The 55,709-nt window shown below is 38.0% G+C and overlaps 1 protein-coding gene across 2 annotated transcripts; it reads right to left on the bottom strand.

Annotated features, from left to right (window-relative positions):
• Window positions 1-8,268: 8,268 nt before the first annotated feature.
• LOC128863571 (DNA-binding protein D-ETS-6-like) lies at window positions 8,269-41,769 on the bottom strand. 2 transcript variants are annotated; one of them, XM_054102795.1, is made up of 4 exons: window positions 41,261-41,769; window positions 40,001-41,103; window positions 16,323-16,560; window positions 8,269-15,919 (listed from the first exon to the last, which is right to left on the bottom strand). In XM_054102795.1, the coding sequence occupies exons 2-4, from the start codon at window positions 40,902-40,904 to the stop codon at window positions 15,313-15,315; spliced, it is 1,749 nt and encodes a 582-aa protein (XP_053958770.1). In that variant the 5' UTR covers window positions 40,905-41,103; window positions 41,261-41,769; the 3' UTR covers window positions 8,269-15,312. The 2 variants fall into 2 exon arrangements, with proteins under 2 accessions (XP_053958770.1, XP_053958769.1); XM_054102794.1 differs by having other exon boundaries at window positions 40,001-41,769.
• Window positions 41,770-55,709: the final 13,940 nt, after the last annotated feature.

Raw genomic sequence — 55,709 nt, 5'->3', positions numbered from 1 at the left:
GAACGAATAATACTCATTCTCATGACATCGGAACCCAATACTCGTAGTCGCGCTCTAGCAAAGGCAGGACACTCACAGAGAAAGTGCTCAGTGCTATCCGCCTCCTCCAAGCACGACAGGCATACCGGGTCCTCGATGATTCCAATGGTGGTCATATGCTGACCCCATGGGTTGTGTCCTGTAATGATGCCGACCATCAACCGAATGTCTTTCCTTCTAAGTTTTAGTAGAAAGTTTGACAGTTTTCTGTTCGGACTCGTCACAAAACACTTTGCAGTTCTGCAGCGTTCTAGACCGGACCATCGCTCTTTATGTAGATTGCCTACATAATCGTTGATCCAGTTCTTGATTCCTGCGGGACTGATTCCGATTATTGGCTCTGGCCCCTGTGGAGGCACCGCTGATCCACGGTTGGCCAATTCGTCGGCAATTTCGTTTCCTTGAACACCGGAGTGTCCTGGAACCCATATAAGTACAAGCCTGTTCTGTCTTGCGACAGAATTAAGCTTCTTCTTACATTCTTGAACAATCTTTGAGGTTTGCTTCGCGTTCTCCAGGGCCTTCAATGCAGCCTGACTGTCACTGAAGACTCCAATCTGTTTCCCGCTCCATCTCCTCTCGATTATCCATTCGGCTACTTTTAGGATGGCAAAAACTTCTGTTTGGAAGACAGTTGCCATTCCCCCATAGCGTAGTGATACTTATTACTATCGTTTAAGTACCATCCGGCTCCAGACCCTATTTCAGTCTTGGACCCATCGGTAAAGAAAATATCCGTCAAACCTCCCTGCATGCCTCCTGGATTGCTCCATTGCTCACGCAATGGAAATCTGACATCAAATTTCCTTCCGAATGAAACTGTGGGTATCAGGTCATCTTTAGGTGCCAAAAACAGTGGATACTGCTCCGACAGCAACTTAAAGATTTCTCTGTGTCCCGAAGCTCCATCTTCGTGCCAGAAACCATATTTATGGAGTCTACACATAGCTTTTATTGCTTCCTGTTGTATCTTAAGATCCAGGGGGAGCAAATCAAGCATAGCATTTAGGGCATCTCCAGAGGTTGTACTCATGGCACCCGTGATGCATAAACATACACTTCTTTGCAGCGTGTATAGTTCCCGGATTGTGGACTTAACCATGCTCCGTCGCCACCAGACCACAGAAGCGTAAATGATGATTGGTCTGATAAGTGCCGTGTATATCCATAGGACCACAGCAGGTTTCAGACCCCAAGTTTTGCCAAAGGCTCTACGGCATTGCTGAAAAATCTTCAATGCACGATTCACCTTCAGTGAAACGTGTGTCTCCCAAGTCAGCTTCTTATCCAAGATTACTCCTAGATATTTAACTTCGTTGGAAAGACCAAGTGTCACACCTTTCAGTGTTGGAAGACTGAGTCCATCCAATTTCCGTTTTCTCGTAAACAAGACTATAGTTGTTTTGTTCGGATTAACGGAAAGACCTTGTCTCATGCACCAATCATCGATTTTGTCAAGAATCCTCTGCACTTTCGTGCAAAGCCTCCTTAAGGATTTATCCGATGTTAGCGCACAGACGTCGTCCGCATATGCTTGGACGTGAAAGCCGAGTTCCTGCATCTCCACTAATAGGGAGTCTACGACGAAGCACCACAGCAGCGGAGAAAGAACACCCCCTTGGGGACATCCTTGCTTGGCCCTGACTGTGATTTGCTCGTCGTCGCTCCCACCAGCGGTTAACAGCCTCTCAGAGAGCATGGAGTATATGGAGAAAGTGGCATTATCAAAAGCCCCCTCAATGTCCACGAACACGCCCATTGTGTATTCGTCAGCTTCCAGCCCAGCTTCAATCTTGCTAACAAGATCGTGTAAGGCTGATTCACATGATTTTCCACTCTGGTAAGCGTGTTGATTTCTACTAAGTGGACTTCTCGGCAATACCCCCACTCGAATATGTTTCTCCACCACTCGTTCCAGACTTTTCAACATGAACGATGTCAAACTGATTGGTCTGAAACTTTTTGCTAGGGAATAGTCATCTTTTCCTGGTTTCGGAATAAATACTACTCTTACGCGTCGCCATTGGGATGGTATATAACCAAATGCAAGACAGGCTGTGAAGATCCTTTTCAGGGCCTCAATCAGCCTGTCTCCTCCTTTTTTAAGCATTGCTGGATATATTCCGTCAGGTCCAGGGGACTTAAAGTTCTCAAAGGAAGATAAGGAAAACCTTATCGATTCCCTTGTCACTATCCGACTAGCAATATACCAGCTGTACCTAGAGGTTCCACCGTTGCCACCGTTGTTGTTCATGCCACTCTCAACTTCAGAGATAGTTCTACTACCCGGAAAGTGAGTTTCGAGTAGAGCATTAAACGTTTCCGATTTGGAAATGGTGTATGAACCATCAGGTTTTCGAATGGAATCCAGCCTTACTGAGCGGTCTAAATGGAGGACCTTACAAAGTCTCGCTGTTTCCCTCATTTCTTCGACGTTACTGCAGAAATTTCTATAGGATTCAAGTTTGGCTTGCCGTACTTTTTTCTTATATTCTCTCTGTGTAAGTCGATGATTGGCCCAGTCCTCTTCTGTTTTGGTCTTCAAGGCCTTATTAAGAAGTTTCCTGGACCGTACACGAAGCTTCGACAGTTCAGGGTTCCACCAAGGAACCGCTTTCCCCTGTCTGCTTTGCCTGAGTGGACACAGTTCCTCAAAGCAATTGATTAAAGTACCTTCTAATTTCTTAGTCGCATCTTCAATCATTTCTGCTGATTTGAGTTTTTTCAGGTTTGGTAATCGCTCTGTTACAAGCTCACCATACCTGTCCCAGTCCACATTTCGAGGATTCCTACCGGAAGGTATTGATATTGTGTCAATTCCCAATCGGAATTCGATAAGACGATGATCAGAAAGAGAGTCCTCCTCCAAAACTCGCCATCGGTTGATTTGATTTCCAACTGACCTATTGGTAAGTGTTAAATCAATCACCTCTTGTCTCCTTCTGGTCACAAAAGTTGGTTTGTTACCAGTGTTTTGAATGACCAAATCGGATGACAGGATAAAATCCACAATGGTTAATTTCAGAGTAAAATCGCTAAACAGGCTACAGAGAAGTGTGTACTTGGGTATCACAGGTGCCATGAGTACGACATCTGGGGATGCCCTTAATGCCATTCTGAGCTTGCAATCTCTAGATCTTCAAATTCGAAAGGAAGCAATGAAGGCGGCGTACAGGCTCAAATTAAACGGAGTCTGGGGAAATGAAGAAAGCACTGGCCACTGTCAGATATACCACCAGTTGTCAGAGCGGCGCACACTGTTCTCGATGCCGGTGGACAATCGGGTGCCTGTCGTTAGCTTCGGTAGAAAGTATGACGTTTTGATCCCAGATAGAGATCAATGGTTAAGTCCAGAGAACCTATTAACGGGATATCAGCACACTTTCTACACCGACGGATCCAAAACCAGTGATGGAAGCGGATCTGGATGGTACTTAGACGAAGACACTAAGTACTCCTATGCCACAGGACAGATGGCCACTGTATTCCTTATGGAAGTCTATGCCATATTGAATGTGACGTACTGGCTAATTGCAACAGTATTGGAATTTATAGTGACAGTCAAGCTGCACTGACAGCCCTTGCTAACCCATGCTGTTCTTCGAAGTTAGTCGGTGAATGTAAGACAAAACTGAACAGTGTTGCAAAATACAACAAAGTTAGTCTTATTTGGGTGCCTGAACATTGGGGTATTGCAGGGAACGAGTTAGCTGATAAATTGGCGAATGAAGGCTCTGCAAGTATGCCACTAGGCCCTGAACCTTTTCTAGGTATCGATTCCGCATCGATTCAACTATGGATTGATGACTTCATGAGGTCTACCACAGAGGTCGTTGGTCTGAGTTGAACTCGTGCAGAGTAACCAAGCGCTTTGTGAAAGAACCAAACAGGAAAACTGCGATCTTTCTCCTAAAACTCAGCAGGAAGGACCTGAGAGTACTGGTGGGTGTAGTCACAGGGCACAACGTCTGTGGTCAGCATATGGCTACCATGGGGGTCGTGGACAGCTCGATATGCCTATGCTGTCTTGAAGATGACAACACTGTAGAGCATTTTCTCTGTAGGTGTCCTGCATTTTCCAGAATCAGACTTAGGATATTGGGTTGCGACACACAGAGTATGGACAAAGTTCATACTCTTCCTCTTCCGGATCTATTAAAATTCATCAATGAATCCAAGAGATTTGCGGAAAAGTGACCTCAAACTAATTTATCCGTTTTTACCATCCACCTTTTATCTTTCCTATCTCTATTCTTTCTACTCTGGATCTATACGGGTTTAGTACAATGGTCTGCTGACTGAGTGCTTGGACTTGTCCAGCCCCCCACAAATCTAATCTTATCTAATCTAGGTATCTCGAAAAATGGAAGCTAAGCTTTATTGAATTATTAACATAACCGGTGATGCTTAAAAATAATGTTTGAATGTTAAAATATTAGTACGCTTAGTCGTAGTCAAAAATAAAAGAGTAGAACCTAAGGGATACAATATTATATATGCATACTAGCAAACCCGGCCCCCTTCGCTGGGCACACTAAAATAGAATAGATATGGTTTAGAACAGAAAATATATGATTTTCATATTATTTATTTCTTTATTCTTTATTCAAGCGCTTTGGCATAAACAATATTTTTTGTTTTTCTATTTGTTTTTGAGTAAATATAAAATATAAATTGAAAATCAGGAAAAAAGAAGATTGCTTTTAAATTTCAAATCAACGCATATGAATAAACAATCGTCTTTTTTCCTGATCATCCATGAATTTTTCGTTTCAATTTATATGTTTTATTAAGCATTGGAGCTTTTTTAACCATTATCCATTTATATTTTTCAAAAAAAAAAAAAAACGAAAAAAAATTTTTTTTCCACGAACACATAATTTCATTCGGATTTCACATTAAATTCTCAAATTTCGTAAGAAATTATTCACTGTTCCAAAATCCACTCCAAAAAAATTCACAAACAATTTTTACATGTTGCACCTACGTTTTTTCCTTATGGCATCCAAATCAGAAAGAAATATTGACACATTGTAACTCACACTGTCAATTTGACAGTTCAGTTCCCCAAGCGTTAAAAAAGTAAGCGACATTATGGCTGGTTCAAAAGAACTCTGTACCCGTTGCCAGTGCCCCGAATTACAACCAAACTTTACGAAACCCATTTTCAATACTTACTTAACAATGTGCGTAAGTTTGGTTTAATTCGGTGCAAAGACACGGCGGGTTAACGTTTTGGCATATATTTCGAGACCCTAGTCATCAATAGGTATGAAAATTACCCCGTATTAAAGCACTTATCAACAGCTTTCATTTCATACCCATATTGTACATACACAACCAAAGGTTACCCGGGTCCACGTTTTGACCTATATCTCGAGACCAAAGTCACGGAGCGGCATGAAAAATACTCTATACTAAAGCATTCACCAACAGCTTCAATTTGATATCCATATTGTACAAACACATTCTAGGGTCCACGTTTTGGTCTCTATCTCGAGACCCTAGTCACGGAGCGGCATGAAAAATACTCTGGACTAAAGCATTCACCAACAGCTTCCATTTGATACCCATATTGTACATACACATCCGAAGGTTACCCGGGTCCACGTTTTGACCTATATCTCGAGCCCTATTTCCAAAATAAAATATAATCCATGTTACTCGTGGATGATGTAGCTTTCGAATGCTGAAAGAATTTTTAAAATCGGTCCAGTAGTTTTTGAGCCTATTCATTACAACCAAACAAACAAACAAACAAACAAACAAAGTTTTCCTCTTTATAATATTAGTATAGATACACAAATTTTAAATTTACTTTATATTATAGCCAATACATATGTGTGTAAATAGGTGGTATATTCGTTTGATTTTATTGCTAAAAAGTAACTTGCTGTTATTTCCCATGCAGCACAAGTTACTACTTGCCCCTGTGTTTTTTATTTTTATTTTTATTTTTTCAAAGTGTGTTGTCATGGCTGGCTGTCGCTTCTGCTATTCGATTTGTTCAAGTAGTCAAAGAAGCTGCCCACCCTTCACCCTTCAAAGAAGACCGAAATATAATCTCAAATCACCAATTCGGTTTCAGGAAAAAAACACTATACCATTGAGCAAGTCCGTAGACTCATAAAGAGTACATCTGTCTATGGACACTTAGTATTATTATAGCCTGGGTGGGAGATTCATTGTTACTTGAAATCAACATTTTAATAACATGTTTCAATGGATATTTACATAGCTTCGATTTACTACATATATTAGCAACAATAATGTAGGTACATATATGTTTCATTTCACATGTGTTTGAATTTTATATGTAGCGTTCGCCAATGGAAAGGACTATGCCACCTTGGTGTGGTAAGGCTCCTTCATTAATGAAATAATCAGCAAGCCTAAGTATCTCAGATATTAAATGCATTTGTTGGGGCTCTCCGAATTGTAGGCCACATATGTACATGGTAAAGAAGGCTCATTATTTATTTCGCGTCGTTAATCCCCACTATGAACGATGTTGCCTGCTTCTTGTCGTTCAACATAATTTTCAGGGCAATAGCAACAATTGTTATCGTTTAAAATTATAAAATTGTGTAAAACAATGCAGGCTAGCACTATTTTTTCGCAATTTTTTGGGTCGCATTCAATCGTCGTGCGAAGAATTCTCCATCGCGCCGTTAATATTCCAAAACTGTTCTCTATTGCCCTACGTGCTCTTGAAAGGCGGTAATTAAAAATCCGCTTGGTAAGTTAGAACCGGGATATGGACGCATCAAGTTTGTTCTCAATGGGAATGCAGCAGCGCCATCGAAATAATGTGGTAATGGTTGGGGTGATTCCAAATATAAGGTGCGGGGGGCGGTAATGACAAAGTATTTTGCATCATGTTCTGTCCAAATGGTGAAAGTTGAAAATACCTGTCAAATATATGTATTAGGTGAAACAACTTATTATATTTACATTTTATTACCTCCATCACTCTGACTACCTCAACTCCCGATGCTTACTGCAGTGAAAGTATACTTGACGTATACAAACGGCAATCAGACCGATGCTAAAGAAGTTTTTGTAATTGTAATAGATCGAACTTGAATTGTCTGGACACTTAATTGCAACATGTTTGCCATCGATTGCACCAATACAATTTGGAGTATTCCACATATCAAAAAAATCCTTTGCAATATCCTTGTACTGGCATTCTGTAAGTTCGCTAACTTAAACTGGAGGAAGTAGCCGCCAGATATCTTCAAGTTTCCTGTATTATTTTGCGCATAGTCGTTTAACCTAATTTATAACTCCATGCAATGCTCTTCACAGATACACCATGGGACAAATATCTAAACAACCAATATGAAACAAATATTAATCGACTTGAAGCCTCGCTTTCTCAATTTACTTACAGCAAAACTGAAGATAGTCCTTCCTCAGGACCAATCCGCTGTTTTGGCTTCCTCAAGGAACTGTTTACTAATTTTAAAAGCAGCTCATATACAGGCCGGGACATCCTTGTGTGTGAAAACAATTCATCAGGCTCCAATGTTTTCATTTGGCGGAACACTTGGATTTGATAACCACTTGCACCCCAATTCCTTTTTAATGACCGAACTTTATACTCTCTGAACTTTCTTTGTCCTTGTTTTTTTTATAGAAACTAATATATAAGTTCACATAAATCAAAAAATAAGTAACAAATTTTGTTGCCTCCCATCAGAACAACTGTTGTCTACGGGATAAAATTTTGCTCAATTTTGGGTATTCTACTCCATTGCCCGTAGAGATTGAGATACGATACGTTGGTGAGTATGGACAGCATTATACTTAATAACATAGTTTCTCTTTGTTTACTAACACAAGCGATCCAGAATTATCATATCTCAATGTAATTTATCTTTACTTAAACCATTTAGTAAGTAATCAATGCTTAAACTTAATTAAACAGACTTTGCTTCACTACCAGAAACACAACTATGTTATGTATGATTTTTTGTTGTGGAGCTGTCTTCTTTTTGTTAAATTATAATGTTCTTATGTATAATTAATCGACGAGACACAATCAAGAATTTCTAAAGATTATTTCTAATTGAGGTTGAAATGCCGACAAATAATTAATAAAAATAATTTAAGTTTTTGTTTTATTGGTAAACTGGTTTTGAGCTCAGAAATTTAAGGCTATAAAAAAGCTTATTTACAAAAATAATTAAAAAAAAACTTTTTCACATTCAACTACTGATTTATATAAAAACCCATCTCCATCAATATTTAAAGTTTCAACTCCCAAACACAGCAGTAAATCCCTCGAATCTGCGCCGGAATCAAAAACCGTCTTTGACTAATGCAAATGGATTAAATTTCTATTTTTATATTTTTAGGAATTTTAACAAATTTATTTTTATGTATGTATTACATCGAAATATCTTCAAAACGGAACATATTTATTAATTAAAATTACTAATAAAAACTTAAGTACGAAGCAATTCGACATTTTGTCATTTATTGTACTAATACGTACTAAGCTAAAAAATGTACTAATACACAAGAATTTAAATAAATAACTGTTACTCCTAAAACTATTTTTAACATACGACCGCTTTGCGCGAATTATCGTACGTGGCATTTTTTACAAATTGACTTTTTGATGCAAATTTATTCTACATTCCACAACGCATCCCCTGTTTAATTATAATAGCAGAAATCCTTATAGTTATATATATATTTTCTAATGGTTGAAATTATCGTATGGGCCATATAAAAATATTTTGTTCATAATAGTTGAGTTTACTACATATTTCTTTTTCAAATGAGAAGTAGAAGTAGGACGTAGCCTTTTGCTTAAAAATAAGTGTTCATCAAAATATCACAATGAGTATTTATATTTAAAACATTCTTCAATAGTAAAAGCCTCGATAATTGAAAGATACGACAAAGACTAAATTATTTATATTTAAATAATAGTTTTTAAATTGATAACAAATTGTTACTCATTTCTTCTGCTTAATTTTATTTTATGCATCTTAAAATTATAAAAAATATGGAATAAAACCTTTATACTGAATGCTTATTTTTTCAATTAATTTCACTAAGATTTAAGATCACAAGTAAGTGCCATTTTCTGCTAACACACTTATAATAAAAGTTGTGAGCGAAATTTTCGTGCTAAAAAATCGGGTTTGCACCGGACAAATACAAACTTCTTCAACGGGAAAACTGTGAGTTTAGGTTTTTTAGTATATCAGTTAATTATCTAAACACATGTAAAGTTTGATTTTTAAATTTGTAAGCAAAAACACAGAAAAGTGGAAACAACGCTCTACGATAATTTCGCGTAAAGGGGTTCATATGTACAACTAGTTCTTTTCTTACTATTACAATATTTTGACCAGTTCCGTTAACATTCAAGTTTTTAATATGTAACAACAAATATTACCGAATATATTCGTACCGATTTACCGTGGTGATAATTAGCAAATTTTTTCAGTTCTGGTAACGCGAGATCGGAAATTTAATAAATGGAAATGAGATTATTCATGTTACTTTATTTAAAATGATATACAAAACTTTGCTTCTCACTTTCTTTGCAAATGTGTAGAAAAAATGTACGTACAAAGTTTAAGAGACTTCGACCACCGAATAATAGCGGCAACGCACCCTCTGAATGTATGTACATATAATGCTGAAAACAGTGACCGACGTACGTAGTCTCTTACCGCTGCCCCTAACGAACACAAAATGGAGTAAAACTCATCCCGTAGGGAGCAACTGCGTTCTTTTAGTTACATATTTACACAATACATCGGTTTGTGTGTATTTGTTTTTGTAAATGATTTCGAAATGTACTGCTTGGCAACACTGTGTGGTGAGAGACCAATCAGCTGACAGGGTACTACGGGAATTTCCAAAAATCCTGCACGATACGGAAGGAAGTAATTTTTCATTTACATGGGGTTCTCATTAGTTTGATCGTAACAGCTGACAGGGGACTGCGTTTACGTCGGTCACTGTTTTCAACATAAGTATGATAGATACATTTTGTGCAACTGGTTTTAACTAAGAGGCTTGTAATAAACATATTAAAAATTTGAGAAATATATTTATATTATCTCCATTATACAATCTTCTTTATTCAATGGATTTACCAAAAAATTGGGAGGGTGGGTGCCTCACGAGCTCAACGAAAAAAATTAAAAAAGTCGCCTTCAAATTGCTTCTCAGCATCTCGCCCACCATCGAGCAACAAGCGGTCAAAAACAGCGCTTTTTGTAACGAATTATCACGGGAGATGAGAAATGATGCTTATAATCAATATGAAACAAAGAAAGAAGTGGGTGACTCCAGGAGATACGCCAAAGCCGAGAGTCAAGCCGGATCTGCTCGACACGGTTAACAAGAAGCTCTACATTGGTGAGCTATACCACGTCAATGAGGCTATTCGACTGAAAAGACCTGATCGACTTGGTCAAACCATACTCCTTCACGACAACGCGGAGCCCCATCTTGCACAAGTCGTCAAAGCCGCATTCCAAAAGCTCGAATGGGAGATCCTTCAGCATCCGCCGTATTCTCCGGGCCTTGTACCAACCGATTACCATCTTTTTCGCTCCTTCCGTTGCCTTCGATAACAAAGAGGTTGTTAAAAACTGGCTCAACAACTTCTTTGACACCAGATCAGGCGATTTTTGGGGAACGGCATCAACAAATTGGTCCATAGTGCCGATTATAGTTCGTTCTCGGTCCAGTAAGATGTTGTGCTGATTGCATTATATGATAAGACTCAGTTCAGGATTCAGTTTTATAATACGATAATACCGATGAGATTGGAGAAGTCCACACAAGTGGGGAAAGTCCTAATTGACATTCACTTGGGAGTGGATTGGACGATTCCTCTGTGTACGGTCAAAGCAGCTAACAATTTCAGAGAGAGGGCGAGCTAATGTGAGAAGGCGAAGCATCCCAGAATATCTGGTTGTGTGCTGGGTTTAGGACCCGCCACGTAAAAATTCTTCCCCAATGAAAACGACAACAAAAGCTCGGATGAGGACGTCTTATTCTGATGACGACCCCTGCAAACGAACTAAGAACTATGATTTGAGGGCATGCAACTGAAATGTCCGGTTCCTTAATGAGGAAGGTGCCTCTGCCCGACTGGTTGATGTCCTCGTGAGAGTAAAGGCTGGCATCACTGCCATTCGAGAGATGCGATGGATTGGGCAAGGCAAGAAGAGAATTGGACCTTGCGACCTCTCCTACAGCTGTCATGTAAAAAGCGTAAATTCGGTGTTGGACTTATAGTGGGAGAGAGACTTCATCGCCAAGTACTGTCGTTCAGTACTGTCTTCTTCCGGTGGACGAGCGTCTCGCATTAATCCGCATCAAAGCGACAGTTTTCAACATCTCGCTCATTTTCGCCCACGCCCTGATGGAAGAGAAGGACGATCCTATCAAATATTCCTTCTATGTATAACCGCTGCCCCCATCACGACATAAAAATCGTGCTTGGCGACTTCAGTGTCAGGGTCGGCACGGAGGGAATTTTTGGTCCCACTGTCGGAAAACTCTGTTTCACAACGAAAAATCCAGCAACTGACAGAATCTGATCGACTTCGCCGTGGCTCGAAATATGGTAGTCTGCAGCACCAAATTCCAGCATAAAAAAATACACCAAGCTACGTGGCTGTTTCTTGATTGAAAAACGCGAAACCGAATCGATCATGTTATGATAGATGGAAGACACGCTTCTAGTGTTTTAAATGTACGTAGGAGCCGAGGACTCGACATCGACTATCTTGTTGCAGCCAAACGACGCACACGCCTTTGTGCAGCAAAAAACGTACATCTAACTACACAAAGAATGTTCGTCATCGGAAAGCTACAATCGCAACAGACAACCAGAAAATTCGCCACTCGACACTCACTCCTGCTCTCGGAGAGTAGAGTAGAATGGGGTAAGATAGGTCATTTTTTTTTGGAGAGCTCTTGCTACGGTGTTTTTGCATTGATTTTGAAAAATAAGCAAGATTTTGAAAGGTTATTTATCTGCTAACATTTTGGTTATACTGACTTATGTTTGGCTAAATATTTTTTGGAAGCTGCATTCAATAAGACAAAGGTACTTTTTTTCGATATTTTCAAAATCGGGGGGCACGATAGGTCACTATGTGTGAGAGGAAAAGAACAATGTACATGGCTTGGAAATTAACGTTTTAACTTTTATTTATAGAGTATGAACACTGCACATGTTATAAAAGTTAGGATTTTTTCTTTAATTCATCACGCGAGCACGTAATGTTTCGAACGGAATTTTAAATTGTTTAGAGGCTGATCGAACACTAGCGCCATCTCGGACTGCCGCGATTGCGTTTTTTACATCCTCTTCATTTCGTTTCGGCGTTTTTCGCACATAATTACGCACCATTTTGCTGAAAAAACAATTAAAATTTATTTTATTCAATTAAAAGTAGTGACCTATAATGCCCCCAGACGGCTGACCTATAGGGCCCCCAAGCACATGTTTTATGTTAGTGTCGATATTTTTTTTTAAAACAATAATATCAAAAAACTAACACATTATTCGTGTTCAGCATTATTTTCTACGTAAAATAAAACTCACCTGACAAATATTTACATACATTAAATGCACTGCACCGTAGAATAAAAAAAATGCTATGTCGGAGAAAAGCTCACAAAAAACTAAACGACGCCAGAACTAGGATAACTAATGAATGGTGACGGCCGAAATGACAGTCGCAAACGTTGTTCCCCACCACGTATTCAATTCACATAAGACGAGTGACCTCTGCAAAAACAGTGCGACGAAAACCCCACCTACCTATTGTGCCCCCATACCTATCTTACCCCATTCTACTCTACTACCTAAAATCCGGCATGCACGAGCAATGGAACCATATTTCTCGTTATATTTCTCCGAAAAAACAATTGGTACGACGAGGATTGTCATGCTGCCGCGAAAAGAAAGAATGCTACCTATAGAGCCACGCTGCGATGGAGACCAACGCGAGCCATGTGTGATCGCTACTAGGATCTCAAAAAAGAAGAGAGACGTATTGACAGAAGGAAGAAACGAGATACCGAAATACGTGGGTGCGAAGAGCTTGAGATGCTGGCCAACAGGAAAAACGTCCGAAAATTATACCAGAAAGTTCGGCGGCTTACAGAAGGTTTCAAGACCGGGGCGGTTTCCTGTAGGAACAAAAACGGTGATCTGGTGATTGACAACCAGAGCATGCTTGAATTATGGAGGGAACACTTCTCAAACCTGCTAAATAATGACAATTGCGCATGTCATAGATAATATGAAGATCTCGATACCCCAATTGTTGAGAACGGGACTATCGTTCCGCTACCCGACCAGAGGTGAGAATAGATATAACGCCGCTAAAGAACAACAAAACCGCGAGTGCCGACGGACTGCTGGCTGAGCTATTCAAACATGGGGAGAAGCTGATAAGGTGCAGCACCAGCTCCTATTCGAAATATGGTCAGATGCCTGCCGATTGGAATTTGAGTGTGCTCTGCCCAATATGCAAGAATGGTGATACTGCAATCTGTGCCAAGTACCGCGGGATTAGTTTCTAAATATCGCGTATAAGGTTCTAGCGAACGTATTGTGTGAAAGGCTCAAGCCCACCATCAACCAACTGATTGGATCTGGAAACTCCACCACCAACCAAAATGCACAATACGCCAAGTCTTGGAAGATACCCATGAAAGGAGAATCGACTCACACCATCCTTTATTCGATTTCAAAGCTATATTGCCGTGATGTCTGACTCGCTGTCATGTGACTTCTTTAAACTGGTGCTGGAAAAGACGGTGTGAGCTGCAGAACTTAATTGCTCAGGCAAAGTTTTTTATAGGAGCATACGTCAGCGTTGACGTATGTTGATGATATTGATATCATCGGCCTCAACAACCGCGCTGTTAGTTCTAACTTTTCCGAACTGGATAAAGAAGCATAGCGAATGGGTGAATGAGGACAAAACGAATTACCTCCTGTTATGAAACAAACAGTTGACAGTACCCGCATATCGTGGGTCACTGTTGACAGTTATGATTTCTTTCGTTGTAAGAGATTTCGTTTATCTAGGAAGCAACATTAACTCCGATAAAAATGTCAGGCTTGAAATCCAACGAAGAATCTCTCTTGCCAACAAGTGCTACAGTGGACTATGTAGGCAATTGAGCTGTAAACTAATAATTTACAAGGCTCTAATCATGCTCGCCCTGTCGTATGACGCAGAAGCGTGGACGATGACAACATCCGATGAGGCGTCACTAGGAGTGTTTGAGAGAAAGATTCTGCGCAAGATTTTTGGACATTTGCACGTTAGCAATGGCGAGTATCGCAGGTGCTGGAATGATGAGCAGTATGATCTTTACGACGACATAGACATCCATTGGCTACGTTGGCTGGGTCATACCGTCCGAATGGATACAAATGCTCTGGCGCTGAAAGTATTCGATGCTGGTGGTAGCAGAGAAAGAGGAACGATGGAAACATCAGGTGAAGAAGGACTTGGTTTCACTTGGTGTTTACAACTGGCGCCGGTTAGCACGGGAAATAGACGTAAAGAAGAAGAATAGCATACACGCTGCCAACCAAACGTTCCAAGTTCGATCTCCCTCAAATAAACATTTCTTTCCGACTGATCGTGACTAAAACGGGATCGGACCGAAACTTGACTGTTACGGACATATTCTATTTCACCTGATCGAGAACACTACTTTGTTTTTAGAGAATTTAACATTTGAGCGAGGTCAGAGCAGACTTCTTCTATCTTATTGGCATTCCACTCACTTTTGCTTATTCTTCCTAGCCCAAACAACGTTCATATTATTTATTTGTGCTGCTATAGATATATACAACTATCTATAAATTAGTGTTATATTAGTTACCTCTGGTAGTGGTATATATTTATAAATGTGTGTTTCTAACTGTGCATTGCGATTATCCACATTAAACCTAGTTTCGTCTGTGCCGGTGCCATACACTTAAATTGTGTATGCAGGGCATGTGTAATTATTTCTCTAATACCTTTACGCAGTTTTGAGAGTAAATACATGCCTGAACATGTGTGCTTATATAAAAGTATATACATGTTCACATAAATGCATACCAATTATTTTCCTATTTCCTAACCGGGGAAAGGTTCATCACATAACGCTGCGGGTGGTAGGTAGAAACTTGCATCTTTTAAATGCATAACAAATATGCCTTAAGTCAACTGTTAAGTATATACATTAATTTATACATAATTTTACGAGTTAATTAAATGTATTAGGTGGTGGACGAGGATCGAAAGAACCAGGCGAATATGGCCAGTATGGGGGCGGGCGCGCCAAAACGGATGTGCTACTACTGTTATTACTATTGTTTCCACTAACAGTATTGCTGTTATTCTCGGTTGTGCTCTCAGTCACCGTCGAGGAAAGACGTGCCAGCGCTGGTGGTTGCAATGATAAGGATGTTGGGGATGTTGGATTTACGATTGTAGTTAACGCTGATTCTTGTTGCTGCAATAAATTTGTACTTGTTGCATTAATATGTGCTTGGTTTCCCAAACCAATGTTGGGTGAACTCGAAATTCCAATTGGCGAAGGTATAGATGCCGTAGATGGCGATAGAAAGCCAATACTCGATGATGAAGAGGCCGAGGTGAGATCCGATTGGAGGTTGGAATAATGATGATGCGGAAGCCCCATGGAGGGTGAATGATGATGATGATGATGTTTGTAGGAACTCAACATACTAGTCGTAGCATCACAACCCTGTGCCTGCGCTTGACATGCTGCCATCAAACCATGAAAGTCAAATTTGTACGCATAACGTTTCCCATGGACCTTAGTCATTATGTTTTTATCATAGTAATATCTAAGAGAAATGAAAAAAAGGCATATTTATTAATATATATTACAAAGAACAATTTTAATAGGTATTATATACGTAAATGTATTATATATGTGTGTACATACATATTTGGAATTTGAGAAATTGCAAAGATCTAAAAACTCGCATGCGATAAATTTCCTTTATAAAATTCACAAGTCTTACATATACCTATACATATCTGTATATGTATGAATGTGTGGCATCCACTCTCCACACTTGTACATGCTAAGTGTTTACGAACGTATCTTACCGCTCCCTAGTCGCACTCCTCATATGCCCAACACATTTTGTTTCTCTGCCTTTTGGTTTTGTTTAATTTCCAAGCGTGTGCGCACCACCATACAAGCGTTGGTGCAGAAACACTTTCTCGCTCACTCTTTCTTACCTTAAAGCTCTGCTGAGTTTGTCGTAGTTCATATTTGGTTTTGCCTTTCGTTCTCCCCAGCGCTTAGCAACTTCATCAGGGTCGATGAGCTTGAACTCGCCATTGGTGCCCTCCCATGTTATGCACTTTGCATTTGACGAATCGGAAAGAAGTTCAAGTAAGAATTGCCACAATTGGATCTGTCCAGAGCCCTGTGCAACCAACCGATGGGATGCGGCATTCAGTAGCTGATAGGGATCTGCAAAAATTAAGAAAAGGAAAAATAAAACTTAAAACATGAAAGTTTCTGCACATGTACATATGTATGATGGTAAAGGATGTTTAGATGTATGTACAAACATATAGTTCATAAGATCTGCGTACTCCTTATAAATATTTTTAACCCTTTATAAGGCAGAAGGATTCAGAGTAATAAAATAACTTGCGCTTATATTTTTGGCATGTTTTTATTTAAATAACAAAAATAAACTTAAAAGAAAAGCACTAATTATTTCGGAAGTTTTGGAAAAATAGGTGGTAAAAATATTCCCACTGCCCGTCAACAGAGCCACATGCAAGCTGAATTTGAGACATTATTTTCTATGAAATTGTGCAAAACAAGGCGTGATGCAAAGAGGGACATTACACTTGCTGCATTTTATTTTGCTACGCTTATCTTTGACCTTTGTGCTGCGCAATTTACAGCGTCGGTAAGTTTCCAACTCTGCTGGCATATGGTCACCTACGTTTACAAACCGCAGTTCTTCAGGTACAGCATTTACAGTTTTTTTATATACCTCTGGGCATGCTATGCGTGATTTCTTGATATATGTAGGCAAGATTGATCTTTTTTTTCTGCTGCTATAGCCACTAATCAATCCTCTGGCAACAGCCACCCGAAATTCTAAGTTGGTAAGCTGTTCTACTCTCGACGTTAGGGAATATAAAATGAAAGAGTTTGTCAAGCTTGCGTCCACCAAGAAGTAGAATATCCGCAACCACCAGCGTTTACTTCTCCTTCTGACAGCTTACGTCCCCTTCACTTGGTCAAAACGGTCGACACCGCCCATTCTTTTGGTGTATTCTTTCACAACCATAGGACAACTTACAGCTACCCTGGCGCCATTTTTTTGCGTTCTTTGTACAGTTGTAACTTCCACTTTAGGATGAAACGCAGTTGTCAACAATAAAACCTCTTTAGTATCTTGCCACACAGTAAATGCTACATCATGTTTAGTTCTCCACTTGAATTCACATTTTTTCAACTTTAGGCTTTTGTTTCTGCCGTTCAAATGCAAAGTGTCTAAAATTTTCTTGAAGCGTTTTACTGGCATAACTTCAGCTATTTCATTCACACGAAATCCAGGATCCGATGACCAATATAAATCGATATGTGGAAGAATATGATAACTCATTATAATGAGAATGCCTAAAAAAGCACTAATTTCCTGTGTGTCAACAGGCTGCCAATTTTTTTATATTTTGCTGCTCCGCATACAAGTTTGCCTGAGTAACAATCAAATCGAAAACTTCATCACTAAAAAACTTTTTGAAATGCGCTACTGGCCGTGCTCTCCTATTCAATAAATACCGAGGTTTTATTGTCACCTTATCAAATGCATCGGGATCTGGCCTGGATGTCCAGAAAACCTTCCCCCATGACTCATCTTCACATTCAGATTCATCAGTCAATTCTTGTTCTAAGGGTGATGATGAATGTACTATCAAAGGCTCTTCTGGCTGCGTGTTATCTAATTGTGAACATAGTGCTATTGTAGTGCCGTTGTATTGTATTCACGTTGAACTCTTCTGCCTCATCAGACTCAAATCCGTCTTCTGAGCCATCATCGGGCATGTCCAACATCTGCTCAATATCATTTTCATTCAAATAACGCGGTATTTTTCATGAAAATCTGAGAAAAGAAGGAACTAGTTCAACAAATGGACATAACATGCCACGGGCAGCGGGAATATTTTTCCCACCAAGTAAAAAGTCTTCTCACATCTAAATATGATAGTAACTTGTACGGTATAGCAAACAACTTGTAGAACAAACATAAATACATAAAAAAAACAGTTTCTGACCTCGTTTCAAATAAAAAATATGAAGATTCACGGAGTAACAAATTTTCTTTCAAAATTACCGCAATTTTTGACAGCTAGTGGCGCCAAGAAAAAATATGTCACACAAACGTCATTTTTTTTTTATAATATATTAATAAACCAGATCTCCTTAGTTGCCAGTGCAACAAATTAGGACTCCTTTGATAACTTACATAAAAAGATAAATAAAGTTTTTGTTGGTGGTAAATATATCGCCTCTGCCTTAAAAAGGGTTAAATTGATTAGAAACACAATATAAATTTAAGTTACAAAATTAAAAGAAAATAAGAAGATTCCTCACTTCATTGTAACATGTACTTATAAATACAGCAAGCAGAAAGTCTGCGTACAATTTGGGCGTTTTCCAAAACGCCTGTTCCTTTGTGTTCGAACAAAGTAACATGTATCGTTGATGTTCTCGATACGCAACAAAAAGCAACCAAGGCATCACTAAAAAAGCTGATGCCATAGGTGTACATGTAGAAAGCAGTACATATAACGGTACTAATAGCGGTCGCCCCCCGGCAGGCAATGGCAAACCTCCGTGTATTTCTGCCGTGAAAAAGCTCTTCATAAAACAATCTGTCGTTCGGAATCCGCTTAAAACTGTAAGTCCCTCCATTTGTTGAACAACATCAATACGCACTCCACAAGTAGGAGGAGGAGCTCGGCCAAACACCCAAGAATATTTATATAGTATATAGTAGTAATTCTTTATTTATTTAAAAATATTGCATCTTACATTTCAATAATTTATACAATAATTCATTTAAATATATACATAAATACATAAAGAAAGAAATAATAAATTTGTGACAATACAATGTTGTCTGTCACAGCTCAAAAATTAATCAAAAATTAAACTCTGCAACAAGAAATTCTCTATAGCGTAAGGCTGAGTATATAAAGCAAGTTAGTCTTTTCCAATTGTGGCCATTAGGTATATCTATTGCTTCTGCTTCATTTCGCTGCGTTTAGGTATCTCATTCTTATCTCCTTCAGTACCGGACATCTTCCTAAGAAGTGCTGCATATCTTCTTCCTCGTTTAAATTGCAGAGAGTGCATATTTTCTGAGCATTTCCATGCGTAGTTACATTTAGCTTTAGTAAACCACATCGTGCTTTGAAAATTGTCGTAATGTCAGCTATCTTCTTTAATATATGATTCCCCATGTTGACATCTTTTACTTTGATTTTGGTAAGAAGTGTCGCACAGCGATCTTGCCAGTCTATAGCGGTGATGGTTTCTTCAAACTTCAGACTGAACTCCATTCCCATGTCGTTCAGATGCTTAAACCAAAACACATTTTTACTTAAGATGCCTTGTGTTAGTTTGTGTGGGAGTCTGTTGCAATTGTATTTATAAATGACTTTCCAGATATACTTTATGCGTAGCTCTAAAGAATAAATGTGGATATCTTCTAAATTAGTTTCTGGTGTTATTGCATAATTCGGAGTGAACTCGGGTAGTTTGAGGATTCTTTTAATGAAGTAACGTTGAAGTTTATTTACTTCATACTATGTGGGAGCGTTTTCCCCTGTTCGACGCGTAGAAAACAATTACAAGCAAACCAGGATTTTAACATCTAATCCCAGGACGAGGCGTCCAAGAACACTATCAGTCCGAGAAGAGCGCAGCATAATTAATATAGCAAAGATCAACCCTCGAATTACGTCATCAAAAATTATTGAAAGCATTGTAATGTTTAAAAAAAAGTATTTGTGCGAAAACTGCCAGAATAGTTCTACATAAAGCTATCTATCATAGTAGATCGCTCGAAGAAAGCCGTTTATTTCACTTGTGATCAGAAGAAAGCATATTGAATTTGCTAATAATTATTTAAATAAGCCTCTCGAGTATTGGAAACAAGTCATTTTTCAGACGAAAGTAAATTTCGTATTTTTTGGGATAAGAGGTCGTCAAATGGATTGGCGCAAGTCAGGAACAGCTCTTGAGAAACAAAATCTGGATGGTACAGTCAAGCACGGCGATGGTGGAGTTATGGTGTAGGTTAGTTAGAATTTATTGCATCGACAATGGATAAATGGGGGTCTTTGAACATTTTAACATATATTATTTGTAATGCTTTTTCCATATGTTTTAAAATTGTACTCTGACTTTCTGAATGCTATATTTATACGTTGCTACAATTATTTACCGTTATGTAATCAATAAAGTGAGGAATATTTTTATTTTGTAACCCAAGAATGTAATGAAAGAATAAGTATATTTTATCAATATATTTTTTAATTTTTAATTTTTTTTTTGTGTTTTAATCAATCTAAAAATATTTGTAAGGAGTACGCAGACTTTATAGGCCATGTGTATATACAGTCGTCACACAATTTATTCGTACACCCTGCATAGTACGTAAAAAGCTTTAGCATGGGGCAAAATATTTGCTGTGACAATATATTTTTTTTGGGTCAGTGTAAGAATCTTACATTCCTGATGAAATGCCGCAAACAAAACTCCCGTTATTTAAACTCACACTGAGGGATTCCAAGGAAAGCAGGCAGACGTAGCAAAATGCTGTAAAATATTACATATTACACTTTCAGTTCATGATATTGAATTGATTGTAAAAGTAACAGTAAATATGTGTTTTTACTAATATTGCTGAAAACGAAATAATATAGTTTTTTTTTTTTTAGTCTTTCTCGCTGATTTAGTAATATATCGATTGAAAGTGACAAAATGGGACGAAGTGCGGATTTACCATTAGAAATGCGTAAAATTATTTTTAAATTGTACATGCAAAACAGGTCTCTGCGCGAAATCGTCCAAAAATGTGCAAATCGCATTCTACGGTGCAAAGTGTTATTGCTAATTACGTTAATACTGGTTAATTGGAAGCTAATCACCACCAAGCTGGAAGGCGAAAAATATTGACTTCACGTAAGGAACGCAACATAGTACAAAATTTTTCAAAATTTTGTTCGTTTGTATACATCGTGCTACGTATCAGGTGTATCTGTTTATAAACTGTGAGTGTACGAATAAATTGTGTGACCACTGTACATACTCGTAATGCCACAACACATTTATATTGCATAACAACATGCGTACAAGGAACATTTATGTAAAAGGTGGCACAAAATTAATTATCCAAGCTGCAGTCTAGTTCACAAGTGATAAAGATGATTGACGTACGAGGCAAAAATTGTTAATTTTCCGATAGAGTAAGTCAATTCTCACGATTCGGGCGTTTGCTGGAAGACCATTACATTTTTAAATTTCGAAGGTGTATGCGAAAGCGATCTTCAAGCAACTTCGTGTTTAGCCCTCAACTCACAAGCGCCATAATTAGGGCAGCGCTTCCAAGTATAAGCAGGAATAATTTACCGATTATGATTATTCTTACCAAATTTTGTCGCTCATTGTCCATTCAATATGTTTAGATATTAATTTGTCTCGTATGATTTTCTTTCACCACAAAAAATTGGTACGAATTTCATTCTTTGCGAAAAAAATATTGCTTGCTGCCAAATCAAGCTAGCTAGCCGCATGCGTTGACAGCACTGGAAAACAGCTGCCAAGAAAATCATTTGTTTGAAGACACTTAATGAGCGAGTACTCACCGAGAATTTATTGGTGTGAAGAAAACATCGAGCATTTAAAAAATTTAAACTCAATTCAGATTGCAAACGCAACAATAAATAGCGAGCGACCAAATTTGGTAAGGTCAGGTTTCCCAATACTTTGAAAATGAAGAAATACTCATGATCAGAAATGCAGGTGTATTGGCTGCTCCAATTCGGATTCAGAATAATCCGAACGAGAAGAGTCAACTAAATACTCAAACTCTTGCGACGTAATAGAAGGATATTCAAATAATGAAATTAAATCACTCATGAGACTGCGGCGGTCAATTGTAGAATATTTCATCGGTACACAAACCAAATGGTTGTAATTTAACCCTAAGCTTTTTCAGTCAGATATGCAAGCAGTGTACCACCAAAAACTAACTCTGGTAGGAGGGTAAGAGTTCCACCAAGGAGAAAAGTGTTGATGCATATTGGTCCATCAGCAACACTACAACGTTTCGACGGCTTGGCGACCTATTTGGAGTATATCAGCCAACTGCTTGGCATGTGGTAAGCAATGCTTCTACATGGATCATATAAATTGGCTGCAAGGTACAGCAGCGGATATGGAAAGGAAATTTGAGGAAAAGAGTGGGAGACACCGGGTTTTATTGGAGCTATTGACTGCATGCATATTCGCATCAAAGCTCCATAAACGAATACGGAAGATTAGGGCAAACTAATAGGAAACACAAAGCCGTAGCGAAGTCACAAAGTTTATTTCCAATAGATTTCTTCATTTTGGAGATTCCGCTTATCCATTAAGCTGGTTAATAACGCCTCATAATGTTTAGGGCAACTTGGTTGTATCGCAAAGAAATACTTCTACCCGTATTGCTGTAGAAAACAGCTTTAAAAACTCGATTTAGAAAAATGTATTTTATAGAACAACTCAATTTGAGTTTCGCTATTAATGCTTAATGCATTTATTCTTCATACTATTTGTGTAACATTAACATACAGAGTAAACTATTTAAACTACCGAACTATTTACAACGAATTATGCAGTCAGAGAAGCTTGAGTGGCGTCTCGCTAATAACATAACGCTAATAATAAAAAAGCCCTCGCCCAGAGTTTAAATAGCCCTTTAATTTCTAAATTTTACGATCATTTCAAATCTTTATTGTTCCGCCAGGATGTCGGGCTTCCTATACATTGGACCATGCCGGCCATCTTGGATCCGTTTCTGGATGCGTCTTTTGAAATGCACGAGCTTAAATCTGTGGTAAGGGAATCAAAAAACAATAAAACCCCTGGCCTAGATCGTATAAGTTACGAATTTTATAAATATGCACCTGAAAGCTTTTTGTATAGGGGATTATCAATTTCAAAATTCAAATCAACACAATATTAAAAAAAAGTGAATTCCAACCTCGTTCCGAAAAGCCGTAATTGTGTGTTTTTTTTTCAAAAAAGGGAAGAAAAAAGATGAAAACTTTTACATTATTTTTTACTTCTCATTTGCATTCGATACTATCTCCCGAGATATATTTTTATTGTATAAACTGGCATTTTATGGCCACTCATATGACAGAAATATTAGTATTGTTATCCGAAGACACTTCAAATACATATTATTTGGCTGCATGACGAACTATAGGGGAATGATTTTATGAATTTTCATAACTACACTTTTGAGTTTAAATATAAATATTTTGTGCGTACTAAGTTTTAGTTATTGTTTGCAGTTTATAATAACACACTTGAACTTTTTATTTTTATTTTAATTAAGCTTATACAATGTTAACTATTATATAAACTGGAGTAGTCATGCAGCACTAGCATCAGAGACTATCAGCTGTCCGGGAAGTATCGACGGTTTTATTTCCTTCGGAGTAGGTCGACGTCTTTTAGGAATCCGTACATTGTTCTTTTGTTTTTTTCAGATGGGTTCATGAGAAGTGGGGTGGGGTCAGTTCCAACGAAATTTTGTTGTCTTTTGACATCGTGTCCTGGGCAGAAAGCAATTAGACGGAGAACGCTTGTTGAAGCATTACAGAAGGGGCATTTGGAGATGAGCATGTGTGAGTATGGTGTGTGCTATTCGGTGTGATCATGTTTGTTGGTATGGATGAAGGGTAGTGAGGATTGGTACGGGTTGGGTTGATTCTGAGGTAATAATGGTTGTAATCTATCCAATCAAGAGCCAGCTTGGTGCGTCTTTTTTGGTTAACTTGGCGATATATTTCGCTCTTGATGAAGAGACTGGATGTGACTGTCGGGATGAAAGTAGTGTCTTTGGCCATTTTGTCTGCGTAGAAGAGATTGTCTCTAATGCAGTTGATGATGTTAATTGGTGTTATTGCAATAATTGATGGCGTACAAATTATATATTTTCCTGTATTTTTGGTAGCGTGTTGGACAGCGTGCAATATTGCAGTAGCTTCCGCTGTAAAGATGAAGCAGAAGAATTGGTTAGTTTTTCTAGCTTACGACAGCGAAAATAGTGTATACTGGTTTGGAGCCGTCAGTGAAAATAAACCTCCAGTTATCTTGTTTGAATCGAGCCATTGTTTCGCGGAACATAGCGTTGTTGACTGCGTTAGGAGTGCTGGATTTGGGCAGGAGCGATAACTGATCTATAAATGACGATTTTGAAACCAGCCACGGGAGGTTACGAGGCTTACGTAAGTGGGGACTTCTTAGTGGTAAGTTATTATCTTTGGCGAATATGGTGAATTTACAGAGTGAACCATATGAAGTGTTACCAACTTCACACTGCTTGTATCTGTAAAACAGCTCATGACATCAACGCCAAAATTGTTCTTATGACAGTTCAATATATTGTTTAGCATTTGCGTCTCAGTTTTGTTGAATTTTTTTTTTTTTCTGTGATGGAATTAAAACGTAATAGTGTGATTGCGTTACATTTGGCTGGAAAATCACAACCAGCCATTGTTCGTGAGCTCAGTCACCTCAAAGTGAATAAAATGTTTGTGTATCGCACTATAAAACGTTACAATGATACTGGAAGCATTGCAAAACGCTATGGAGGTGTACCAAAAAAACCCGCAACAACGCCAGAAATGGTTCGGAAAGTGAATGCTCGACTTGAACGAAATCCACGACGAAGTGGAAGAAAAATGGCTAAAGAACTGAAAATATCGCAAGACAGCATTCGACGCATATTGAAAAATGACCTCAAGATCAAGGCTTACAAGTTCCAAAAAGCGCACGATCTTTCACCCCAGCAAAAAAAAACAATCGTTGCGAAAGAGCAAAGGAGTTTTTGCGCTTGCACAAACGTGGCGAATTTCCTAACATTGTGTTTCCTGATGAAAAAAATTTCCCCACGATTAGAAAAATGTTTACCAAATGGTATTAACGCATAAGCACATTCTGCTACGGCCAACGTCAATTGGATTTACCACCCCGCACATAAATATATATATATATATATATATATCTATAATTGGCGCGTACACCCTTTCTGGCTATTCGGCCGAGCTCCTCTTATACCTATTAATAAGAAATCTTAATCAGGGATTAATAAACGATGATCGATGCGTTCCAACTCACTAAGGTGAGTACGTCATCATAGCTAAATTTATTCCCAACAATAAAATAATACTCATGCTCCATATAAATCTGACACCCTCTGATCCAATAATAGGGGATTCAGCAGCGGAATTGTGCCCGGTCATTTCACTCGAATTCTTACGCTGTTCAGTCAGATGGCAACAAAATAACATGTGGGGTGACTATGTTGATTTTTCTCGTATATCACCACACAATCTCGGTTTTTTGTAAACATAAGATCTGGTTAACGGTCTGATCTTGGCTACACTTCTAAAAACTTTTCACCATGTCTAGTAATCTATTGCTCAGAGATCAATTAAGTATAATATATCACCTACACAATATCAGTTTTTGTCAGCAAACCAGTCAAAGTACTGGTTTGCCCATATTCGCCCGACCCGACGGATTTCGATGACTCTTTGGGCCCATTCCAATCGACGAGGCTTGTCCGCAGGCAACAATCTTTGCGTCAATTGAATCTTATACGGGAATAAATGCAAATCAATGCGGATAATTCGTTGTAAAGTGGTTCGAGCAATGCCCAACTTCTGAGAACGGCGATTTTCGGATGTCCTTGGCGACGTCTCAACACTGGCCCGTACAAGAGCAATATTCTCATCTGATCGCCTTGGTCGGTTTTGATTTGGCCTCTTTGGATTAGAAAGAGCATCACCAGTCGAAAACCTTTCGTACAAACGTTTAATGGTGTTCTTAGAAGGCGCACTTTTCACATTATTTAATTTTTTATAGGCACGTTGAGTTTTCACAATTGACTTCTTTTGTTGAATGTAAATTTCAACAATTTGGGAGCACTCGCGTGGCGTGTACTGTTAAATGGTAAAAATCTGCTTGGACTGACGCTTCCAACGCGGTATGTCATTAAGCGATCTGATGTCTCTGTCAAAAGATAAAGGGTTGCCAGATGGGTCCGTCGAATATGGGCAACCCTGTACATGGTCTGAGGGCAGTATTGTATTTAGCGGAACATATTCTCTTGCATGGATAGCGACATACTATATGTATAAGAACCTTTTAGAACACAAGGGCAGTGGACGGTTTGCTAAGCTGCAGAAAAATCCTCATAAAAACAATCTCAGATATACCTTACCCAAAGCAAATTCATAGGAGGTGCCTTCGCTAAAGCCTAACAACTTTTACATATATTTTGTTTCTGCGATTTGGTAGTTTTATTGTCCAAATCTCAATGAGAATGCAAAAGAAGAAATAAGGCAAAACCAAAGATCTAGGACAGTTTGACATTCCAATCAGAAAATAGCAATAAGAAAAGCTATGGATGGTAACCATATTTATACCGAGTTACTTTCAATGGCCGGCAAGTCGACTCCCACTAATTTTCGAATGTGGGTTCCGTTGTGGTGTACGATTATATTCGTATTAAGCGCCTTTTTACACTTGGGTGCGTATGAGCACTTGATTGATTTACAGGGCGATTTCGTAGAAACTCATATCGGCCTACTGCTGCATCCATCTTCTAATACTAATAATCCGCTTTCGTAAGCCGCTCTGAGCTTAACCTTATATAGGTACTTTTTAAGTTGCCGATGGTCAAGAGTTATGTAAAATAATCATAATAACTCACAGATGGTTAAATTTTCGTCAACTATACGAAAGATATATCACTGAACACAAATTCGAGATTTAGTACGTATTCATTTTCCATTGTGTATTTAAAGTAGTAGTAGTATTTATCGCAAATAAAAGTAGAATATATAAAATTTTGATAATTACTTATTCTAGTATTAAGAAAAAAATATTTACAATAATTCAACGAGAATGGCATGAGCCGTCTGTCGATTTATTTTTCGTGGAAAACAATTATCCGGTTTTCGGCTTTTGAAACCAGTTAAGCTCTTTTATTAAGTAATCTCTGTATCTAAAGGCATATTTAATAAAGCAAAAAAGCTCGCCCTAATGATCGTTTTCCCAATCAAGAATCTCAATCACTTGTGAATCATTTAATTTAAATTTTCCGAAATAGAATTTTCTATATTCTCTTAATATTGGGCAGCGCGCCAGGAAGTGTGCTACGTTTTCAAGCTCGCCTAAATAACACATTCAGCAAGTTTTATTTTCTGTGTGGCGTATTTATATTGGCGGACAAAGTTTCTTTATTTATTATTAGTATTTTCGTTGCAACTAGTATAACATTTCATACATATACCAACGTATACGTTGGGTATAACGTCTATTTTCGTAACTGAAACTGTTAATTTCAAAATGTCATAACTTTTTTTTAAAAAATCGTACAATAATTTTAAAAAATGGGTTTTAAAGCTAAAGAGTTGTACTATGCGACCTTTTTGTCGAAAATTGAAAAAAATAATTTTCTATCCCAAAAAAAATTATCAAAAATGGCTAAAATGGCCATTTTTTGACCTTTTAGGCTTCATTTACCAAAAATCCTGACGTGATGGAGCATTTTGAAGGTCAGATTCGCTTTCAGTGCATAAAAAACTACAAGAAACAAGTACAGCCATTCTAGAAACTGAAAAAAGTTAAATTTCGCAGGCCTGTGTAATTTATGTTCATCTCAGCCCTTGCTGTACTTTACAATTCATACGTTTAACTTATTTCCCAAACATTTATTTCCCAAATATTTGAAGTGTTGAACGTTGTCAAAGGTAAATGTTCCGATTTCGATGTTTTCAGGACCTCGTCTCTCTTCGCTGCTCGAGATCTTCAGATATTTAGTTTTGCCTTCTGCTTTTGCACGACTTTCAATGTTGCCACTATTGCGATATCGTCCGCATACGCGACTGTTATTCCTAAGCGACTAAGAAGGTTTTCAAATTTTACTACATTTCTTATCGCATAGTGAAGACAGAAGCTACATATATGAACAAAAGATATGCCAATCCACAAGGAATATGTAGAATCGAATAGGCAATTCTTCGTGACAACATCGAGAAAAGTAAGCATGAAAACCAAAATGTGTATGCAAATATTTCAATATTGATAAATAACAATTTTTGAAGGAAGAGCTGAGCGAAGTACTGTTTTAAGAAACAACTTCTGTAATTAATTAATTATTGCACATATTTTCAACTCAGATTTAAAACTTAATTAAATATGGTTTTTAGATTGATGACAACAGATTACGCTCTTTCGAATATTTTACAATACTGAGGCGGGCGTTCTTAAAGATTAAATTAAAAATTTATTCCGAGAAGTCAATAATATATCGCATGCCACATTCAATAAAACGGGTTTAATTGAGTTTATCACTAAAATAAAAATATTTCACATCTTTATTTATTAGTGTAACTAGTGTGCAAATTTATTTCTCACCGAATGCACCATTGTAGATTACGGAACGCCCAGGTACCGGATGGTGATGGAAATGCTGATGATGTATATGTGCCGACGGTGTCTGCATTCTTACACCAAAGCGCCACATTACGCCCACATCGACACTTACACTCATTCTGCTATATTGTGTTTTATAATTCCAAGGTTTTAATCGTTTAATTACCTTATTTATTATTCATAAGGCTCTCATATTACTCATATTTCAATTTAACCCATTTATGATAATTTCACACTTCTTGTTGGGAATTTTGTAAACGTAGGAAAAATTGAGTTCCAATTTTTGCTTTACACTTATTTTAATTTTTAATTTTTATTTTTATAGCTGTGGCTTTTCATGGAAGACTTCAAATAAATAATACTCTTATTGCCCACAACTGTTTTACTTAAGCTCGCGACATCGACTGACTGTAGACTTCTATATGCACAATTCAGGAACCCAAAAGGCACTACCAAGCACACAAACACGATATCAAAGTACCGCCTTCTTTTTGTGGCTACAAACTGCTTATATTTAACACCCTACCTCACCCGTTTATTGCTCCATTTTATTGCAAGTTTATCACTTTGTCATTTTTCACCTCCACAGTTGGTGGTCGCCATGGTAGCTTAAACTAAGCACAGGAAGCTGCAATACGCCCACATACACATGTACATTCATGCTCATAAATGTTGAATAGCGTACGGAGTATTTACATTAGCAACATTGACCAAGGGCACGTGCGCCCACTTTTCAAATTTACCCCGCAATACTGAAATGATTATCGGCAATCTCTTCCCATAATCCTGTTTGGAATAAAAAACAAATTAATTAACTGTGCAATTCTAACACGCTTTCTCTTCGTAAAACGCCAAAAATAAAGTCATATACATACATGCACATATGGTTTATATGTATATGTGGTGAAAAATTAAAGGGCCCTATCCCATAGTTTTGCAGACTTAAAAGTATATACTTAATATACAAATGCATCTTATATCCGTGGATTTACCGAATGTCTGCGCTCCTTAAATATTTAAAGATTGCGAAAATGTGTAGCTGTTTTCTTGACAATATGAAGTAATAGTTTTGGCATTTACTCCCAAGTTGAATTAGTACCCTGATAAACACCTACACACGGACTGCTTTTAAATATTTCATATGTTTTTCTATTTCTTACCAATTGTGGTTAGGGATATGATCCAAAACCCAACAAAAATGACTATTTGTACCTGGTAACCATTGATTCCGTGGTTCCAGTGCTTGGATTGCAGGTTGGCTATCCGCAAAAATAGCAACATTGCCCTTAAAAGAAAAATCTGCGATTAGCAACCTACAAGCTGCCCCAATTGCCAAGACTTCCGCCTGGAAGACACTGCAGGCATTAGGAAGGCGTATAGATTTTTCAATTTAAGTCTATGGGAATATATACCTGCTCCAACACCACAATCCATTTTAGATCCATCTGTATAGACTGTAGTGTCGAAGTTTTTTAGTGAGAATCCCTTATTCCATTCCTCCTGAGATAGAAAGGGAGTGGTAAAATTCCTATTGAATGTATTCCTAATATACAAGGATCAACTGTCAACGGTTTTTTCGAAATTCAAAACATAAAAAACACATTAGGGAACTCAATGACTGATGAAAATCCGAATTCATTTATCCTGATGCCAACTGATGAATTTTGGATTCTTTAGATATGGGAACCAAAGAAAAATAAGATAGTTAAAGAGCTTGAAAATACATTAATTAAGGCTAAATTTTAAGTGAAGACATTTTTTTAAATGAATAACTCGTATTACGATTGTAAAGAAAACGGAGATAAGAATATTGAAACGCAAATGGTAGCGAGAAAAACACTTTTAGAGCACCAAAAAATATTTGTTTTCCACATCTTCTAATGATTTCCTTTCCTTTTTCCTCCACGAGCGTCGTGACTCGTTTGTCTTTATAGTCAATCCAGTACTAGTATAACCACCATTCTTTACAATTTTCAAAAATTCGATTTGGAAAATCATAAAGTGGTAAGGTCATTAAAGCTAATTAAAGTAGAAATCGAACACCAGTCTACTTTAATCGCATGAATTATATGTATATATGCAAGTATATAATTGGCGCATACACCCTTTTTGGGTTGTTGTTCCAAAAATGAGGGGACCTACAGTTTCAAGCCGACTCCGAACGGCAGATATTTTTTTTATGAGGAGCAGTGACCCACGATATGCGAGTGCTGTCAACTGGTTGTTTCATGACAGGAGGTAATTCGTTTTGTCCTCATTCACCATCAAACCCATTCGTTTTGATTCTTTATTCATTCTTATATACAAGAATGGTGATCCTACAATATGTGTTAATTATCGCGGGGTTAGTCTTCTAAATATCACCTATAAGGTTCTAGCGAGCGTATTATGTGAAAGGCTGAAGCCCACCATTAACCACCTGATTGGACCTTATCAGTGTGGCTTTAGACCTGGAAAGTCCACAATCCACCAGATATTCACAATTAAAAAAGTGTCACATGCGACGTTATTGTGCGAAAATGATCGTGGTCAAAGCGTGATAAAGCAGCAAACGGTGCCCAAACCAGGACTAATGGCCAGGAAGGTTCTACTGTTTATTTTGGTAGGACTTGAAAGGAAACATTTATTATGAACTGCTTCCGTATGGCCAAACAGTAAATTCAGATCTATTCTGTCAACATCTGGACCATTTGAAGCTAGCGATTGACCAGAAACGGTCAGAATTAGCCAAAGGAAGAGGTTTTGTGTTTTATCAGTATAACGCAAGGCCACACACGTCTGTAGTGATTGGCCAAAAACTCTGGGAGCCTGGTTGGGAAGTCTTAATACAACCACCATACAGTCCGGACCTGGCACCAAGCGATTACCACCTTTTTCTGTCATTGCGAAAATTCCTAAGTGATAAAAAAATTGTTTCAAGAGAAGATTGTGAAAATCGATTTCTAGAGTTTTTTGCCAATAAGGACATCTATGAGAGAGGCAGTATGAACCTACCTTTAAAATGGCAACTAATTATTTCAAAAAACCTGTGCATATTTGACCCAAATCAGACAATCCGAAATATCTTAAATAAAGCTTTGAATTTTACGCAAAAATAATGGATTTCTTTTTCCCCAAACTAATAAGAACAACGAACTTGAAAAGTCTACGCTCATATTAAAAAATAATAATAATAACAATAATCGCCCAGTTCTCCTTAGTCACAATTTATCAACTTATCTTACGCTTTTAAGATTTCAATGAATAAATGTTTAAAAATAGAAGTGACCTAGATTTATGGCTCCTAGTGTACAAAAAAATATGCCCACGGTTTATTTACTGTACGAGTACTTAAATGTCAATAACAAAGTTGCGATGGCTTTACATATTTTACACGCGCAATGGGGCTTTGTCGCACGAAACAGAAAGCACGGAAATGAATATTTTCTTATCGTACTTGCTGCTGTGTGTCAGGACACTCAAATGACAGCTTAATTCTGACCAAGTAGAGGACACTGTGGTTTTGTTACGCTCACATCAGTATTCATGCCCCTTAGTCGAAATTTTTCTCTCCAATTTATAACGCTGCACTTTAAACGAAACATTTTTTTTACAAATTTAACTAGGTTTATCATCATAAGACTACTGAAAGCAATTTTGCGGAGCATTTTTTCTTTGAATAACTCTCCACGAAAATTGTTGTGCCAGTAACTCGAAAGGGGGCCTTTCAAGAAATGTTGAAAACAACACAAACACTTGACATTTACTAAAGAAATGAAAAAAAACCTTTCCAATTTCAGAATAACTGGGTGCTGTTACTTAGGTTCGAACCTCCGTACATGAAACACCAAAATAAAGAAAACGTTTTTTCTAATAGCGGTCTCTCCTTGGCAGGCAATGGCAAACCTCCGAGTATATTTTTGCCATGAAAAAGCTACTCATAAAAAATATCTGCCGTTCGGAGTCGGATTAAAACTATAGGTCCCTCCATTTGTTGAACAACATCAAGACACACGCCACGAATAGGAGGAGGAGCTCGGTCAAACACCCAAAAAAGGGTATATTTAAGAGCCAATTATACATATATATAATGAAAAAAAAACTGTTTCTATAATTTGAAGTCTATGCCTAGTGCATGAATCAGGGTCGAATCAATAGAACGGTAGTCACGTTCAGAAAGAATGAAAGACGCGTCCATATTTTATGCGTATACATACATACATTAATTTGTTAATTTGTAAATGTAATTTTAAATATAGCATTAATTTGTATTATTAAGGTATATCAATAGAATATCATTTATCGAAGAAGCCCTTTATTTAAAAATGTTTGTACACACTAGCTTGGATTCCAATTTAGTAAATAAAAAAGTTGAATATTTAATAATAAACAATTATTTAATATAATATATTAAACTCCACGTTTTGTACGTCTTGCAATACTGTGCAACATGTAGGCATTGATGTAGCCACGACGCTTCAGCGAAACGCAGAGGATTACTTTGATTTTATTAGATGCCACATCCTGTGAGAAATTATCATATTTACATCGTTTATTAAAAGTACCACCCCCAAAAAAAGCATTACGTCAGAAGGGCATCACTTTCGCTTAAGAACTTAAATACTCACATCTGCAATTTTCAGGATCCTGTTATTTTATCACTAAGCCAGGTGAGAAGTTAAGCCAACAATCACCGTTAACTGCATTTAATATTATTATAAAGAATTTAAGTACTAGATATTTAAAATTTAGTGGTTTTGAAAACTCAATGGCGAAAAATTTTACCACAGTATAATCTCCATTTGCTTCGATCCCATCTTATTTACTTCTACGAAACTAATGCACTCGCGCAATACGAATGATGGTAATTTTTTTAAATAACACCGCACTATTTGGATTTGTTGTTTTACAACTACATACATATGTATGTATGTATAAATAAACTACTAAACTCGTACAAACCGAATGCAGAAGGTATTACTCTTGTCAGTGGCAGATTTGCCTGCTCATTCGGAAGTCAAACACCCGACAAGTGTTCTACACACTTTAGGGGTGCATCAACCATGTGTTTGAGCAAGTATTCACATTCATATGAATTTTCCAAGTCACGCACATATTCGCGTGTTATCAGTTAAATGCGTTTATTAAGAAACAGAAATGAAACCTAAGGGGCAGACTCCAACACCAGCAATGAACTAAAAAGAAAAGGAAAGAATTCCAAGCAATGGTGCAAGCAGTGCTACATAAACACAAACACAAAGTAATTTACCGCACAGAGATTGTGATCTTAATAAGTGTGGCTATTATTATGGTGGCTCAAGTTATAGGGAGTACAAAAAGGATTAAATAAATGCGCCTGCTAAAGTATCGAAAAGTGGCTTTTGGCCACAATTGGAGACACAAAGAGTGAATAAATTGAAAGTGTATTTTATTTATTCTAACTAAACTACTTTAGAGAGATCAAGATCCCACAGTGGTCATTTTCAATGATAGTAAATTGATTTCAATGATGATAACGGAAACTTATTTCGCTCAGCTTGTGTTATCGACAAAGATTTACGAGTTTCTGTACAAATATACACATACATATGTGCGTTGATACTCACGCCCAATGAACACAACCCGACTTCCTGCTTATATTGTACACTTTTTTGCAAAAACAAATATCCTAATTTAAATACATATGTATGTACATACAATTAATTATTATATAACGTACAGCAAACAAACTTAGTCAGATATTTCTTGAAAGTTATCATAATTTTACCAGTGAATTGATGCCGCTATAAAGAGGACAAGCAAGAAATGGAGGGTTCCAAAATACAAAATCAAAATTTATTGGAAAAGTTGTTCTTTGCTTTCAGAATAGGAGCGTTTGTATCCATTCGGAGCCAACGAAACCGCTGGATCTTCATTCGCTACAATATGTATATGTTGCGGAAAAGCTCATACAGCTTATTGTTCCATCGCCTACGACAGTCGCCGTTGACAACTTGCCAAGGTCCAAAAATGTTCCGCAGAATCTTTCTCTCAAACACTCCAAGAGATGCTTTATCGGATACTGTCATCGTTCAAACTTCTGCACCATATGTTAGGCCGGGCATAATGAGAGAGAGACGGGAGTTAATTCGTTTTGTCCTCGATCACCACCAGACCCATTTGCTTTGCCTCTTTATCCAGTTTGTAGAAGGTAGAACTAACAGCGTGGTTGATAAGATCGATGTACGCACTTATAAAAACTGTACCTGAGCGATTCAGTTCTGCGGCTCGCTCGATTTAAATAAGTCACACCGAGACCGCGAGTTACCCTGTCTGAAACCTCGTTTAGTATCAAACGGCAATTAGCTGTTACAGTATCGGCACCTCAAGCACTATTCCCATTTTCAGCGGCCTGTCTTGCATTTTCGCCTTTATCAAAGAAAAACTGTAAAATGACCGAGTTTTCTTTTTGTTGACTTCGATTACACCTTGTAACTCACAACTGAATGGAACAAACTTTTATTGTGAAATGTCACCTTGACAACGAGCATAAACTTTAAATTATTTGATCGATACTTTACGGAATATCGATTACTACAGCCATCTACCGAGAAAATAATGGTTTTCCTTTTTCCCAAAAAAATATAATTTTAATTTTCATTTAATTTTAAATATAATTTATAAGCGCTTACGCCCTTTTTGGGTATTTGACCGAGCTCCTCCTCCTATTTGTAGTGTGCGTCTTGATGTTTGTCCACAAATGGAGTGAACTACAGTTTTAAGCCGACTCCGAACGGCTAATGATTTTTGTGAGGGGCTTTTTCATGGCATGGCATAACTCAGCTGCCAAACTGTACCTATTTTAAATATGATTATGGAAGGGAAGAAAAGGCATTTAGTTGACTTCTAGGTATGAATAAGTATGTATGTATGTCGATTGTCAGTATTTTCGTGGTAAAGAGAGTCTCAATTTGGCAGCTTCACGCTGCAACAGAACCACCAAAACAACGAATAAAATTGCGTGAGTAATTGCAATTCAAATGTAGCGTGTATATATACCTATATAATTGGCGCATACACTCTTTTGGGTGTTTGACCGAGCTGCTCCTCTTATTTGTGGGTATGCGTTTGATGGTGTTTCACAAATGTTGTTCCGAGATTCAAACCTATGTTCTCTCTGAATTCCGAATTCACGCGGCCGCGGTCAATATACAAGTCCTTTATTTTACCATTTGCTAGATTTACCTTTGGTAAACGTACATACACATGTATTATGAACAACCGCGGTGCCTTTCAATCACTTCTAATAATACGCCGATAAGAAAAATAAATTTATTTTTCTCCCTTATCACGATTGTTCTTTTAAGTCTGTTTGCTTAAGGAATATATTATGGTGTTTCTTTTGTATATTTTTGATGTAAAAATAATAATAATAAACTATCTATCTATTTATCTGTCCAGTGCAAGACTGACTTTACTCAAACTTCAATTCAAGTGACAGTGATACCGTATTGATATACTCGTATACTTAGCCTTGCCATAAATTCTGTGACAAATTTTACAATGCATGCGGCTGGAAAAATTTTCCAGAAAAAAGTTACGTTATTTATATTTTCCGTTTCCGGAATACCCAGTTTCGTGGTAAACTTATCTTGTTAATAATGGAGTGGGGAGCTAAAAATCACATTGCAGTGCACGCAGTCAACGACCATGAAAATATTCTTTTCACAGATGAGAAAATTTTCACTGTTGAAGAAGTTTTTAATAAGCAAAACTACAAAATCTATATATATGATGATATAAATACTTATAAATATCTATGTAAGAGATTCTACATAGGTTTTCGTAGATACTTATATACATTAAAGCAAATGCATATATAACAGCATGCAACTCCTGCAATTTTTTTCGATTTAATAAGCTTTCTGAGAATATATACTAGTATATACCTTCTGTAATATTGAATTTCGTGCAAAATCAGAAGGCCTTAGAATAAATGAAGTCAAAACTAAATATCTGAAGGTCTCCCGCAGCGAAGAAAGTCGAAGTCCTGAAAACATCCAAATTGGGGCATTAACCTTTGAAGGTGTTCAACACTTCAAATATTTGGAAGTGTTAATTAAAAAATTACAAAGTAGTTACGACACAATACATGACAGAATAATGACAGCAAACAAAGCATATTACGCCCACACAAAATTGCTGAAGTCCAAACTGCTCACACGTGAATGTAAACTGCGCCTCTACCAGTCAATAATACTTCCGGTGCTGCCCTACGGCTGCGAGTTCTGGACATTGACAAACAAAGACGAAAGTAGCTTAAGAGTTTTCGAACGAAAAGTACTCCGAAGGGTGTTTGGCCCCATACGCTGCAACGATGGAACGTACCGAATACGCTACAACGATGAGTTGCTAAACTTATGCCAGGGATAAGACGTCGTGAGATACATTAAGTCCCAAAGGCTTCGATGGTTAGGGCACACTGTGCGCATGGAAGACAGCCGCACCCAAAAATCTTTTTTATCAACAAATTGTCTAATGACTCAAGCGCGCGGACGTCCAAGGTTAACCTGGCTTGACCAAGCCAAAGCCGACCTGAAAAAGCTATGAGTTAGGAGCTGGAGATCTGTTGCTATGAACCGTGCAGATTGGAAGAGGATTGTGGATGAAGCTAAAACTCAGCCTGAGCTGTAATCGCTACCTGATGATGATGATGATGATATATGTATATGCGATCCTTTAACTCCGATTTGGAGCATAGGACGTCAACCTTAGGGTTAATTTCGTTCTTACAAAAAATAAATTTTTGTATCAAAGAATTGTTAGCGGCATGTTTATGACTTAAAAATATTTATCCCGCTCTTAATTGAATATGCACAGATGGCAGTGGACAATTTGGTAATTAGCAATCAGTAATATCAATTATCACTATCATCACCAATTAAATTAAACGGAGTTTTAACTTGACTTCGTTTCTGCATCTGATGCCCAAAGCCTTTAAAGGGTGGGAAACTCTAAGTAGTTTTGGTTACTGATATTTGAAACTCTCTTAATGAGAATATTCAGGATATTCAGGCAGGTTCTATGATTCACTTCCAAGTGAATTTCAATGCAATTGCTAGAAAATTTTAATGTTATTTACTCGGAAGCAAATTGCAGAACATTCTCGACTAGCAGACAAAAATATCTAACATCTGCAAAGCATTGTTGATAAATTCATAGGCCCGAAATCATAGTTAGGTTAAAGTCGGCTTTAAATAAGTTAGAGCATACTTTAATTTAAAGTATACTTTACATAGTAGAGTTAGAGCTGACTTCTTCGCTTAGATCAACGATAAGCCATTTAGCAAACAATGAAAATAATTTTAAATGTTTTCGGCACTCAAAAGCTTTGACATTTTGGTAAAACTAGAATTAAGGAGAATATGAAAATATGACAATATATTATATAAACTCAACCAAACAATTAAATAACTATTACTAATTAAACTAGGAAGTATTACATGAAATATTAAAAAAAACTCGATCGAAACAAGGGAAAATTTAGTAAGTGCATTTTGGTATTAAGGTGCATTCGTCTCGGAATGTTTCCTCTTGTTGAGTAGTTTTTCATATGATTCATTATCAAAGCCAGGTACGTACCCCATAAAATTTCTATTTAGCAGTTCATATATTCTATGATAGGTTATGTTGTGAAAGAAAACAAAATCAGATGGAAATGGAATTGCTCTTGAGCAAAATAATATAAATCGAATCATATCATTACTATTGATCAAACCCAATAAAATTAAAACGAAATCATTATTTATGTAATAAAAAATCAAGAAATAATAATTACTTTTCATCAAAAAAGGGGACACCAGACAATATGCTTAAAAAATAAAAATGGAATAATAATTAAATGTTGGCTAATATTCTTTTGCTAGTAATTACAGTCCCTGATTTCAATTTAAGTATTCTGCATCAATTGTCGATTTATCGTAGTAAAAGGCACGCAACTTTGTGTATAAAAATCTTACGAAAAATAATTTTGTTAAAATAGGTATATTCATGCAATTACGATTTGTTTCTGTAAAAAGGACTGCGGGCGCCGTATCCGAATGGGTTGGTGCATGATTACCATTCGCAATTCACAGAGAGAACGTTGCTTCGACTCTCGGTGAAACACCAAAATGAAGAAAAAGTTGTTTCTAATAGCGGTCGCCCTCGGCAGACAATGGCGAACCTCCGAGTGTATTTCTGCCATGAAAAAGCTCCTCATAAAAAATATCTGCCATTCGGAGTCGGCTTAAAACTGTAGGTGCCTCCATTTGTGAAACAACATCAAGACGCACACCACAAATAGGAGGAGGAGCTCGGCCAAACACACAAAACGGATGTACGCGCCAATTATATATATATATATATATATATATATATTTATATCGATATTTATTCCAGTATGTTTACTAATTTACAAAGCCTTCATATGTAGAGAATACAAATGGCTTGAAAAGTGTTATGGGGACTCCGCTCTATCATAAACAACCATAAAACGATGGTTTGCTGACTTCAAACGTGGTCGTAAAGACACCGATGATGCACAAACGCAGGGGACGTCCAAAAAGGCGGTAACACTAAAAAACATCAAAAAAGACACAAAATCATTTGGACTGATCGAAAAGTGAAGTTGCGTGAATTAGCTGACATCGTAAAGATATCAAAAGAACGTGTTGGCTTCATATTGCATGAGCATTTGACTATGAGAAAGCTCTGTTCAAAGTGGGTACCACGTTTGCTCACTGTGGCACGTTTGCTCACTCAAAACAATGGCAAAAATACATGAATTGAACTTCGAATAGCTCCCACATCCACCGTATTCATCAGATTTGGCTCCTAGCGACTACTGGATGTTCGCAGACCTAAAAAAATGCTTGCTGGTAAGAAATTTCACTCGAATGAAGAAGTTATCGCTGAAACGGAGGCCTATTCTGTGGCAAGGATTTATCTGTTCTACAAAAGTGGTATTGAAATATTAGAGTGGTGCTGGAATTATTGCGTTGTTCTTGATTGAAATTGCGTTGATGAATACAACTAGTTTTCTTTGTTAGGCCCGGGACTTTTCAGCCCATGTGTTACATATCACCCTTCACTAGTTATGTGTATTTGGGCAATTAGTTAGGGTAATTAGTTATTATATGTATATATGTATAGGTATACTCACTTGGCTCATCTTCGTTTAGCATCGGACTTGTCTCACGTCCAGTTGCATTATACAGTGTTAAGGCAAAATGTTTTGCTAGGACTATGCCTCCTTGGCGCGATCCTGCACAAACCCAGAAATCTGCTCTACTTAGCTCACATAACTCAGAACCAATGGTTGGAAAACGTGCAATGTCCGGCTCGGGATCAATGTTGAATTGCTTAGTTAACCATTTGACCCAGCTTGTGATGTGGTCAACATTCCAAGCATGGGGGTCTAGGGGCACTTCAACCACTGGCGATTTGAAAGGATCGTTACAAGCTTCATTTACTTCTATGGTTATACTCTCTCTTCCACCATCTCCTCCAACTTGGTTTACGCTAGTTAGCGATTCTTTATCTTGGCCGCCGACATGATTTGGTAATGCGCATGGCGAATTTGATTCAGTGGGTATAGATCGGGGCTCGTTAGTCATATTAGGAAAATGGTCACTGTGTGAGACATTTTGGTCACCATGAAGACGTCTGCAATGAATTGCATCACTCTCAATACGGTTAGAACTACCAAGACTGTTATTACTGTCACTATCACTTGTGCTATCTGTTGTACTTGTACTTGTGTCACTATCAGTATTACTGGTGCTAGTGGTACTAGAACGTCGGTTTTTTGTGCATGAGTGCGAACTATGCACCACTGCAGATACTACTAAATTGCTCACCGATGGGTCACAACTTTTCGTTTCTTCCACGCGGGCTTGCACCTTTTGTGTTTTTTCGTCACTTTCCTCTGTCCGGTCATATTCATGCATTTGGATATTTTGGTTGCGGCTTTGGAAATATTCGAATAATATAAAAGGTTTTACAAATTTTAATTCACTGTTCCCATAAGGATGCTCTATGAGAGAGTAACTCAACATAAGAGCCATTCAAATCACTAATAAATTTTTCCTTTGTGCAATGCGTCCTTGTGTGGTCGATACTAGGTGTATTTCTTCATAATTGTACTCGTATGTAAGCACTAATTTCATTATTTGCATTAACTCTCCATAATATATAACATATGTGTACACATACATATATGTGGACCAAAACTTAATTTTTAAATCTCTTTTTTTGTCCTTATCTCTGAAATTATATATTTATACAGTAGGAATATTTATTTTATCAATTCACATTTATGTAAATCAGACAACACCACTATCAGAACACCAAAATTTTTCTTTAACATGTTGTTAATAATATACTCGTACACTTTTCCACAGTTATCCTTAATCTCAATTACCGATAATTACGATGTTATAAATAGTTCGTCACAGCTTCAACTACTTTCAAATAATCATTAATAAATCCGGTTTAACACTGTTCCGGATCAATATTGAAAATACGCTCCCTTTGAAACGGATTAAATGAATAATTCCGAAATGATATGATTCACATATGTATGTGTGTATAAGCTAGGCTTTCCAAGAAATGTTGTCAAGAAGTTTACTGCTGCAGTGTGATTCATAGCTTTGCCACCATAATCCGTGTTTTGCTTGCTTCCATTTTTTTAATATAGCATTTACACAATCCAGTAACATACATATTAAAGGCACTATAAACAAATTTTCAATGGTTACCACTAAAATTAATTGAATAAACAACGATTTTCCACTTTTTTTAATTTCAAGTTCCGTAAGCATACACCGGGTGCTTAAACAGTAAACGTATTTCCCACTTCAAATAAGTCCAAGCAACAAATGATTATGAACGACGATCGCCAATTCAAAATATCTTCTACATGAAGTCCGAAAGCTTTGCCGCTCGCAAGAAATGGCATGAGATTTTTGCTTTCAACTCTTATACGAATACATAGTACATAAGAGCACTAAGAGATGATTTTATGCACGAAATGAAAAAATATGAATGAAACTGAGGGAATTCACTTTGGGATTGAAGATAAGCAGAACATGTGCCGCGAGAGTGGGAGTACGTACTAGCTTGAGCGGCAAACGTGTTAGTCATATTTGTTTACACTCTCGCACATATCATGGCAAATATTTTTTTGTATATTATAGGTGCATAAGTAGGGTATGTTCAAATATTCAAAAAAAATTAGTGTTCCAGTTAGATTATAGCTCTAAATGTTTGTAGATGGCGTTATTAAAATAGAGAAAATAAATGAACGTATAAACAGGGAAATAAAAAACATTAATAAATGCGTACTATATGTACGCGGTGTGTTCAAAAACTATTAAAATTTCACGGGCTACATACATTCGATTTTCGAATTCCTCAGCAACTTCTCTAATGTTATTCCACGATTCTCCATAACAATTTTCTACACTTTCTCAACATTTCCATCAGTTGTTGATGTGCAGGGGCATCCAGAGCGGGCGTCGTCATTCACATCTTCTCGACCTTCTGTGAAGAGCTTGTACCACTAACATTTTTTTGACTCAGAGTACTCTCACCGTATACCACTGTCAACATTTCAAGTGTTTTTGAGCACTTAATTCCATTTTTTAAACAAAATTTAATGCAACCTCTTTGATCCATTTTACTCGATAGCAGATAGCAGCAAACATACTACATTACTAAAACCGTAAACATATTTTCGAGTCGAGTGTACCCACATAAAAAAAATAATACTCGAAAGTCAAATGTACGTAACACGCGAAATTTGAAAATTCACCATATTTTTTGAACACGCCTCGAATGCATATTAAACAAATTTTCTTAATTAAACATTTTTCTTATTGGTCTCGAAAATATAGATCTGGTTTGTGCCTATAAGAAAACGGAATCTTGAAATTTTGCTTACAATACCATGCACTGAGACCACAGTGGAACCATCTTTCAGCACTATAAGAGGAGTAAAGACTTGATTGACAACTACTATTTTTAGAGAGAACTATGCATGCTGAGTACCCACAGAAAAAGAGGTGGAATTAAAAGATATTATTTTAGATGCGTTGGGAAAAAATCCGCTGAAACTTGTAATTTTTTATTTTTATTTTTTTTATATAACGCTGTAAAAAAATGGAAAATTGAAAAATTCCTTTTACGACTTGTAAGTACGAAGGCTCAAACTTATCTGTAGGATAAACTTATACATGCATTAATATTCAGTTTTGCGGAATATGTACAATTCATTTATCTTGTTGAGATTACGCTTACATTTTTTTCTCGCATGGTATTAATAGATTTCACGTTCAAATGAACAGCACTAACAAAGCTTTTTATGAATGAAATATTTCTTTGGTTATAGTTACTTAAAGAGCTCATATCATCTGCATACCTTTCACGTCACACAAAGTTCAGCAGTATTAAATTAAATATAGTAGTGCGAAAGAGAATGTGCGACGTTTGTATTTGTTTGTTCTGGGTTGTAAAATTTAAATGCGACTCTGAGCGCAGTTATGTGAACTATTTCTATACGAAGAGAATTTGAGTGAGTGAATGAATCTCGTAAACGTATGAGTCATGAGCAAATCCAAAACGATTTCAATTTAGGCATACACATGTATATAGCAACACCAAAAACATACATACAGCGTAAATTTGTGGATGTTGGAGATTCCCCAACAATCGCTTGCGTCCCAACTCGTGAAAAAATCTCATTCATTCACAAATTTATTCAATAGCGTCATCATTCGTGGAAATTCTGATGAGTGCGCGTAATTTTCTTAGATTTAGTTATTCGTCAGTATTGTTGTTTTTCGTTATTGCTGGTCTTTGAGATTTAGCGATCGCTAACCGGCAAGGATTTGCAACATTTTTAATTTTACATATGGTTGTATGTAAATTTATGAGTTCACAAAAATGCTTGTTGTGTGAACACATTAGTCTAATGGGCGTCTATAAACACGCAAGCGTGTATGTGCACATAATGTACATTTGGAGCATGCACATTTGTATTAACTTTAAATTTTATCCATATTATTCACGATTTTAGTTCTTTGTTCATATTCGTAGTTTTCTAGTCATATGGAAATGAGCACTAGTGATTTTTTTGAAGGTTGAATTTCTTGTATATGATATACTTGGGGAGTTCACAAGGGTGTCATATGAAAGGGTCATATTGTAGTATGTCGTAAAATTTCAACGTGCAAAAATGTATTTAGGGGGCTCGCTAGCGGTCGCACATTTTCTCCATATAACATAAAACAAATGTCATTCATTCATTATATGGAAGAAAATGCATAACACCCCTAACAAAAAAATATAAAAAATCAACCCGAATTTCGTAATTTTAAAGTACTAAAAAATTTAGCGAAAAGGTTTGAAATTTTGAAGAAAATTTGATGAGCTTTCTGAGATTTTGTCGCGCCTGTGTGAACACAGATATATAATACATACACATGGTAGAAAAAGTCTGCGTTCACCCACTGTTATAAAGTATTAAAATAATTTAACGTGTTTATCTTAAAACTCTCAGTTATTTCTTTTCACTTATTTCAAAGAAAATTATTCGTAGAGGGTATGAACAAAATTTTTTGGAGTTTGAGCTGCGTCGTGTTCAGATAACGGGATTGTAGTACAGTTTCTTAAATAGGCTGAGCAGAAAAAGTGTGCGTTCATTTCGAATAGTGACGATTATTTGCATGGCAATTACGATAAATTTAATTTTAAATCATTCATGTAGTTGACGCGGTTAAGAACAAATCTAAAGAGGGAAAAATTGATATTAGAAATACATTTTTTGCTACTGTGGACCAAAGGCGAAAAGAAATAGATATTGGTGAAAGGAAAATCATTGTAAGTTTGTGGCAAAATAGTAAGAGCTATCGGGAAATCGCGAAAATTGTTGGGAGGCAATACTCCTCGGTCCAAAGAGTGATAAACAACTTCAAGCAAACGAATTATTTGGAGTCTAAGCCTCGTTCTGGGCGTCCAAAAAAACTGACGGAAAGAGAAGAACGCAACATAAATATTCTTGTGAAGTCTAATCCACGACTAACAGCAAGCCAAATTTCAAAAGACATAGAAGTAAAATACCAAAAGAAAGTACATCCAGATACAGTAAGAAAAATTCTAAAAAGAATCGGATTTCACGGCAGAGTGGCCCGAAAAAAATCCTTCATATCGCGAGTAAATCGACTTAAGCGGATGGCTTTCGCCAAGGAATACGTAAGCAAGCCACCAGAGTGTTGGAATAGTGTGATTTTTTCAGATGAGAGCAAGTTTTGCATTTTCGGGATAAAAGGTCGTAAAATTATTTGGAGGAAAAACGGAACGGCACTTGGAAAGCAAAATCTGGTACCTACGGTAAAGCATGGGAGAGGAGGTGCCATGATATGGGGGTGTATGGCTAGTTCGGGCGATGGAAATATACAGTTTATTGAGTCGATAATGAACATACATGATTATCTCGATATTTTAAAAACGAATTTGAAAGAAAGTGCAATCAAACTGGGACTCGGTGAAAGATTTGTTTTCCAACAGGACAACGACCCGAAACACACAGCAGAGATTGTTAGGTTGTGGTTGTTGTATAATGTTCCAAAACAACTTCGCACACCCCCACAATCACCTGACCTTAACCCCATTGGGCACTTATGGGACGTTCTAGAAAAAAAAAACGAGAGCGTATAATAACTAGCAAGGAAATGCTTAAGAACGCGCTTAAAGAGGAATGGGAAGCCATAAGTCCAGAAATAACAGCCAAACTAGTTGGATCAATGAAAAGACGCCTTCTAGAAGTCATAAATAGGCGTGGATATCCAACTAGCTATTAATTTTAAAACATTCCTATGATCTTAAGCCTTTTATTTTATTATTATTGAAGTGAACGCAAACTTTTTCCGTTTAGTTTGAATGGCCTTTTTAATTTTATGTGATCTCATTTTAAATTTGATTTTGTTATTGGTAGCGAAATATGTGTGATAGTTACGTTTAAGTGAACTAAATAAAACTCATTAAAAAAAATGTCTGAAATATTTATTGTTTTGAACTTTTTCTAATGCAAAGAATATTTGCATAGGTGAACGCAGACTTTTTCTACTATGTGTATATGTATATATATTTTTTTTACAAAAGCATCAATAGCAGCCGCCGCCGCTGGGATAATGCCTAACTACTATGGTCTGGGCTCGAAACGCACTTGTGACACTAATAGAGGTCACCCCTAAAAAGGTTATTATAAAAACTATCAGGCGGCATATAACTGTCACTATCACTCCATTTATGGAAGAAGATTTGCACAAGTTATATGTTATGTATATAGATATAAATAAATGTATATATTGAATTAAGATTTGAATGCATGTAATTCAATTGAAATTAAATATATTATATTTGATTTAATTTACTGGCTAATATTGACAGGATATTAAATAAAAGGAAATTATAATGTTAACCTATTATTTGAAAATATATATTTCAATTGGTCCCTAGTTAATTTTGTTAAGACAATTCTGCTGTCAAGACTTAGTTGCAGTCAAAATAAAGTATCGATTAGAGGGGAAAGTGGTAGAGACAATCGTCGTCTGGGCCTATTTTTCTTGCGACTCCATTCTCCCTCCCCCTACGAGGGGGTTAATGGAAGTTGTAAGATATGCTAAATCCATGGGATTAGGTATAATTGTGGGATGTGACGCAAATTCACAGAACACACTCTGGGGTAGCACAAAATGTAACATCAGGGGGCGTAAACTCATGGACTTCATTCTGTCATCTCGCTTGGTTATACAGAACGTTCGCACCAGCCCGACTTTTGTGACCAGCTGTATGCAGGAAGGGATTGATATGACATTATCTAACGATAAAATATCAGATCATATCACTGTTTGGAAAGTACTCGATAAAGATTCCCTGACGGAATATCATTATATAGAGTTCAGACTTGCGGCCGAGACAACCTCGACCCCAGCAGGCCGAAATCCTCGAAGAGTGGATTGGACACGATATGAGTATCTCACTAAAGAGAAAATCCCTGATGTTCCCGAACTCCGAACAATAACTGCGATTGAAGAAGCCATAAACTCATTTGGGCGAACTTTAATCGAGTGTTACAATAAGGTGTGCCCGGAACGTAGGAGAAGAGAGCGTAAGACAGTCCATTGACGGAACGCCGAACTCTTGAAACTCCGGAAAACTTCCAGGAAACTTTTAAACAGGGCTCTTAAAAATCAGTTGGAAGAAGATTGGACTGCCTACCACAAGCAGAGCAAGGAATATAAAAAGAAAATTAGATCATCTAAATTCGACTCTTACAGAACCTTCTGCAGTGAACTGGAGGAACGGAAGAGCAAAGCCTTCCAAAAAGACCAGACGGCTAGGCTGGACTCACTGCTCAAACCGCATGGTACTTATACGGACTCAAAATCAGAAGTGTACGATGTTCTCTTTTCAACACATTTCCCTGGCCCCAAGAATTTTGTTGGTCAAAGCCCCATCGATCAATCTGATCATGTCAATATAATTACCACAGACGTGATTGGTTTATTTCATCCAGGATAGTTAAAGAGGAAACGATAAGGTTCACCTTCTCGTCATTCCAAAACTTTATGTCCTCAGGACCCGATGACATTTACCCAATTATGTTCAAGCGGGGCGGAGAACAACTAATGAAGGCTCCGAAAAGGATCTTTACGGCATGTCTTGCGCACGCTTATGTTTCACAATCGTGGCGTTTGGTGAAAGTTGTATTTGTCCCAAAGCCAGGGAAAGACAACCACGCCTTACCAAAAAGTAGCAGACCTATAAGCCTGACATCGTTTATGCTTAAGGGTCTGGAACGTATGGTGGAGAAGCACATTAGGACGAGGGTTCTAAGTCGAAACCCTCTCAACGTTAGACAGCGTGCTTATCAATGTGGGAAATCTTGCGAAGCGGCTCCGCACGAGTGCGTTAGCATAATCGAAAAAGGGCCGGAAACAAGAGAGTACACTCTTGGTGTGTTTGCGGACAGTGAAGGAGCTACCTTTGACTCTATCAGAAGTTATAGATATATGGATAGAGAAAGCGATGAAGGAGTCAAGGTTGAGGTTAAGAAGGGTTGCCCACAAAGCGGTGTACTCTCTCATCTACTTTGGTGCTTCGTGGTGGACTCTCTTCTTAATGATCTGCAAGAAATTAGACACATCCAAGCCTACGCAGACGATGTTTGCGTACTAATCTCAGGACGATCACTTGAAGCTATATGCAATAAAATGCAGGTAGCTCTAAATAAGATTGAGTATTGGTGCGAATTGCATGGTCATTCGATGAATCCTACAAAAAGTGCCTTAGTGTTTTTCACTAGGAAACGCAATATGGAAGGCCTGTTACTACCCACATTGAAAGGGGTAACACTGCAACTGTCTTCTCAGGTTAAATACTTAGGAGTAATCCTAGATAGTAAACTTACCTGGAAGAAGCACGTCGAGCAGAAGGTCTTTCGAGCACTAAAAGTATTCTGGCAGTATAAGAGAACCTTTGGCAAGACATGGGCTATCACCGGTCTTAGGGTGATAGTACACCGTTTGTACATCACCCTGATTAGACCCATTATTACAAACGCCTCTGTAGTATGGTGGAAGGCTACAATGGTTAATTCCAAAGTAAAACCCCTAAACAGGCTACAAAGAAGAGTGTGCTGGTGATGACCTTAATGCAATTCTGAACTTGCAATCTCTAGATCTTCAAATTCGAAAGAAAGCGATGAAGGCGGCGTACAGGCTCAAGTTAAACGGAGTCTGGGCAAATGAAGAAAGCACAGGCCACTGTTAGATGTACCACCAGTTGTCGGAGCGGTGAACACTGTTCTCGATAACAGGGGACAATCGGGTGCCTGTCGTTAGCTTCGGTAGGAAGCTGACGTTTGTTATTCTTTGCGCCGATTTTGTTGTTTTTTCCCCGCACTGTTATTTTTAATTTCACTGTATTTCACTGTTTATTTAGTGGTGAAATGAAAGCTGCCGTTAATTGCTACTTAATTTCAACCGACTTCAATAACTCAGTTTAACGTGAGCAATTAAAAAATCACAACAATTTTATGCGCCACCGTCAATTAGTATCAATGTCAATTTAGTATCAATGTGAATGTATAATATTTGATTTTGATATCACTACTTTAACTATCTTTTTCACAGAGCGATTCGAAAACACGTCCGTCTTGCCCGATAATATGATAGTAGAGGAAACCATGAGGAAAGTAATAAGGGATTCCTTTCCTCAGTTTATACAGAACCTCGTATTTAAAGTGTTACAAGTGCGGTAAGACGGCACATATGACACACAATTGCAGTGTATCATGCACTCAAGCTAAGACCAACCCAGGAGGAAGAAAGTGAAGCGCTGAAACCGATAATGACGCTCCCGATGCACATCAGACGTTAAATTTAAACGAACCAGCTCTAAGGGTGCTTACTCTGGATACAGGTGCAACGAACTCCATCACCCTGTCAGATTAGGTAAATGGTAATGGAGAACCACAGGTTGACTACAAGCTCAAGACAGCTACAGTGGAGAAAGTTACGATTTCCGGAAAGGTAGTTTGCGTAGTCGTTATTGTGGCTCTGTCAGTAGTTCACACATTTTTACTGATTGAAATCACGGATAAAATAATAGTTGGCATAGATTTCATGCTGCTGCACGGATTTGGGTAAAAGGGTTCTGTCGTGTTCCGTCAACGGATTCCGCCAAAATCTGAAGCAGTCATATGGGCTAATGTGGAATAAGGATGTGGGACAGGCGAAGTGTGGGTTGTAGAAGCTCGTAGGAAGAACACTAGTGAAGACGGAAAAAGACAAGAGGCTTCCAGTAAGGGTCCTTAATAATATCAAGTCACCAGTTATTTTAGATAAAGGAGTTTTAATTGGGAAATGTCGGGCTGTAGAAGAACTGCGATGAACCACAACAGGTAAAACCTCCAATTTCATAAGTATTTGATTTCAAGAAGTAAGAGGGCTAGAGAGGACGAATGTTAAGAAATGGTTGGAGAAATACGGCTACCTATTCAACAGCGATTTTGGAAAGTGTGCCATCGTGAAACATTGGATAATCCAGGATATGCAACAAAGTGGAGTTATTGAACGATCAAAAAGCGCGTAGAAATCACCAATACTGTGTATAATATAGAAAATTTAATAAAGACATGAAAAAGGATAGCTACGCATTACCACGAATAGATGACACTCTCGATACTTTATCCGACGCAAAATGGTATTGATTTAAAAAATGGTTACTGGCAGGTGGAAATTGAGGATTGCGATCGTGGCCTAATAGAGCATGTGCTAAGGGGAGTCTATTGAAAAACGGGTTTGGTTTATCTGGATGACATCATCAAAGGTAAAAAATTTAAATAATATCACAAATATTATCGGAAATGTCATTGCAGTGGGCACAAATATCATCGCAGATGTCACGAAGGTCATCAGAGTTGTCATCGAAGATAAATGTGCAGCTGGAGAAGCAGGATACATATATATCCAAATTAGAAGCAGAGAAACATATACGAGTAGTATATTGTCGCAACTGGAAACGATTGAGCCAAAAGGAGATGCAGTGAAAAGTCGCCTCTGTGAACTAAAATTTAATAGTACAAATATTTCAACCATTGTTCCCAAAGTAAGAAATAAGGAATACGATTTGAGGGCATGCAAGGCAAGAAAACCATAGGACCTTGCGACGTCTACTACAGCTTCCATGTAAAGGAGCGCAAATTCGGTGTCGGATTTGTTGTGGGAGAGAGACTTCGTCGCCAAGTACTGTCGTTCACTCCGGTGGACGAGTGTCTTGCAATAATCCGCATCAAAGCCCGTTTTTTAACATATCGCTAATTTGCGCCTACGCCCCGACGGAAGAGAAGTACGATGCGACCAAAGATTCCTTCTATGAACGCTTGGAACGTTCCTATGAGCACTGCCCCCGCCACAACATAAAAATCGTGCTTGGCGACTTCAACGCCAGGGTGGGCAAGGAGGGAATTTTTGGTCCCACAGTCGGAAAATTCAGCCTGCACAACGAAACATCCGGTAACAGACAGAGGCTGATCGACTTCGCCGGGGCCCGAAACATGGTAGTCTGCAGCACCAGATTCCCGCATAAAAAAATCCACCAAGCTACCTGGCTGTCCCCTGATCGAAAAACGCGAAACCAGATCGATCGGGTTGTGATCGATGGAAGACGCGCTTCTAGTGTATTAGATGTACGTACGATACGAGGACCCAACATTGACTCGGATCATTACCTTGTTGCAGCCAAACTGCGCACACGCCTCTGTGCAGAAAAAAACGCACATATACATCTGTTGTAATTGCATCTTTTCGATTTCGAACACTCTTTGCGTAGGTACATACCTACGAAAAGATGCAATCACAACAGACAGCCAGAAGATTCGCCACTCGACTCTCACTCCTGCTCTCAGAGAGCACTGCCCAACAAACCGGCATGCACGAGCAATGGAGCAACATTTCTCGTTCCCTACGCACCGCCGCCGGAGAAGAAATTGGATTCCGGCGAGACCGAAAAAACAATTGGTACGACGAGGAATGTCATGTTACCGCAGAAAGAAAGGATGCGATCGGGCGCAACGCGAGCCATGTGGGATCGATACCGAGAGCTAAAAAAGGAAAAGAGACGTATTATCCGAAAGAAGAAACGAGAGGCCGAAATACGTGAAAGCGAGGAGCTTTAGATGCTGGCCAACAGGAACAACGCCCGAAAATTCTATCAGAAAGTTCGGAGGCTTACAGAAGGTTTTAAGACCGGGGCGTTTTCCTGTAAGAACAAAGACGGCGAACTGGTGACTGACATCCAGAGCAATCTTAAATTATGGAGGGAACACTTCTCGAACCTCTTAAACAGTGATAGCTGCGCATGTCACAGAGAATGTGGAGATCCCGATACCCCAATCGACGACGACGGAATTGACGTTCCGCTACCCGACCATGACGAGGTGAGAATAGCGATAACGCGGCTAAAGAACAACAAAGCCGCAGGCGCCGATGGACTGCCGGCTGAGCTATTCAAACATGGCGGCGAGGAGCTAGTAAGGTGCGTGCATCAGCTCCTATGCAAAATATGGTCGGATGAAAGCATGCCTGCCAATTGGAATTCAAGTGTGATCTGCCCAATCCATAAGAAGAGCGATCCTGCAATCTGTGCCAATTACTGCGGGATTAGTCTTCTAAACATCGCCTATAAGGTTCTAGCGAGCGTTTTGTGTGAAAGTCTGAAGCCCACCGTCAAGCAACTGATTGGACCTTATCAGTGTGGCTTTAAACCTGGAAAGTCTACCATCGACTAAATATTCACAATACGCCAAATTTTGAAGAAGACCCATGAAAGGGAATCGACACACACCATCTTTTCGTCGACTTCAAAGCTACATTCGACAGTACGAAAAGGAGTTATCTGTATGCCGCGATGTCTGAATTTGGTATCCCCACAAAACTAATACGGCTTTACCAGATGACGTTGCTCAACACCAGCAGCGCCGTTAGAATTGGGAAGGACCTCTCCGAGCCGTTTGATACCAAACGAGGTTTCAAACAAGGTGACTCGCTGTCGTTTGACTTCTTTAACCTGATGTTGGAGAGCATCGTACGAGCCGCAAAACTTAATCGCTCAGGCACAATTTTTTATAAGAGCGTACAATTGCTGGCGTATGCCGATGATATTGACATCATCGGCCTTAACAACCGCGCTGTTAGTTCTGCCTTCTCCATACTGGATAAGGAGGCAAAGCGAATGGGTCTGGTGGTGAACGAGGACAAAACGAAGTACCTCCTGTCTTCAAACAAACAGTCGGCGCACTCGCGTATCGGCACCCACGTCACTGTTGACAGTTATAATTTTGAGGTTGTAAAAGACTTCGTCTATTTAGGAACCAGCATTAACACCGATAACAATGTCAGCCTTGAAATCCAACGTAGAATCTCTCTTGCCAACAAGTGCTAATTTGTACTAAGCAGGCAACTGAGCAGTAAAGTCCTCTCTCGACGAACAAAATTAACACTCTACAAGACTTTCATCATGCCCTCCTAACGTATGGCGCAGAAGCGTGGACGATGACAACATCCGATGAAGCGACGCTTGGAGTGTTCGAGAGAAAGATTCTGCGTAAGATTTTTGGACCTTTGCACGTTAGCAACGGCGAATATCGCAGATGATGGAACGATGAGCTGTATGAGCTTTACGACGATATAGACATAGCGCAGCGAATAAAGATCCAGCGGCTAGGTTGGCTGGGTCATGTCGTCCGAATGGATACAAACGCTCCGGCATTGAAAGTATTCGATGCGGTACCAGCTGGTGGTAGCAGAGAAAGAGGAAGGCCTCCTCTGCGTTGGAAAGATCAGGTGGAGAAGAAGACTTGGCTTCACTTGGTGTGTCCGATTGGCGCCGGTTAGCACGAGAAAGAAACGACTGGCGCGCTTTGTTAAACTCGCCCAAAATCGCGTAAGCGGCTATCGCGCCAATTAAGAAGAAGAAGTTCCCAAAGTAAAAGCTCCATCACTCGACGGCACTGAACTATTCCCAATCTTTAAGTGTTGCAACTGCGAATAAAGACGGGCTCAGACAGAGGAACGCAAAATAAGAATAAGTCAATTGAATGATGCTGGGAAAGATAATGGAAGCAAAATACGTTGGAGAGAGACCATTTAAAACTGAAATGACAACATAAAGTCCTACGGCTGAGGCATATTGGGTGCATTGGAATAGCCTTTAAATTATTGACGGAGTTTTACATCACGTACGGGGAAGAGAAGATGGAAATCATTCCCCGTAATCTGATTATAGTTCCTAAAGCCAATTCCATAATGGGCCAGGTAGAGGTCATCTGGGTATCACTAAATTCTGGAGAAGATTAAGCAGCAGTTTTGCTGGTCAAATTGCAGAGAATCAGTAGCTAAATTGATTCGAAATTGTGTGTAGTGTATGACAGCGAAAAATTCAAAGGAGAGAAGACGCGGTAACAAATATGTGCCGGAAATGTATGCTCTACCAAACCAACAGATTAAAACCACTACTGAAGTTTTTGTGCAGAACTAGGTGACTAGGTTTGCAGTACGTGTTGAGTTGCATACAGACCAAGGACGGAAATTCGAATTCGTAGTATTCAAAGAGATGTATGAGGCAACATATCACGCCAACTAGTAATAACAAGGATCCATTTGATTGTACCGTGAATTTCGAAGGTACTTCTTTATAATCCGTAAAGAAAGAAAGGGATTTCTCCAAAACTGCAAGCATACTGGGAAGATCCATACAAAGGCATTAATAGATTGAATGATGTAGAGTATCGTATACGGAAATGCATAACTGGGCAGAGGTAAGTCAAGATAGTTGACAACAAAACCCCAGCGAATAAAATACTGAAACAAAAACATGAATTCACTTTGACACCAGATGGAAAACAGAATAGGGCGAGACAGTTAACGTACGTACGTACGACACGATCAAACTTCTGAGAGTGCCATGTAAATATAAAGTCATCACCATGAACGTGTGACGGTTACGTGTGTAAGCGAGGCATGCACGAGGAAATTGTTTCATACTTAAGTTACAAACTTGCAATGTTACGGTTAATGATACCCGTGTATGGGTTGAAGTTACGGTTTCAAAGTTACTGTATGTGTATGGGCATTTTTTTAGAAGAAATTACATGTTTGTGAAAATTCAGTGAATGACTTTGTAATATTTTGATTTGTGAGAATAAAACAAAACGAACGAATGCAAACGCAGTGCTGCGTGCTAAGTTGTTAAGGCACAAATGAAAATAAAGCCTCAAAGTATTGTTTTTATGCGGAAGATGCCGTGGCTAGAAAGTACATATGTATGTGTGTTTGCGTATAATTTTCCTTACTTTTGTTGGTTTATTGATGGACTCTTACGACACGCCGGATTCGAAAGGCGCAATCTCCTTCTCTATCATTCTTGCAGCTTATTATTTATGGTGCATGCCATGCTTGAAATGAGAAATTTTGATTTTTTCCATAAAGCCGTGTCAGCTAATTGCTCGCAACAACACAGTGTTGCCAAACAGTACATTTTAAATCATTAATAAAATAAACCATTAAAAAATATTTTTTTATTGAAATAGTTCAATACGGCTTTCCATTTGTTAGTTTTTGGCTTCGGTTTATTATACAATGAAAACTTGCAATTGATAACGCGCATGTGTATAAATGTATTATTGATACGGGTTTATTATTTTCCACAATAATTCCTCTGAGTTCATTCACTGAATTCTTAAATAAAAGTCATAAACTAATGGCAACACAACTTGCTTGATTTCTTGAATCGCTTTATTGCTTTACTTTACGTGTACACGTTCACCTAACATTAAGGTGTACCCACCGGAACAATCCAAAGTTTTTCCGACCTCAACGATCTTTCATTTACATGGGGCTGTCATAAGGTTTTCGTGTCAGCTGACACGGAACGTACGTTTACATTGGTGAGTATAAGCACCTTAAGACTGGGGCCGCATAGTAACAGTCGTGAACGAGCAATTCGTCACGTAAAAGAACGCAAATCGGATTATAACTATCGTGAACGTGTCATCGCTATCGTTATTCGGTATGATGACAAACGTCATCGAGTAATCGAACAACTCGTTCGTTCGAATTGTCATTCGATCGGTTATTTATAAACGTAATTGCGCAGAATTTCAAAGCATTAACCAAAAATGTAAGAATAACTAAAATATATGTAAATTGTGTAACTTTAAATGAAGTTTTATAATTTCAGGACAAACTGTAATAAATTAAACAGCAAGCAGAAGGATATAATGGCACATTTCATGAGTGAGCACACAG

Source organism: Anastrepha ludens, chromosome 5 (assembly GCF_028408465.1).
Source record: "Anastrepha ludens isolate Willacy chromosome 5, idAnaLude1.1, whole genome shotgun sequence".
In the NCBI taxonomy this organism is placed as follows: domain Eukaryota; kingdom Metazoa; phylum Arthropoda; class Insecta; order Diptera; family Tephritidae; genus Anastrepha; species Anastrepha ludens.
This window is presented reverse-complemented; position numbering and strand designations above follow the sequence as displayed.

Coding starts and splice junctions, on each gene's coding strand:
- LOC128863571 (XM_054102794.1), bottom strand. CDS start 40,904: ATGGCTCTTATGTTGAGTTACTCTCTCATAGAGCATCCTTATGGGAAC. Junction 16,561..40,000: donor GCTAAACGAAGATGAGCCAA/GTGAGTATACCT, acceptor TAATTTTTGCAG/ATCCCTATCAGCTACTGAAT. Junction 15,920..16,322: donor AAACTCAGCAGAGCTTTAAG/GTAAGAAAGAGT, acceptor CATTTCTCTTAG/ATATTACTATGATAAAAACA.